Source organism: Hibiscus syriacus, unplaced genomic scaffold (genome assembly GCF_006381635.1).
Source record: "Hibiscus syriacus cultivar Baekdansim isolate YM2019G1 unplaced genomic scaffold, ASM638163v2 tig00110174_pilon, whole genome shotgun sequence".
Classification (NCBI taxonomy): Eukaryota; Viridiplantae; Streptophyta; class Magnoliopsida; order Malvales; family Malvaceae; genus Hibiscus; species Hibiscus syriacus.
The window spans coordinates 3,388,977-3,461,065 of record NW_024062612.1 but is presented as its reverse complement, the minus strand read 5'-3'; the positions used below and the strand labels follow the sequence as shown (position 1 = coordinate 3,461,065).

Here is a 72,089-nt window from a genome sequence, read left to right as displayed (position 1 = left end):
TTAAAATCCCTAACTTTAAGGGATTGTATCTTTCCCTAGAATTAGTTACTTTCCTAGCTTAAGAGTTTCCTAAGTTAAGGTTAAAACTTGTATATAAATATGTAACAAATCTTACAGAATACATATGAGTTTGACAAAGAATTACTCTACTTTTAACACTATGCATAATCAATAGCCTTATATTTTCTTTACCATGCTTTACTTGATTATTGGTAGAATATGCTGTAGTTTCAATACCCATGTTTTTATAAATAATGGAACTTCCAAGACTAGGTTTGTTATAGAAGAGAAATTTGATTAACTGGCACAATTGTTTGGGAAAGTACAATGAAAGTAGAAATCTTGATGCTGCTGGAACAATTGGTTATTAATAATGCTATGTAAAGGAGGAATAGATGTGTTGGAATTTGAACTCTCAAAAATTGTTGTTTCATATTCTCATTCCACTTTTAATTGATCGGTACACTTATCCATTCTTTATTTACAGTGTTTAGATGATGGCAATGATGATGAAGGCTTCAAAAGTGTGGTGAAACAGTGGAGAAAAATGTAAGTACAATCACTGAAGGAACAGAATCTCCCAAAGGACAGCAATCTAAGAAAGATACAAAGGAACCTTGCTCTGAAGATGACAAATTGGAAGAATCTCCTGTTTTGGGCCTTCTATCCGGACAAAAAACAAAGAAGGCTGAGAATAAAGAAAATAAAGAAGTTTCTGAGAGTACAATAAAGAAAGCTATCAGAAATAGAGCTTCATATGTTAAAGCTAATTCAGAGTACGTTGCTAAATTGTTTGATTTTTCACCGCTGGTCAACATAATTGCTTGTTCATTATGTTGTGTCGTATTGTTTTGTGGGCTATCCTTTTTCAAGTGCCTTTGGTATACTGAGATGTACCATTTAATCATTGGAACTTTGATGTTTCAGTAAAGTCACAATGGCTGGACTACGTCGGCTTTTGGAGGAAGATCTTAAACTTGATAAATATGCACTTGATTCATACAAGACGTTCATAGCTGAACAATTAGATGAGGTGGGCATGCTTTGTTCGTGAAAAGTCAATTCAACTTCATAAGCCATCATGTGCATCGTAGCTCTCTTGTAATTTTTCTGATAATTATCAGGTATTGAAGTCTCGTGAAGCTTCTGCTCCTGCAAGTGAGGTTAAGAAAAAAAATCTCAAGAAAAATTCTCAGAGCGGAACTGCTAAAAGGGTTAGTAAGAAATTGAGTTCTTCATCAGGAAGTGAGAATGATGAAGAAGAGGGAGATGAAGATGATGAAGAAGAAGAGGAAGAGGTGAAACCTAAAAAAAATATCACTCCTAAAGGGAATATTAAGAACTTTGAAGGGCTTAAAAAACGGAAAATACCTAAAACAGAGGCACAGGTGCCTAGCAAAAAGAGAAGCAAGCATACAGAATCAAATTCAGATGACAATAGCAATGAAGAAAGTGGGAGTGTCTCTGATGATGGTCGTTCTCGATCTTCTGCTGCAAAGGTGGTGAAGAACTTGCTTCTTAGTGCTCATTTTCAGTCCGAATCTATTTTCTTATAAGTTATGCTTTGATCTGATTTAAGTTAAGCGTCTTTTAATCATAGTATTAATATGCAGATAAAAGAAATTTCTGCACCAGTATATGGGAAACGTGTGGAACATCTGAAGTCAGTTATCAAGTCATGTGGGATGAGGTTTGACTTTGACCGACCTTTTTATGAATCTTGATTTTCAATAAGGTTGTATATTGGTGTATTCTCGTTACTTATTTTATTTACAGCGTTCCTCCTTCTATCTACAAGAGAGTCAAACGGGGTCCCTGAGAATAAACGTGAAGCCCAATTAGTTAAGGAACTAGAGGAGATTCTTTCCAAAGAAGGATTGTCTGCAAATCCTTCAGAAAAAGGTCAGGAATCTATCCCCTCTACAACTCTTTTACTATTCATTTCTAGAGATCTTGTTTTGAGAAATATCTTGTTACAAAATTGGGATTGAGTTTTATTTTGTCATTAGAAGCTCTTTAATGCTTGGATAACATTTTGGGAAAGAGGACATTTTATCAACTAATTTTGTCATCTCATGGAAGCCTTGACCATCTACGAGCCAAGATTATAATAGAATTATTCATTAACTAAGAACTGATATAGTGATACCCATGTAAAGTGTAAACTCAAGTTAAAAACATGTCCGTTTCTGTCTGTTTGTTTGTTTGTTTGTTTTTTTGCGTTAGTAGGTTCTGTGCTATACTCAAAATGCTTGGTGATAGTTTCTTCAGATCTAATTGGAAATTCTAATGATGGGCATCCGTTATATATCTCAACATAATTGCTGTTTTTAGTATTATCTAACATCTTACATAAAATCCACGTGGGATGAAAGAGACTTCCATGCCCAACGTCTCCAAGCTCAATGCATTATGGTCCACAACTTGTGCTTTTGTCAGCATTTACAGCAATCACATTCACCACCATATTCTATTTTATCTTTTCTTTAGTTCTATTAATCTATAAAAGTATTTTAAATTCTCAGAAATCAAGGATGTTAGGAGGAAGAAAGAAAGAGCGAGAGAGTTAGAAGGGATTGACATGAGTAATATTGTGTCAAGTTCGCGGAGAAGATCCACAACCAGTTTCGTTCCCCCTCCAAAACCTAAAATACCAGATGTGAGTGATGATGATGAAAGTGAAGAAAGTGATGAGGATGATGACGATGAAGATGATGGCAACAGCCAGAGTGAAGAATCAGAAGAAGGTGAGTATAAAGATTTGTATGCTTTGTTATAAAGTTTTATTGACTAACTTTATGCACTATTAAATCTGGGAACCTCGATCTTGAGAATATAAACATGCAACTGGTGAACCAACTCTCTGGTCTTAACAGATTCTTTGTCCCTGTAGGCAGGAGTCTACTTTCAGAAGTGTTCTAATGATATATAAATTTACCACTCTTAGCTAACTAAAGGAATTTTTTTCTTTGTTATGATATTAGAGGAATATTTATATTATACCTTGGATAGTTTATTTAGTACTTAGTGAATCTATGATTTCACAACTGGATAAGACAAGTGTTTGTGGCACTTCTCATTAATGGGGCAAAGTCATGTAGTTGACCACAGAAAAGCCGTTGAATTGAAAATGGAACCATTTGCAATGTAGTGTCCAAATATCTGAAAGTGAAACTATAATATGCCGGCAAAAACAATTTATTTAATACTAGCCTTTTTAGTTAGATAATGGGTTTTACGTTCTAAGCCAACGACAATTGTCTTATGTGATCTGTGCATATGTTTGCAGAAGAAGACGGCAACAGTGATTGAATCCTGCATGAGTGGAAGACGGCGACAGCCATGAGTGTAAACATGCAAGGTGGTGGCTCCCTCATGAACTGTTTGATTATGATGCTATGTTATGTATCTCAGTTTAATTTCCCACTAATACTTTGTAGTATACTTGTGTTTCTTAGTCCTTGATAGAAAAATTTGCTTCAATCTTTTTTAATTAAGATGTCTTATATTGTTGACTAAGGCATGACTTAGATTAGTTTTCTGGAAGAACCAGTCTTGCAAGTCCAAAATATTGTTTAATCGAATTCAAGGGCTTCATGAGAAAGCTTACAAAAGTTAAATTGGAGCCTTATAAGTCGGAATTCAAGGCCTTCGTATCATAGTCGTCGTTATTATTAATTATTAGTCATATTTTACTTCTCTCGCACTTCCAAACCATGGAGGGATGTAAAAACAACAAAAAGCAGACAGCCTATTCACTTGCCCAGCTTGTGATTGCTGTCATTTCCCAGATATTGGGGTTTTGTTAAAAAGGGCACAAGGCACGCTAAAGGCGGTGTTAAAAAAAGGCACAAGGTGCATTAAGACGACAAGGGTTTTATAGTTGAGGTATAGGGACGTGTGCCTTATCAAAATAAGGTGTCCCTTCTGAAAATAAAAGATATATGTGTTTTTTCAGTTGTATATAGGGATGATAGATGAATATAATTTTTTGGATTTCAAACTATATCTACTTTAATTGGGGTGAGGATGAATATAAGTTTAGTGTGTAATGGATAAATGTGGATGTAAAATATCATATCCGTCGTGGTAGTAAGTGATGGGTTTAAGACTTTATCCGCCTTACGTCTGTCTGCCCCACGTTCGTTGTTCTTAATTTGCCCATCATGTAAATTTTGGACTATTATGAATTTAAGTATAATTTCAGATGTTATTATACAAATCTTAAGATTTTATAGGACATGAATTGTAATTTAACCAAATGTTAGGGATATAAATTTTTAAAATTGAAGACCACTCTCCTATCTCAAATTGGTAGGTATGGGTTGATACAGATGAATACGAGATGAGTGGTGTGTATCTAGTTAGGTAGTGGGTGTGATGATGAATTTGAAAATATACCTACGCGGGCGGGTGTGGATTTAAAATTTTTATCTATCATGGGTGATAGATAGATGGTAGATACGAAAATATTAGGTGCGTGTGGAGATGAGGATTGAGCATTTCCAACTGCACCACTTGTTTGTCATCCCTAATTATATGATTAAATAAAAAGAACAATTTATGCGATGTAAACATAAAAGAGTATTCATCATCAATATTTTAAGATTTGATGTTTAAATTTATTTGATCAATGTGTTTTTTTGTATGTCTCTCACTTTTGACTCAAATTAGTATGTAAAATATAATAAAATTAAAAAAGATAAAAAAGATTGAATAGGCACGCCTTTCAATGCCTAATGTGCCTTAGGCGTGTTTTGTTGCGTTCCATTGAAATCGTCTTTCCTAGACTTAAATTAGGCGCTTCACTCTCATCTCGTCTTAATGTCTAGACACGTTTCAGTTACACCTTTTTTAAACACTGATGGGAGGGATGTTAAAACAACTAAAGGAGACAACCTAGTCACTTGTCCTTTTATTTCTTGATTTGGAGGATGAAAACATAGGATGTTTGGTGCACCAGGCAATTTGTATATTTTGACTGTGTTTGTATATTTGTTCATATCATATCTTATTTAAGGTGTTTATCTTTACATAAATTTATAGAAATGATCAATAAAGGGTATGCATATTTTTCTAATTGGCTTTAAGGGATAATTTTGTTATAGTAAATTCAAATCAATAATTTTGTTCATAAGTATTAATTTTGCTCTTAAATTTATTGAATTGTATTGATTTTACTTTTAAATAATTTCAGTAATATATCTTTATTCATCTAACTATCAAAGATGTAAATAATTCGTAAGAATCAACATGAGATTGTTACAACCAATATTGATTAAACGGTGAAATCGATATATTTAAATAAATTTGAAGATAAAATAATTAATAATTAAATACAAAATTACTTATTTGAGTTTATTACATACTAAAATTAAATAAAATCAAATAAGCAATTTTGAATTTATTTTTAAATAATTTAAAATTAATTTCATCCATGAAAACGAGTTGATTGCCTCTAGATGGCGAAACATTCACTTAGAGGCGTGGGGGAGTCTCGATTGCCGCAAGCAGACTTGATCGCTTCCTCTTATCACGTGAAGTACTATCGTATTTCCAGAACAGTGTTCAAAGCTCTCTTCTGAGAAGTCTATCAGATCACAATCCGATTGTGCTGCGAGATTCAATAGATGGGAGGGCCCTCGTCCATTCAAGTGATTTAGCCATTGGGTAGACGATCAAAACTATGTTGCTCTAGTCAATGATTTCAGTTCCAAGTCATATGGAAGTGGAATTTCTAAAGAATATCAAAGTTGCATCGAAACAATGGGTGAAAGCTGCCAAAGAAGATGAAGCTGGGAACATTAACGCATTAGAAGATACAATCACCAACTTAGAGTCATCCCTATTGGTCGTCGGATATAATCCCATGTCATCATCTCCGTGGTCAATAACCTGTGGGCTACACTTTGGACGAAGTACAAAATTGAAGAGAGTGGATACAGAAGTCGAGATTGAAATTTTTCAAGAAGGCGATTAGAATACGCGTTTCTTCCAATTAACCACTTCTATACGAAAAAAGAGAGGTTGTATCAACTCCATTCAAGTTGGGAATGATAAAATCTTTGACCCAAAACCCATATTTGTTGCTTTAGTGAATCAGTTCGTAAAGTCATACCAGAAGAGGTATGGGCTGCTATTGACTGGTCAGATGGAAACCGAGCTCCCGGGCGTGATGGTTTTAACCTTAATTTCTATAAGAAATTTCGGGCTTACATCAAAGAGGAGATAATGAAGATGTTCTTAGAAAAATTACACATGTTTTAATCCGAGAGTGATATAGAAAACTAATAATGATAATAAAATAAATATCATTATAAAATTAAGAGTAAAATATATAAATGATCACTGAACTTTTAAAACTTGCAATACATTCACCAAACATTTAGTTCATTTGCAATATGGTCCCGACGTAACAACCATTTCACCGCCGTTAGGATAAATTATATAAATGGTCACTGAAATTTTGCAGGTAATTGCATTATGTCCCCCAACTTTTAAAACTTGCAACACAATCATCAATTACATTCTAAACCCCAAATTCTAATATGCTTCAATTACATTCTAAACCTCAAATTCCAAAAATACTTCAATTATATGCCCAACCCCAAATTTATAATCCATTCTCAAAATCTGCCATAACAAACTAAACTTGAAACAACAACCTTATACCCTCAAAATATAACCCTAAATGCTAAATTTCCCCACCAATTAACCCAACATAATCAACAACATTTAGTTCATTTTGAGTCCATAACAATAAGTGATTATGTTGGGTTTAGGATTTAAAAGTTAGATTTAACCAACTATAAATGAACAATACTCAATTCGATTCGAAAACAATTATTTTTCGACTTGAATTGATTAAAAAAATTTGATGCAAATTTACTTTGAGTTGTAATTTCATAAACTCAACTAAAAAAAATTTCAAGTTAAAATCGGGTTGTAAAATACAACTAGAATATCTCAAAATTTTTAGTAATTAGTAGATTAATTTTTAAGTTTGAGTCATGTCCCTCGACTCTGTATGATATATGTCCCTTGACTCTGTATGATATATGTATATCACATATAGAAAAAATATGAAGAAATATATGTATTGTATATGAAAAAACTATTTAAATTAGAATCAAATAATATTATAGTATTATAAATATTTATAATTAAATTTAAACAGAAACTTGAAAATTCAATTCGACTTTATTTAAATTTTATAAACTCAAATCGAAAAATTTCGAGTCAAATATTTTATAAACTGAACTAAATTAGAATCAAAATATATTATAATATGATAAATATTTATTATTAAATTTAAACATAAACTCAAAAATTCAATTCAATTCGACTTGATTTAAATTTTATAAACTCAAATCGAAAAAATTTCGAGTCAACTATTTTATAAACTGAATTGAGTATTTAGGTCTAACATAACCTTAAACCCTAAACCCAATATAATAACTTATTGTTCACTTATAGTTGGTTAAATATTTTCAAAACAATTATGTTTTGAGGTTTTAGGGTTGCTACTTTAAGTTCAGATTGTTATGGTAGATTTTGAGAATGGATTATGAATTTGGGGTTGGGCATGTAATTGAAGCATTTTGGAATTTGAGGTTTAGAATATGATTGAAGCATTTTGGATTTTGGGGTTTAGAATGTAATTGATGACTATGTTGCAAGTTTTAAAAGTTGGAGGACCTAAATGAAAGCGCCTGAAAAATTTCAGTGATCATTTATATAATTTACCCTAACAGAAGTGAAACGACTGTTACGTTGGGATCATATACAAACGAACTAAATGTTTGGTGACTGTATTGCAATTTTTAAAAGTTGAGGGACCTAAATGGAAGCATCTGAAAAGTTCAGTGACCATGTATATACTTTACTCTTAATTTTATAATGATATTTATTTTATTATCATCATAGTCTTATGCCATTAAAAAAATTAAATAATATTTTAACACTAGCATTATATTTTATTATCATTTTGTCATTTTTTTTATAACGTTATTTAAAAGTATTTAAAGTCGCGTTCAAAAAATGATACAGAATTCAATTGAAGTGGATGACAATTGTCATGGCCCGAAGTAAATTAGTGCAAATGGCTCTGATTAGACAAACTTTATATCCTCTCAATATAAATTTCCGAGATGCATTAAAATAATTACTTGTTCTTATTCCTCCCCCTGCTGTCTGTCGCTTCATTTCAGTTTAATGTCAATGAATTGCTTGCTTTTTATGAAGCAGAGATCGGAGCAAACACTTGTTTCCTATCAAGAATTTTATTATTACAATGCCTCATTTTAAAATTTTCTTTTATGTGACGTGATATCCGAACAGTTTCTTTTATGCCACTGAAATATATTTAATCATTGCACAGAACACAGGAAACATCAGTTGTAATTCCCATACGAGTGAGCCTTTCTCTAGTTGGTAGTCTATCTAGGATAGTCATCCACGAAATAATGTTAAGTTTAGGTATGTGCATGGGAAACTAAATAATCTTGTGCCATGGATCCTTTGTGTGTTTCCCAAATCTTTTTAGTAGTCAAAGTACCTGCATTAAGAATAGGAAGTACTTCTGTTTTTATTTGCAAGAGTCGTTTAAAGCTCCAACTGGCAATAGCACTTTCAGTCATAACTCTGAAATCATTTGATTTAATTACATAACTGTAGGTCCAAGCTACCCATAATGAACCTTCACCAGAAAGGAGGGTTCGAATGAGCTGTATCATTGTAGCTTTGTTCCAATATTTAAGGTCCTTTAGCCCTAGTCCACCTTCTGATTTTGGGCAACAGATCCTCTCCCAGTTGACTCTTGCACCAACTGATTAATTTTATTAATAACAGTCTATGGAAGGAGAAACTGCCTACACCAGAAATTTGCAGTGTTAAGAAGCACTGTTTTAACCAGCTCAAGTCTTCCTGCATAAGTTAAATGTTTCCCAGACCACTGATGAATTATGGACTTAATTTTGTCAATGAGGGCAAAGCAATCTTTAACAGTAAGTTTCTTAGTGACTAATGGAACACCAAGAAACCTAACTGGAAGAAGACCTTGAGAGAAACTTTTAATTCAAAATTAGGCAGCATGATTTGGTTGAAAAGTATAATGGGAAAATGACTCATTTAGTCAATGTATTTTAGGATATTTACAAGATTAGTCATTAAGCTTCAACTATAAATACTCTAACCCATTTTACTTCAAAACCATCCCAAATCATTATAGCTTTCTCCCAATACTAGAAAATTTAGAGAGTTTTCTTGAGAATTGTTTTCTCCTTTTTATCAAGAGAGAATTGTTATTGTTTTCTCCTTGTTAGATCGAGAGAAGTTGTAATTCTTATTTTCTCATAGTGAAATTATTCTACCGTTGCTCGTGGTTTTTACCCTATATTATTTAAGGGTTTTCCACATAAAATTTGTGTCTTCTTTATCTTCATTTTTATCTTCTCAAATTATCAGTTGCGATTTTGCTCTGTCCGATAGCCGTATTCCGCAACAATTAGTGAAATTCTTCTACCGTTGCCCGTGGTTTTTACCATATATTTTTAGTGGTTTTTCACGTAAAATTTGTGTCTTCTTTATCTTCATTTTTATTTTCTCAAATTATCAGTTGCGATTTTACTCTATCCGATAGCTGTATTCCGCAACAATTAGTGAAATTCTTCTACCGTTGCCCGTGGTTTTTACCCTATGTTATTTAGGGGGTTTTCACGTAAAATTTGTGTCTTCTTTATCTTCATTTTTATTTTATCAAATTATCAGTTGTGATTTTGCTCTATCCGATAGTCGCATTCCGCAGTGTGTAATATCTACTTATTGTCTTTGTGGTTGTCACTAAAAGGTGGATCCTCCAACATAAGAAAATAAGAAGTTATTACCCATTCTTTGAAGGTTCCAGAGAACTATTCATGATAGTGAAATAGTGGGAGCTATCTGTAATAGAAGCTATGGCAACGAAATTTGATATTGAAAAGTTCAATGGGAGAAATTTATCATTGTAGAAATTGAAGATGAACAAGGCAGTATTTATTTGTGAATATATAAAAAAATCGAACACAATTCTGTTTAAACCCGTTCCAACATATTCTTATGTTCATGCTCGTTGATCTAACTTAACAAAAAAAACATAAACAAAACATAGATAAACGGTTCACGAATAATTGATTGAATGTTTTTGTTTATTTACAACTCTATTTCTAATTAAATAATATTTAAAGTTATATAATTTTAAGATTTTTTTAGTATTTTTTTATACCGTTACTAAGACGGCGATCAATACGCCTCAATAATTTGACCTTTCGATCAAAAAAATTTAAAAAAAAATATCTCAAAATAATGAAATACTTGGCATGATAAAGAAAAATGTGTTGAGAATTTAACAGGCCATTCCTATTTTGTGAAATTAAACATTTTACACGCAATGCATGCATAAAAAGTGTGTACTAGTTGTTGATTAATATATTATAAACCAGACCGCCCTTGATCTTCAATTATTAATGCTACTTCCCCACTCAGATATGCCAATGGTGGTGTTGGTGGTAAACAACTATGTCATCAAGATTTTCCATTTATTTATTATTTAATAGTGCTAAAGATATATTGAATCGCGTAACGAGTTGGGTCATTTAAATACACGTAAGGACTTTAAAAAGATATACAAGAAACATACCTAAAATGGACGTTCATTTCTGAATCTCAATAACATACCAAGTTGTTTTTCCATTAAACAGGTTGCAGAGAAGAGTGAAGTAATGGAAATGGTTGATAATTTAGTACACAGCAGGAAAAAGGCATCTTTTACTTTACACTCTGCTGAACAGTGTCAATTGTGGCAATGTCAAGCTTAGTGGAATTAGTACAATATTTATCAGAAATGGGTAGCTCTTGCTGGTTACAATCATCTTTTGCAGGTGCAGATGGTGGGCAAAATTCCTTGCCTTTACCCCCACACCACGCTATAAAGCCCCATCGCTATAACCATTCCTCCTATGATGCTACAGCCACAGTGAAAGATATTTATTTTAATGGAGATATCTGTTGAAAAGAACAATTACTTCTTTAGTTTTATTCACAGTTGTCGAAGTTATCATTATAAAAAGGAGAATTACTTGAATGTGTTGTTATTTTGGAGCTTTCACTCTTTCCTCTATGGGATATTTGGAAAGAAGTTGATTTCTAATTTGCTCAATTATCAAACACCAAAGTTGTTTAAGGTATTGTATTATTCATTTAAAGTGGCTTTAGTAGTTTGGGATTAGGTGTGTTAATGGACTATAATTTCCACTATTTCCTGTCGGAACCGTCTTTCGGTTGGGCCCGTAATTGGGCTTTGACTTGAATTGATTGGGTTAGAGTCGCCACCGACCGTTTTAAAACGAATTTAGGTGGGTCGAACACCATCTTACCTGATCTGCGTTTTTCTAGAAATGTGTCGGGTTCGGGAGTCGGTTACGGTCAAGGAAGGATTAGCACCCTTGAACCGTCCTTTCGGTACCAATTAATTTATCGGTTGTCTTTAATTGCAAAAAATTAGAGATTTAAATTTAAATTTAAAAACCGATTTGTATCACTTACCTTTGATCGATTGAAAATATCACTGAAAATATCAAAAATGTTAGATGATAGAATAAAAATAAATATAAGGGGGAAAAATTCTAAGATAAAATAGGTAACAGAGAAAATTAAAAGTTAGTAAAAACAGAAAATTAAAAGTTAGTAAAAAAAAAGAAAATAAACAAAAACAATAAAATAATAATGAAATAAAAAATCAAAATAATAATAGAAAGTCAAATGAATAAAATAAAAAAAAGTAAAATGGTTAGTTTTAAAAAAATAAAAATAAGAATAAAAAAAATATTCAAACTAAAATCGTGAAAGGAAAATAATAATAAATAAAACAGAAATGACGAAATTAAAATAAAAGTAAAATAGAGGGCCAAAATAAAAACAAATGCAACTAGTGACCATAAGATGAAAACTCAGCTAGACTAGGAGGACTTAGGGGTGATTTAGCCTTAACTTAGTGACCAAAATAATATGTGTTTCCTAAATATAGAGGACATATGCGTAATTAACCCACGAATGTGGTGACTTAAATGTAGAACATGTTAATAATACATGGACCTTAACGCGATTTGACCTTAAAATAACAAAGTAATGCCTATTCCTTCTCCCCTAATCTCTATTCTGCCCGCAATATCATATCCCAGTTTCCTTTCTTCTCTCTTTTAGCTCTCCACCCCACGACGAAACTCAAACAAACCATGGCCACTCAATGGCCACCATGCAAGGTGGCTCTTTCTTCGATGATATTAGCTCCGGCCACCACATGGGTAAACCTTCTCTCGACGAACCCAACGACAGCCCCGGTAAGTTTCTAACCCCTATTTTTTATTTTTTATTTCTAACTTCTTTCCCGTGATCCTCATTCCTTCTGTTTATTGTGTTTCTTCGCGTACTTATAGTGCTTCAAGAAACCTATTTTTAGGTTTGGTTCAGAGTCCTAATGGGACTAAAGCTCCTTGTTTGTTGGTTGTTGATGATATGGGTGATGGGAAATTCGGTGAGGGTGTTGGTGCCGAGATCTCCGGCGGTGGTTGCTTGAGTGGCGAGAAATTAGTGTCTACAGTTGCCCCTCTTTGCCTTTTTTCGTGGAATGAAAAATAGGACAAAGATAAAAAGACACAAATTTCGTTCGTATCGAATGTCCTCTGTCGTAGAGTTGAAATCCGATGTTAAGGCTGGTTTGAATCATGAAATGACTCCCTCATCATGAGGTCGAGTCCATCTTGAAATGATGTGGAATTGATGCCGTAGCTCGGGATCTGAATCGGAAGGTGGCTTCTCGTTGCCAATTTGTAGTCAACTTCGGTCTTCTTCTCGGTTTAAAGACCTTGGATCGGAATCGAACTCAGAAATCTTCGTTGACAGATAGTTTTTCTTAACTTAAGCCGTGCTGTTTGAAAATGGTTGCTTGTCACTAAGGCACGGCTAACCCAAATTCTATTATCGACTTGAAAACCTTGACTGCAACCGAGAAGTAGTGTGATTGATGTGTCATCGAGCTGAATGGAATCGAACTCAACAATTTTGTTAGCAGATAACCCTTCTTGCCTTGAGCTATGCTGTAAATTTGATTTGCCTCTGAGTTGAATGTAATCGAACTCGAAGGTCTTTGATGACAGATAACCCTTATAGCCTTGAGTTATCTACAAATGATGTGCCTTGGAGCTGAGCGTAGTCGAACTCGAAGGTCTTTTGTTGGCAAATGGCCCTTCTTGCCTTGAGCTATGTTGCAAATGATTTTCCATCGAAGTTGAATGTAGTCGAACTCGAAGGTCTTTTGTTGGCAAATGGCCCTTCTTGCCTTGAGCTATGTTGCAAATGATTTTCCATCGAAGCTGAATGTAGTCGAACTCGAGGGTCTTTGTGTTTCAAGAGAAACATTTTCAAAGGTTTTTTTTATGTTTCAAGAGAAACGATTTCAAAGGTTTTTTGCGTTTCAAGATAAACGATTTCAAAGGTTTTTTTGTGCTTAAAGAGAAACTGTCTCCAGGGAGGCAAAATTTTCTTTCAAGAGAAACATATGCAAAGGTTGGTGTTTCAAGAGAAACTATCTCAAGAGAGACAAAACTTTGTTTCAAGGGAAACTGTCTCAAGAGAGACAAAATTTGTTTGAAGAGAGACAAAATTTGTTTCAAGAGAAACTGTCTCAAGAGAGACAAAACTTAGTTCCAAAAGAAACTGTCTCAAGGGAGACGAAATTTGTTTCAAGAAAAACATATTCAAAGATTTTGTTTCAAGGGAAACTGTCTCAAGAGAGACAAAATTTGTTTCAAGAGAAACTGTCTCAAGGGAGGCAAAACTTTGTTTTGAGTAAATTAGTCTCAAGAGAGACAGCCCTTTGTTTCGAGAGAACAATCTCAAAGGCGATCGATAATCTACTTGTTCTAGCATGTTAAAGAAATCATTTCAGAAGCTCTAATCGTTGACTTAATGAATTCGAATCTGTGGATGGCATGTTTGTTGTGATTCTAAATCACTTCATCGAGCACGATATCCTTCTTCGTGAAATTGAAATCGTGGATGGCTCATTCGTTGTGAAGTTGAGCCAAGATTTGAATATCCTTCGTCGTGAAGTTGAAATCTAAGCTTGAGAAAGTTGATTTTGAGTTGGATGTCATCCGTTATGGAGTTGAAATTTAATTTCAAACAAATTGTGTCGCTTCGAGTTCAATATCATTCGCTGTGAAGTTGAAATTGACTCTGAATGAGACTCAAAAAGTTGTTTTGTCGTCAGACAGTCGCCCCTTCGCTGTGAGGTCGAGCAACCACCCTCAACTTTTGAATGTGCTTTTGAATCGAGTATCTTTCGTCTTGAAGTTGTCACTTGAATCAAAGAGCTGCAAAAAATTATGTATGCTAAAAATGATAAATGTGATGTCTAAGATGCATGCAACATGAATTAATTCTTTTTTTATCTCCTGGATGGAGCCTCATTCTTTGTTTGCTTGTTCCTGCATGTAGAGGAAAGAACTTAAGAAGATCTGATAATTTGCATCAGGATGTTGAATCCCCAAAGATGCCCCAATATTCGATATTGAGTCTTCAAAGATGCCCACATTGTTCCTCATTTCTTGCTTCAACATTGATTCTAAGCATGAGTTTTGTGTCTAAGAGTCACATGTCATTTACCAAGATCCACTCTAGAGAGATTGTCTTGTTTGAAAAAAATGTTTTTCTTTCTCTTTTATTTTCAAAGTTCTGAAAATATCAATTAAAAGAGTTTCGAAAAATGTTTAATTAGAAGTTTTGAAAATATTGCCCCTTTCAATGTTTTACAATTGAGACGAATCATAAAACTATAGTTCATTGGATATCAAAGAATTAATTACATTGTTAATCCTTCAATAAATTATAGATATTTGACACGTGACAAGATCAAAGCTATTTTTGGGAAATTGTTAAGTAAGGAAAGGATAAAAAAGTCTCAGGTTATTGTGTTTGGCCAAAGGTTTGGCATTTTTGTTTATTTGATGATGGGGTAGCTTGTATACTCCTCTACTGGAAGTGTTCTCCGACTCCCATCTTTTATGGTCACGCTCAGATTGTGCGATGCCTTATCAAGGAATTTGTGCGATCGCCTCAACTGCCCAAATTTTATATTCGAGCCACCTTTTCAGGTTTTCAACTCGAATCCTCCTTTGGTTTCAAGACGTCATTCGAAATTTACGTCTTAAACCACCTTTGTTATTTTTCTCTATCATGCATTTACACTGTTTTTTGCAAATAAAGATTAATCCTGATGGGCGGGATGAAATCTGAAGATAATCTCTTCTGTTCAGAACTTCATGTATAATTAGAAGGGACTTTTAAGGCACGTAATATAGGTCATGGTTCATGGTTATGAAAGAAAAGGATAAATAGGCCCAAATAAGTGTTTCAGGGTATCGAACCAATGATCAATTCATTTTGATGCCTTCAATCCTGTCTTGCCCAATTCGGTTCTGCTCGTATTTGTTTCTCTTGATTTTCTTTGGATGTTCCATGATCTTCGAGTGAAGTGATTCTGGAATGATTGTGCTTGGTTAATCTCATAATTTGAATCTCGTCGCGTCATTTGAATCGAGTGAATCTTTGCATATGCGTCTTGTCTTCTTTTTCTTCACTTTTTCCTTTGTTTTTGTTTTTGTTTTTGTTTCTTTTATCTTTTTTTCTTTTTTTTTCTAATTGGATCTTTGCACTTAACATTTGGTATCTTCTTTGGATTGATGTCTTCACTCATGTCAGCTGATTTTTTTCACCTTGCCCCCCAGTGTGGAGAGTGATCATTGGTTAGGGTTGAATCAGAAGAAAAATACTATAGGCTCAAAAGAGGACACAATGGATATATATTTTCTCCTCTTGTGAAGGGATAAAGAAAGAAAGTCGTTCATCATTTAATACATGGAAGTCCTCACAGAAGAGGTATCCCCAGGGAGATAGATTTTCAGGATTAATTTTATTCACATAAAAACAATGTAATTAATGTATGATATAATTATTTCGAATGAATTCTTCTTTATGCTTCTTGCTCCCAAAATGTCTCAATGTTCAGGCTCCCTACGAGATGCCCCAAGTTGTGTCTTAGAAGAATGCTCATGTTCAAATGAACAACTCAATGCCTTAGGTCTTAGTGGTATAAAAAAGGTCAATTTTGAGTCTAAAAAGATAATGGTGTGACTTTATTGACTCAAACAAAGGTTCAAAAGTTTCAAAAGGTGGTAATGTCAAAATCTGGTCTTTAGTAATGACCATGAGTTATTTTGGGTAAAGAATCAAGGTATTTTATTTTGGGGTTTGAGATAGGATAAGAGAGGTCTAATCTTGTCGCATGTCAAAACATCTATAATTCTTGAAGAATTAAAAGAATAATTAATTCATTGAATATTCGAAGAACTAAAGATTAAAACTCGTTCAATTGTTCTACCTTAAAAGGTAACATAAATTCAGTCGTTTAAAAGATTAAGCAAACGTGTTCAAACAAAATAATGCTCTCAGTGCAAATGGTAGATGCAATGCCCCCTTCTTCGATTGTTCATGCCCCTAGATCCACCAGGTTTTGGATTTTGCGCTTTAGTGCCTTACAGTTCTCAGAGGAATGTCTGGAGCTTCCTATGTGGTAACTGCACACAACTTCAACATCGTAGCCCTTAGGATATGAGTACTCTTTTCTCATATCATCATGGCAGGCTTAGTCCTATAATCAGTTGATCAGGCTCCCACTGTATTGATTTTAGTTTTTTCTTTAATTGTCACAATCTTGCTTCCATGTGGTGTCACGTGATTAGGACCACTTCATCGAATCCTCCATGACTTAATTTTATGTTTATGAAAATGCTTAAAAATGAAATATAGATGCAAAATGCAAAAATGCATGAAACGTTGGAAGCATTGATCTAAAAACATGTATGTTATTATAAATAATCTTTATTGGGACAAAAGTGTTTTATCTTATAAGAGACAAAAATATCAAAGGTATATTATGACTAAATCCTCTAGACCATGAAAGGCTTCTAACAGGTTGACTAGTCCTCTACTTTTGTCTGTCACCGGTTGAATACCCTGTCGAACCGCTCCGACTTCTCTGGCTGAATGGTGCAAGTGTTGAGCTGCTTTTTGTACTTGTTCTGAGAAATCTCGAATGGTTGCATTTTTGGCTTTAACCCTCTGTTGAGCATGTTCCCTAATAGAAACGCCATTGGAGCCTTCGTCAATAGGAGCTATCTAAAGTTCATTTGTTTGTCTCTTAAACTCGTCCACAATGGCCTCTAACTCAGCTAGGTTTTCAACATCTTGTTCTTGTTGTCTCTGAAGAGACTCTCCCGGTCAGTAGCCTTTTTCTCTTCTTGCCCCTACAACCTTTGCCAAACCATTTTCGAAAAGTGGACTTTTGATGTGCTTGGTGTAAATCTCGGTCCATTCCGAGTCATTCACAATGCAACAGAGTGGTATACTAATACTCTTCGATTGTGGGCACCACGTCTTCTTGATTGAACGTGACATATAATTGCCTTGCAGAGTGTCTCTCTTTTCCTTCTGAGTCTTTTCTGACCATGGTCGGACCTCTGCATTTTTTACCTCTTGTATTACAACCCCTTTGTCCATTAATGCAAATTATTTATGGTTAACGAACATGTTTTTGTGGATCAACACCTCTTTTGAATGAATGATGCAATAGATAAAAATAAAAGAGAATAAAATAAAAAGAGTTAGTGAGGTAAAGATAAAAAACAATCATGAAAATAAAAGTCCTACCCCACATGCTTAATATTCCTACCCGGACATGATCTCTATCCCACAAGTTGATTTTGAACAAGTCCTAACCGCATCAATTTCTAGTTCACATGATTTGAACAAAAAATAAAGCAGGAAATAATTCAATACAGACTAGGGTTTGGAATGAGGTCTTGGGGTGGGCTCTAATTCCATGTAGTCTCCCGTTTTATGTTCTAAAAAGGTACATGAGTTCTCCTTGTTGGTGCCCCCTTGGGCTTGCCAGACTCTTAGTCTTAAGCCCATTACAAAGGCGACGTTTTCACCCCCACTTAAATAGGGTTCGGAGCTCGGGTATAGAGCCAAAGATGAAAACTTTTCAAAAATCTGAAATCATTAAAAAACACGTCAGTGCAACTATTTATTTGAAAAATAATAATCAAAGGTAAATAATTGGAATCGAATAAATAAATTTAAATTTACTATTTTCGCATAAAAATAAAACCGAAGATTAATTTTGGCCTGACTCACTTACCTGTCCCTAGCAGAGTCGCCTAGCTGTCGGAACCGTCTTTCGGTTGGGCCCCAAAATTGGGCTTCGACTTGAATTAATTGGGTTAGAGTCACCACCGACCGTTTTAAAACGAATTTAGGTGGGTCGGACACCATCTTACATGACCTGCGTTTTTCCAGAAATGTGTCAGATTCGGGAGTCAGTTACGGTTAAGGAAGGATTAACACTCTTGAACTGCCCTTTCGGTACCAATTAATTTATCGGTTGTCTTTAATTGCAAAAAATTAGAGATTTAAATTTAAATTTAAAAACCGATTTGTATCACTTACCTTTGATTGATTGAAAATATCACTGAAAATACAAAAATGTTAGATGATAGAATAAAAATAAATACGAGGAAAAAATTCTAAGATAAAATAAGTAACAGAGAAAATTAAAAGATAGTAAAAAAAGAAAATAAACAAAAACAATAATAATGAAATAAAAAATTAAAATAATAATAGAAAGTCAAATGAATAAAATAAAAAAAAGTAAAATGGTTAGTTTAAAAAAAATAAAAATAAGAATAAAAAATATTCAAACTAAAATCGTGAAAGAAAAACTAATAATAAATAAAACGAAAATGACTAAATTAAAAAAAAAGTAAAATAGAGGGCCAAAATAAAAATAAATACAACTAGTGACCATAAGCTGAAAACTCAGCTAGACTAGGAGAACTTAGGGTGATTTAGCCTTAACTTAGTGACCAAAATAATATGTGTTTCCTATATATAGAGGACATATGCGTAATTAACCCACGAATGTGGTGACTTAAATGCAGAACATGTTAATAGTACATGGACCTTAACGCGATTTGACCTTAAAATAACAAAGTAATGCCTATTCCTTCTCCCCTAATCTCCATTCTGCCCGTAATATCAAATCCCAGTTTCCTTCCTTCTCTCTTTTAGCTCTCCACCCCACGGCAAAACTCAAACAAACCATGGCCACTCGATGGCCACCATGAAAGGTGGCTCTTTCTTCGATGATATTAGCTCCGGCCACCGCATGGGTAAACCTTCTCTCGACGAACCCAACGGCAGCCCCGGTAAGTTTCTAACCCCTATTTTTTATTTTTTTTTTTATTTCGAACTTCTTGCCCGTGATCCTCCTTCCTTATGTTTCTTGTGTTTCTTCTTGTATTTATAGTGCTCCAAGAAACCTATTTTTAGGTTTGGTTCAGAGTCCTAATGGGACTAAAGCTCCTCGTTTGTTGGTTGTTGATGATATAGGTGCCGGAAAATTCGGTGAGGGTGTTGGTGCCGAGATCTCCGGCGGTGGTTGCTTGAGTGGCGAGAAATTAGTGTCTACATTTCCTTTTTGTATGGGATTTCCATTTAAAGTGATTTTGATTACGGTGCCAGGAAATTTGATGGAAGTACCTTCCGAGGTGAATTTTCTCGCCGAGAATGGCAGAACCGAGAGCTGCAACAATGATCATGCAGAGAGGGTCGAAGGCAGTGACAAATACAGGGCCTCTTGTTTTCATGACCAGACCTTGCACGTAATATGTAATCCCGGAGCTAATTATACCCTTCATTAAAACCAGATTGGCAGTAATTAGCATGCACTACAAATAAATATGCTGTTCAAGTTTAGCTTATTAGGTAACCTGATAATTTGATTAACAATAACACAAATACTTAATATTTGTGGGCCTGGTGAGATTTAAGATACTTCATAAGTCTGACCTAAATCGAAATATTTGGTAGATGTTTGATACTTACAGAGTACAATGGAGCAAAAAGCCTAGCGTTCCAGCCCAAAGCCCATCCACTAAGGTGATGTTCTACAGCCAAGGCAATTGCCAAACTCTGGATTGTACCCGTCAAGCATATCAAGGAGGAAGAGAGATTTCCGCTGTGTATTTCTTTATGGTAATTGACTGAACCATTTCAATCAACAACAATTCACTCATTAAATTAATTTCTGATTGTATTTATTCACAGTTGCAGAGCAGGCATGGGATTTCTAAGCATACAGTTCCATCCATTAGTGGAATATCACGTAAGACAACCTACTTGCAGAACATAGAAACAAGACCAGGCAACACAACCGACAAGGATCAATAGTGTCCCAGATATCTAGTGGGTCAACATACCTTTTCGTCCTAATAGGATTCAAACTCTTAAAAATATGATAAAATTTTATTAGGATTCAAACTCCTAAAAATATAATAGAGTTCTACTATGATTTAAACTCCTAAAGATAAGATCCACAAGCACTATAAATAGCTATTGTAACTCACTATTGTAATACATTCGGAGAAGGATATATGAAATACCAAGCAAAAAATTACAAGAAACTCGTAACTATTTTTTGAAGCATTTATATTTTGAAAGGTAAAGTTCATACCTTCGCATGTTATTTTTCCTTACCCTTGTTGTGTTTTGATTCGAAAGAAAACTGAGAGAAGTGTTTTTGGCCGATGAACCGGGGCGTTTTCGAGATCTATTTTTATAAATCTAGTCCTCGAGGCTTGTGTTTTTGAAAAACTATTCGGATTTTTATAAACGGGTTGTGTAGATCCGCGTGTTTTGTCGTTTTTTTCTTCGATTGACTTTTAATTTTGACCCCTAATTCATTTTTTATTTTAATTTAACCAATGTATAAATATATATATATATATATATATATATATATATATATATATATTTAATTTATTTATTTATTATAATTTTTTTTTATTTTTCTTTGCGTTATATTATATTATTTTCCTATTATATATATATATATATATATATTATTTTTTATATATGTTTACTTATTTACTATGTTTTTTTTACTATATTTTCCTAACGTTATATATATATATTCTTACTTCATTTTATTTTATATTTCTATGATTACTATTTTTTAGTTAATATTATATGTATATTTATTTTTTCATTTATTTATTATTATTGTTACTATTTAATATTTTATTATATTATACATACATTTTTATATTTTTATATATATTTTTTATTTTATGTATACTATTTATTTATTTTCATTATGTTTTTAGTTTCTTTGTTCTTATTATTATTATTTTTTTTAAACACTTTACCTTTTTTATTCTTTTTTGTATATATATTTTTTTCTTCATTTATTTTATTTTATTCAATTTCATTTTTTTTTATTTGTTTCATCCAATTATTTTATGTTTATTGTTATTGGTTTCATTTATTTCCTTGATTTACTCTTTAATTTTGTTATTTTCTTTTATTATTATTATTTTCTTTTAACATCTTATTTTAATTTTTAAGGGTATTTCCGTAAACTCATTAAGGGTAAGTAATTCGGATCAAATTTTACCTTTTAATTTAATTTGCAATTTTCTTAATCAAAGACAACTAGAAATTACGTAGTACCGAAAGGGCGGTTCAAGGGTGTTAATCCTTCCTTGACCGTAACCGACTCCCGAACCCGACACATCTTTGGAAAGACACAAATCAGGTAAGAAATAGGGTATCCGATCAACCCATTTGTTTTAAATAAATGATCGGTGGAGACTCTCAATCCACATTTTTCAAGTCGAAACCCAATTCCGGGGCCCAACCGAAAGACGGTTACGACAGCTTGGCGACTTTACCGGGGACACAGGTAAGTGAGTCAGGCTAAGGTAATTTCCAGTTGTCTTTTTAATGAAAAGGTAAGTTTAAATTTTAAGGTAACATTTCGATCCTTATTACTTACTTTTGATTATATTTTCGAGTAAATAGTTGTACTGACCGTTTTTTAATGATTTCAACCCTTAAATATTTTTCATCCAAAGGCTCTATACTCGAGCTCCGAACCCGTTTTAAGTGGGGGTGAAAGCGACGCCTTCGTGTGAATTTATTCATCGTATGAGCCTAGCAAGTAACCTTCGGGATTCATATATCTTATGCCTTCGTGTGAATTTATTCTCCGTATGGGCATAAGGGAATGTTTCCTCTCGAGTTTAACTTAGTCCACACAAGCCTGTGATGGGTTTAGGACTAAGGGTCTGGTAAGCCCAAGGAGGCACCGGCAAGGAGAACTCGAGTACCTTTTTTTAAAACCTAAACCCGGAGACTACAAGGAGTTAGGGCCCACCCCAAAACCTCGTTTTAAACCCTAGGATGCCAAAATTATTTTCTGCTTTACTTTCTGTTCAAAACATGTGAACTAGAAATTTATGCGGTTAGGACTTGTTCAAAATCAACTTGCGGGATAGAGATCATGTCCGGGTAGGAATAATAAGCATGTGGGGTAGATATAATGTGGGGTAGGACTTTTATTTTCATGATTGCTTTGATTATTATCTTTACCTTACTAACTATTTTCATTTTTTTCCTTTCTTTTATTTTATTTCCATCATCTGCATCATTCAAAAGAGGTGTTGATCCACCAAAAAACGTGTTCGTTAACCATAAATAATCTGCATTAATGGACGAAGGTGTTGTAATACAGGAGATTAAAAACCCCGATGTACGACTATGGTCCGAGAAGACTCAGAAAGAAAAGGGAGTCAGTCTTCAAGGAAGTTATGTGTCAGAGCTTGTTAGCTATGCCTCTATCAGCCTAAAACAGAACAATGTGCAAGAACTTCGAGACATCTGGGACAGTTGGAAGAATGATCGAAAATAGAATTTTAGTCAACGGTATGGTGACATTGCACTTTTGCTTCATGTCAAGACCGGTGAGCCCTTAATCAGAGCCTTGGTTCAATTCTGGAACCCGGGATATAGTTGCTTCACTTTTAACCAAGAGGACATGGTACCTACCATCGAGGAGTATACTACACTATTGCACTGTGAAAGCATTAAACTGGAGCGAGCCTACATCAAACACATCAAGAGTCAGCCTTTCAAGAACAGACTGGCTAAGTTGCGGGAGTAGATGAAAAATGGGTAATTGACCGGACTCAGCGCAGAGGCAGTGGGGAAGGAATTGAATGGATCCACATAAAGCAATTAATGAAGAACCACCCTGATAAGTGGAAGACTATATACCTTTTTGCACTAGGTCTGTACGGGTTGATTATCTTTCCGAAGGTATTGGGTTGCATTAACGCAGCCGTGGTAGAATTGTTTGAACAACTTCCGAGACGAATCAACCCCGTACCGACCATCTTAGCCGAGACCTTTCGGTCTCTTAATCATTGTCGAAGATCTGGTGGAGGTAGGCTCGTTGGGTGTATTCAGTTCCTTCAAGTCTGGATTCACAACCATTTATGGAAGACTAACGGGGTCACCTACCGCCGATTTAGCACCACATATTCACCTTTAGGGGAGTTCATCACAATGAAATGGCATGAAGGTGCTTCAAAGGAAAAGTGGATGAAAGTTTTTACACATCTTCAGGATCGGGATATTACCTGGAGAGCCCCCTGGTTGTTCCTCGGTGACGTTCTTTTCCGGTGTGGGGATTCTGATACTATAACTTTACTCAGACTTTGGGGTGCAGTTGGGTATGCTCCATTGTTAGCACTTAGACAGTATGGGGCACGTCGGTTTGTCCCCATAATATACGGACTAATTAAATCAGAGTTTGTGTATAGCGGTGACAGTTATAAGAAAATGATCAGGGAAACATTTGAGTCATGGAAGAAAGTATTTCGAATGGATGTCGTTGCTGCCAGAGACATGCTTACTCGGGATTATGTGGAGTGGAGAAGATTGAGAAAGAATGATAACGTCCCGGTGCCAGACTGTGAAGACACTCGGACTATGGAAGAACATATCAGGACTGTCCCTTCCAGACTGGATATAGCCAAGACATAGTTTGAAGCTGTGAATAACGAGCTGAAGCAGAGGATTAAGGAACTTGAAACTGAACGTTATCAATGGAAACTCGAGGCCGACTCACAGAAATATAAAGTAGACAAACTAGAAAGAGAACATAAAAAAGTCCATTTTGAGCTTGAAGACTTGAGAAAGGGGTATCAAGATACGGTCAAGGATAACTCCAAGTTGAAGGTGTCTTATGAGTACTGGAAAGATGAAGCTCATAGCTTGAAAAGAAAGTTCGAGGGGCCTGATGAGAGAGCTTGGAAAGAACAGATAAAAACTGCCCAGAGATGCTTAGTAGACAGCCAGCATCAAAACCAACGCTTGAAAATCCAGATGGCTAATCTGGAGAAACAACATGAGAGAGATGGCAAAACAATAACTGAGTTAGAAACTATTGTAGATGGGTTCAAGAAGAAAGCAAGCGAGCTTCAGATAGTGCCCTTCGACGGAGGTTTACAGTGGTATTTTCGTTGGGAGCAAGCACAACAAAGGGTGAAGGCCAGAGACGCAGTCATCCGAGACTTCCTGGATCAAGTACAGAAGACATATCACCATCTACACGGCCTGGTAAGGGAAGCTGGAGTGGTCCAACAAGGCATACAACCAATGACAGATGAAAACAGAAGACTTGTCAACCTGTTGGAAGCTGTTCGGGGTCTAGAGGATTTAGTCCGAATGTACCTTTGATTGTTTTTATGTCTCTTACAAGATAAAACATTTTTTTCGAAACAAGGATTATTTATAATAATGGACACTTTTCTGGATCAATGCCTCGAACATTTCATGCATTTTTTCATTTTGCGTTGTGCATCTACATTTCATTTTTAAGCATTTTTATAAACATGAAATTTCTTCATGGAGGATTCGATGAAGTGGTTTTAACCACATGACACCACATGGAAGCAATATTGTAACATCAAAAGAAAAAAACTGAAAACAATACAGTGGGAGCCTGATCAGCTGATTGTAGGACAAAGCCTGTCAGGATGATCTAAGAAAAGAATCCCCATATCCTAAGGGCTACGATGTTGAAGCTGTTAGCTGTTACCACATAAGAAGCCCCAAACATTCCTATGAAAACTGTAAGGCGCTTGCCGAAAAAAGGGGCATGGTATATACCATTTGTACTTAGAGGATTGTTTTGTTTGAACACGTCTTTGATCTTTCATGTTTGCTTAATCTTTTAAATGATTGAATTTATGCTGCTTTCTAAGGTGGATCAATTGAACAAATTTTAATCTTTAGTTCTTCGAATATTAAATGAATTAATGATTCTTTTAATTCTTCAAGAATTATAGATTTTTGACATATGGAAAGATTAGACATTTCTTACCCTGTCTCAAACCCCAGAATAAAATACCTTGATTCTTTGCCCAAAACAACTCATGGTCATTACCAAAAGATGAAATTTTGACATTACCTCCTTTTGAAATTCTTGAACATTACCTTTATCTTTTTATACACTCTTACCTTTCTTTGAGTCAATAAGATCACACCACTGTCTTTTTTAGACTAAAAAATAACCTTTCTTACCATTAAAACCCAAGGCATTGAGTTGTTCATTTTAACATGAGCATTCTTCTAAAGAACCAACTTGGGGCATCTCGCGGGGAGCCTGAACATTGAGACATCTGGGAAAAAAGAAGAAGAATTCATTTGAAATAATTCTATCATACATTAATTACACTGTTTTCATGTGAATAGAATTAATCTTGAAAATCTATCCACCTGGGGATACCTCTTCTGTGAAGATTTACATGTATGAAATGATGAACGACTTTATTTCTTTATCCCTTCACAACAGGAGAAAAAATATATATCCCTTGTGTCCCTTTTTGAGCCTGTAGTATTTTTCTTCTAATTCAACCCTAACCAAGGATTACCCTCCACACTGGGGGCAATGTGGAAGAAATATGCTCACATGAGCGAAGACATTAATTCAGATGAGATACCAAAAGGTGAACCAAATGCCAAGTGCGAAGATTCAATCAGAACAAAAAGGGCAAAAAAATAAAAAAAGAAAAAAAGCAAAAAAGAAGAAAACAAAAAAAAGAAAGAACAAAAATCAAAAAGAAAAATGGACAAAAAAGCACATGCAAAGATTCCCTAAAGACAAATGGTACATCAAGCTTCAAACTATGAGATTGATCAAGCACAATCATTCCAGAATCACTGAATCACTTCACTCGAAGATCATAGAGCATCAAGAGAGAGAAACATTTTGAGCAAGATTGAAGGCATCAGAATGAATTGATCCTTGGTTCAACACCCTGAAACACTTGTTTGGGCCTATTTATCATTTTCTTTCATAACCATGAACCCTGACCTACATTACGTGCCTTAAAAGTCCCTTCTAATTCTATATGGATTTCTAAACAGAATAGAATATCTTCAGATTTCATCCCGCCCATCAAGATTAATCTTTGTTTGCGAAAAACAATGTAATTAATGCATGGTAGAGAAAAATAACAAAGGGGGGGTTCAAGACGTAAATCCTGAATAACGTCTAGAAACCAAAAGAGGATTCGAGTTGAAAACCTGAAAAAGCGGCTCGGATATAAAAATTGTGCAACTGAGGCGATCACACAAATTCCTTGATACGACATCACACAACCCGAGTGTGACCACGAAGGTTGGGAGTCAGAGAACACTTCCAGTAGAGGAGCATACAAGCTACCCCATCAAACCGTTGAGCATCAAATGCCAAACCTATGAGCATCACATGCCAAACCTTTGAGCATCAAATGCCAAACCTTTGACCAAACATAATAACCTGAGATTTTTTTTTATCATTTCCTTACTTAACCACTTCCCAAAAATAGCTTTGATCTTGGCACTTGTCAAATAGCTATAATTCATTAAAGGATTAACAGTATAATTAATTCTTTGATATCCGATGAACTCTAGTTTATGATTCGTCTCAATTGTAAAACCGTGAAAGTGACAATATTTTCAAAACTTTGGATCAAACTTTTTCAAAACTCTTTTAATTGATATTTTCATAACTTGAAAATAAAAGAGAAAGAAAAACATTTTTTTTCAAACAAGACAATCTCTCTAGAGTGGATCTTGATAAATGACATGTGACTTTTAGACACAAAACTCATGCTCAGAATCAATGCTGAAGCAAGAAATGAGGAACATTTGTGGCATCTTTGAATATTCAACACCAAATATTGGGGCATTTTTGGATATTGGGGCATCATTTGGGGATTTAACATCCTAATGAAAATTATCAGACCTTTTTTAGGAGATAAAATATAACCAATTCATGTTACATGCATCTTATGCATACATTTTAGAGCATCATATTTATCATTTTCCACATACATAATTTTTTGCAGCTTTTAGAGTCAAGTTTTGACTTCAAGACGAAGGATACTCGATTCAAAAGAACCTTTAAAGATTCATGTTGGTTGCTTAACTCAGCAGCAAGAAGCTACACTTCGACCAACTCGACAGATTGAAAGTTTCTCTCGAACTCACAATTTGCTCGAGAGTAGATTCCAACTTCACAATGAAGGATATCTAGCTCGAAGCCAAACATCCACGATTTCAAATCCACGACGGAGGATATCGTGCCACTCAAGACAACACAAGTTCAACTTCACAACGAAGGGACGGCTGGTTGTCAACAATAATTTTCTAATTTCGGAGCCAATTTCAACTTCACAGCGAAGGATATTGGACTCCAGACAACGCAAGTTCAACTTCACGACGAAGGGACCGCTGATTGTCAATAAACAATTTCCCAATTTCAGATCTAATTTCAACTTCACAACGAAGGATATTGGACTCCAGACAACACAAGTTCAACTTCACGACGAAGGGACCGCTGGTTGTCAATAAGCAACTTTCCAATTTCAGAGCCAAATTGAACTTCACAGCGAAGGATATTGGACTCCAGACAACGCAAGTTCAACTTCACGACGAAGGGACCGCTGGTTGTCAACAAACAACTTCTCAATTTCAGAGCCAATTTCAACTTCACAATGAAGGATATTGGACTCCAGACAACCCAAGTTCAACTTCACGACGAAGGGACCGCTGGTTGTCAATAAACAACTTCCCAATTTCAAAGCCAATTTCAACTTCACAGCGAAGGATATTGGACTCCAGACAACACAAGTTCAACTTCACAACGAGGGACCGCTGGTTGTCAACAAACAACTTCTCAATTTCAGAGCCAATTTCAACTTCACAACGAAGGATATTGGACTCCAGACAACGCAAGTTCAACTTCACGACGAAGGGACCGCTGGTTGTCAACAAACAATTTCCCAATTTCAGAGCCAATTTCAACTTCACAGCGAAGAATATTGGACTCAAGACAACGCAAGTTCAACTTCACGACGAAGGGACCGCTGGTTGTCAATAAACAATTTCCTAATTTCGGAGCCAATTTCAACTTCACAACAAAGGATATTAGACTCGAGACAACACAAGTTCAACTTCACAACGAAGGGACGGCTGGTTGTCAACAAACAATTTCCCGATTCCAGAGCCAATTTTAACTTCACGACGGAGGATATTGGACTCGGAACAATGCTACTTACTTGGATTTCAACTTCACGACGAAGGATATCCAATTCCATGCTCAACTTCACGACGAAGGGGTCACCCGCGGTTTCAACTTCACGATGAAGGGAATCGTGCACACAAGCATCATCCATCTTTAGATTGGATTTCAACTTCACGACGATGGATATCCAACTCAAAGAAGGATTATCTGTCAACAAAGACCTTCGAGTTCGACTACGCTTAGCTCCAAGGCACATCATTTACAGCATAACTCAAGGCTAGAAGGGTTATCTTCCATCAAAATTGTCGATCGATTCCATTCAGCTCGATGACACATCAATCGCACTACTTTCCGGTTGCAGTCGAGGTTTTCAAGTCGAGAAGAGGACCTGGGTTAGCCGTGCCTGAGTGATAAGCAACCATTTTCAAGCAACATAGCTTAAGTCAAGAAAAAGCTATCTGTCAATGAAGATTTTTGAGTTCGATTCCGATCCAAGGTCTTTAAACCGAGAAGAAGACCGAAGGGCAACGGGAAGCCATGTGCTGATTCAAATTCCGAACTACGGCTTCAATTTCATATCATTTCAAGATAAACTCGACTTCACGATAGAGGAGTCATCCATAACTCAATTCGACAGGGAGTTATTGAAACATTAGAGTCTATTTTCAACTCCACTGAACGAAAAGTGTATCTTTTAATCTTTGTCCTATCCCCGTTACACGACTATGGGCAAAGAGGGGCAGCTGTCAACACACCTTTTCGTCCTACTAGGATTCAAACTCCTAAAAATAGGATAGAATTTTGCTAGGATTCAAACTCCTAAAAATAGAATAGAGTTCTACTATGATTTAAACTCCTAAAGATAGGATCCACAAGCACTATAAATAGCCATTGTAACTCACTATTGTAACACATTCGGAGAATGATATATGAAATACCAAGCAAAAAATTACAAGAAACTCGTAGCCATTTTTCGAAGCATTTATATTTTGAAATGTAATGTTCATATCTTCGCATGTTATTTTTCCTTACCCTTGTTGTGTTTTGATTCGAAAGAAAACTGAGATAAGTGTTTTTGGCCGATGAACAGGGGCGTTTTCGAGATCTATTTTTGTAGATCTAGTCCCCGAGGCTTGTGTTTTTGAAAAACTATTCGGATTTTTATAAACGGGTCGTGTGGATCCGCGTGTTTTGTCGTTTTTTTCTTCGATTGACTTTTAATTTTGACCCCTAATTCATTTTTTATTTTAATTTAACCCTTATTATTTATATGTATAAATATATATATATTTAATTATATTTAATTTATTTATTTATTATAATTTTTTTTTCATTTTTCTTTGCGTTATATTATATTATTTTCCTATTATTATATATATATATATATTATATTATTTTTTATCTATATATATATTCTTACTTCATTTTATTTTATATTTCTATTATTACTATTTTTTAGTTAATATTATATGTATATTTATTTTTCATTTATTTATTATTATTGTAACTATTTAGTATTTTATTATATTAAACATACATTTTTATATTTTTATATATATTTTTTATTTTATTATTTTATGTATACTATTTATTTATTTTCATTATGTTTTTAGTTTCTTTGTTCTTATTATTATTATTATTATTTAAAAACACTTTAACTTTTTTATTCTTTTTTATATATATATTTTTTTCTTCATTTATTTTATTTTATTCAATTTCATTTTTTTATTTGTTTTATCCAATTATTTTATGTTTATTATTATTAGTTTCATTTATTTCCTTGGTTTACTCTTTAATTTTGTTATTTTCTTTTATTATTATTATTTTCTTTTAACATCTTATTTTAATTTTTTAAGGGTATTTCCGTAAACTCATTAAAGGTAAGTAATTCGGATCAAATTTTACCTTTTAATTTAACTTGCAATTTTCTTAATCAAAGACAACTGGAAATTACGTAGTACCGAAAGGGCGGTTCAAGGGTGCTAATCCTTCCTTGACCGTAACCGACTCCCGAACCCGACACATCTTTGGAAAGACGCAGATCAGGTAAGAAATAGAGTATCCGATCAACCCATTTGTTTTAAATAAATGATCGGTGACGACTCTCAATCCACATTTTTCAAGTCGAAACCCAATACCGGAGCCCAACCGAAAGACGGTTGCGACACAGTGCTTATCGGACGAGTCGCCGCTTCCGCTGCTCCCATGGTGGCTTGTGTTCCTTGACCAAATTAAATCAGTAACGGGGCGGGCCCTTATAAAGTGTCATGAGTAAAGCTCCTGAAAGGGTCACCACAGTCCCAATTACCTTGGCTATACTGCGTATTTCCTTCATATTTAAATGCTCCAATCTGATCACGCAGTTCGTGAATGAATTTCAATGGCTGGAAACTAGCAACTATAAAGCAGATAATTTTGGAGTCCGCAAAATTTACCGGAAAATGAGTGCAATCACAAAGGTGATTGAAGGGACTGCATTCATAATTGCAGATGTAAATGATGCTGATGTATATTTCATTCCCATGTAAACGAAGCCTTGATCAAGGATTGGCCTGTCCACAACAACAACAAAATATCGGACATCAAAAAAAAAACTGTTCCTAGATGACTTGATTGGTCTGAATCAAACTGGGAATTTGTGTATGATTGGAATTTCCATGTAATGGTGTTTACTGCTACTGAAGTAAGAAGTGAGAAAGATCACTCCAAAAATCCCAAGGTCATTATTTGTAGGAAGATTGAGAATGTCATCTTCGGCCTTGTTTTCCTGTAAGAAAGGAGAATATGCATATAGAGATTAGTCCTGTTTTTATTCGTATTTGATATTCAAATTGGAACCGAGAGCAACATAGATCACTGTTACTATGTATGAATGCATGTACTATATGATACAATTATGATCACCTCTCAAGCACCAGTGTGAACGGTGCAAGTACATGTGCAGCAATGGCATTACGATACACGACGAGCACGTAACGGTTCATGCCCTGGTTGAGAGTTACCATCCTGATTATGTACATCCCAGACGAACCAAATTGCAAGAATATCATAAGTAAATAAGGCTTTGCCTTGCTGAAATTTACACTCCAAGGTCCATTTGAAAGTTGCTCACTCATATTTGCTCTAACTCAGTAGATATGGGAAGATTTTATTTGAGTTCTTGACTAAGAAGTGATCAAAACTGATGCTATATATACAAATAAACCATGTAAAGGACTTCAGTCAAACTTAAAATCTGCAGGGTCTCTTATCCACTTAACTTTAGACTGTGCTTGCTTTTTTGCCTTTCATATCCAATTATCCATTGTCAGCCAAAGCGATGGAAACAAATATAAAGGATACTCATTTATTTTATCTTCCATGGAAATAATGCTATCCTTCTTCATTTTTGCAGATGGAGCGGAAGATACAATTACACAAGGAAGGTGTGGTTTAAGTCTAATGTCCTCTGATGATTGTAAGAATTTCGACAATGGCTCTGATATACAAATATCAGTATAAGAATACAAGAGAAAATAATGGAAATACTTTTTTATTAGCTTAAGACATTTATGTTTGAAGCATATTATGAATAAATACACGAGAAATATATATTTATATCCAACACTCACTCGAATCCACTTAACATTGATTAAGATTTTTGTATGTTCTATGTTGTTCTTTCAGCATAATTGTGAATTTGTTTCTTAGTCTAACACAAGCATATGGTTTCAAGATTGTCTCATACTATGCCCTGGTATAATGCAATCCGAGTCCAATGATTTTTGTGTGTATCTCAACTAGATTATTCACTCATCCCAACATCAGATTGATAATTTTAAACTCGATATGATTATACAAACATGATAGATAAAAAAATAATTAAAATTCGGCTTAAGAAAACAACCATACACAGAAGTTCCCTCTCCCCTTACTTTTTGCAAGTTATTAATAAACTATACATGGAGAATAAATAATTGATAAAAATGCATGATGAGATCAGGCCATAGAAGCTAAGTGCTTGAAGATTTAATGGTTAATTGTAGCTAAGAAAGAAATAATGGGGGGTTCCATTTTATTGTTGCTTCTCATTCAGCATGCATGATATGGACATGAAAGCTAATCTTTTGCGTCTATAATTTGATCTTTTGGGTGTATCTACTAATAAAATAATAACAATAATAATTTACTCTTTTGGTTCAACCACTGAATTACTCAACGGATAAACCCTGCGACTTAATTGGCCTTATGAGGAACAAGAATTTGCTTGCCGTACGTTAGTCATCAACTCTGTCAAATGCTTTTCATTCATATGATTCACTTACCTGTATTTAGTGTACATAAAATTTAAAGTTTTTGAATATAAGGGTCGTATCTTTAAAATTATGTTGGATACGAAGTTATATTTGAATATGAATCTTATATGATTAAATTATATCGAATACGAATTTATATTTTGCTTTGTTCATGCAACTTCTAGTTGGCAATATAACAGATAAACATGCAAAACGATGCCCAATACATGATGTTTGGAAGCAACATAGATCACTCATGAGGGTGGAAGAAAGCACTTTCCAAAGGGTTGGAAAAGAAGAAAAGAAGCAATTAAGTTTGTGGAGTTATCATTTAAGGAAAAAGACAAGCAGTTCTATCAACTGTCTACGACTCTAATCCATCCAAATTCAATTGTTAAATCAATTGATGAGGCTCGACTTTCTCAGTGGAACTATACACCAGCATTGCAAAACATCAATCATTCCCTTTTGAATTGCATTAAACATTTAACGAAATCAAACTACTAATCAATTCAGAAGAACAAATCAACCCTCTGCAAATGATCTGGCTTGATTTATCAGATTAGTTCAATGGTGAAAAGGGATTTAACCACGATAGCTAAATACTTGTTTTCATGGAAGTTTGTACTTGAATCAAACGAATCATTTGACGCCAATAATTGGAAGATGGGATGAGATGATCCATGGACTTGAACAATGCGTATAAAGAGTGATATAAAAACAAAGACTTTTGTCATTTTACTTGAAAGCACAAGGCAATCCGAAGTGGGAAATTCATTGGTGTACATATCCATACTGTTTTCCCTTTGGTAATGGGAGAGAAGATGATGCCAAGAGGATGCGTGACTATCCGGTCTTATCGAATGTTATGCCATCGGTTAAGAAGCTTGGGTATCCCTTCAATGGCTAACCAAAGATGCTTGGTTATAACGAGACTTCAACGACAAACCAAAGGTGCAGGTGACATCAACTCTTTTATCTCTTGGACAATCCTTTTCATTTTCTTTTCCCTTTGATGCGTGTTTACCTTACTGGTTACCCACTAGACCAAGATATGGATGACATCCATAAATGGAAAAGATGAAATGGAAACTACAAAGTTGATCATGCAACAGAGAAAGTCAGGAGTTCAATAGCAATCCGAGTGCACAAACTGCTTGGGACCTTTGAAACAATGAATTTAGTCAAAAGTAGTAAAAAAATGAATGGATATGACTTTAACGAATCATGTTTGATGAAAAAAATTTCATTTTATCTTAAAATTGGCCTGCTTTTGTTTGCACTTTGCACAGAATTAATAATACATAAAAGATATGCAAAAGAAAATTTTGTTTCAGAGCACAAAGCAATCCAGGGGGGGGGAACTTTCTGTTAAGGTTGATGTTTTGGGTTAGGTGTCCATGAATATGCGTGCACGGCACCATACTGAACCTCAAGAGTCAATCAAGAGTAGTGATAGCCAGTTGTATCGTAAATTATGCCGCCTGTAAAGAAACTTTGACCATCCCCCCCCCCCAATCTTGTTTACTGAGAGGAAGGCATTGCCATAGGAATGCCTTTCACCATGGACAGTGGAATCAATCAAATAAGTTCTCAGTCCAGTCACTTGCAAGACTAATCAACTTTCTTTTAACATGTAATAAAAATAAATAAAAGCACTAGAGAAGAAGAAGAAATCAACCACTCAGTGCAATAACTTGACATAATTTAAGAAAGAAGGTGATATCCGACAAGACTGCGTTTCAAATCACAACACTTGTAATTCCTTCCCTTATCTCTCAACTACAACCTCATTTGTATTAAAAAAAAGTACAATTTTATATTAAAGTTATTATTCAAATCCATAAATGGAAAAGATGAAATGAGGACAACCTCAACCGTTAGCAAGAGGAAAGCAGGATTTTAATAGCAATAAAAGCAATTGAGTGCACAATGAATGACATTAAAGAACCAAGATTATTGGTGATGGCAACTAGAACTGACCCAATCAAACATACTAAAATGAAATGGTGTATATCAAAAACGTTTTCCCTTCTAGTTGTACATGAACTTCAGTATCCATTCCATCATAGAACAAAAAATTACGAAGATCTTACTGTTTAAAAGCTGTTGCTATCTTCTTATGGACAAGCTCCACCCCGAGTCGAGGAGATAATCTAGGCAGTAGTTCCTGAAAGAGAGATTGATATTGCTCGTGAGATGTCATCTTTAGCATTGATCCATATAAATAGCAACTATTTTATCCCATATTTTTAAAGACTAATGCAAGGGTAGTTAGAGATGGATGATCTGGTCTAATATCCTTATTATATACCTTTGTTACTTGGGTTCTTCATTTTTTTCCCCTATAGCACTAGTACCCAACACTTAGCGCTTGAGCCTACTAGGACATTGGAAAAAGGGCATGATCGAGCAAGTACATTGAATTTTTTATTAAAAATTAGAATTGAATACATACCTATATCCGACACTCAACTGGGCCTGGATAACAGATATTTACACCTTTATTTTATCAAAAAATGTACTCTGTAGTCTTTTTTTTATATTATACCACTCAAAGCATCTTCAAATATTGTTGATTAATCTCAAAGTGTTAGTCTATAGAATAAATTTCAGGAAGCCAAATTGTTGATTAAATTCTCAGAAGAGGAAGTTAGGGATGTTATTTTCTCCTCGGATAGTTCCAAAGCTCCAGGGCCCGATGGCTTTACGATGGGTTTTTTTAAGAAATTCTGGCCGTCTCTTAAGGTGCAAATAATGAAGTTTATGGATGATTTCTACTGTGGGAGGAAGTGGGATCATGGGGTAAATCACGCTTTTATTTCTTTGATTCCTAAGAAAATCAACCCGGAAGGTATTGAAGATTACCGACCAATAAGTCTTGTGGGCAGTCTTTATAAAATCGTCTCCAAAGTTCTATCGAAGAGATTAGTCTCAGTGATTAAAGATATTGTGAGCCCTTCACAGTTTGCTTTTATTCCGGGTAGACAACTTTTAGATTGTGCTTTTCTTGCAAACGAAGGCATAGACTATTGGAGGAAACTAGGGCTAAAAGGGGTGGTGTTCAAAGCTGATTTTCAGAGAGCTTATGACTCGGTTGAATGGCCAATTATCTTCAGATTAATGAGGGTTATGGGATTTGGAGAGAAATGGGTCTCTTGGATAGAATGTTGCCTTTCCACGGCGTCTATCTCGGTGTTAGTGAATGGCTCCCCAACTGAGGAGTTTTCGATGGGTAAAGGGTTGAGACAAGGGTGTAGTTTGTCCCCTCTATTGTTCAATTTAGTGGGGGAACTTCTTAATCTTATGTTAAGCAAAGTGGCTGATTTGGGACTATTTTAAGGTTTCGCTATTGGAATATCGGATTCCTTTAATCTAACCCATCTACAGTTTGCTGATGATTTGATTGTGTTTTGCCGTGATTCCCCTACTTATATTCTGAATATTAAGAGAGTGTTAAGGATATTTAGCATAATGACAGGGCTTCATTTGAATTTGTCCAAGAGTAATTTATATGGCATCAATGTGGAGAACGAATTATTAAATGAATGGGCAATGAAGGCTGGCTGTGGTGTGGGTGTTTTTCCCGCAGTGTATCTAGGCTTACCCTTAGGTGCAAAGAGAAATTCAGAGGTTCTATGGGAGCCGGTCATCCAAGGTTTTTCCAAAAAATTGTCAGGTTGGAAAGCAACAACACTGTCAATGGCGGGCAGATTAGTGTTGATAAAATCAGTTCTGTCCTCAATGCCGATTTTTTCCTCTCTATTTTCAGAATTCCGTGTAAGGTGTATAGGAAGTTAAATTCACTAATGGCTAATTTTCTGTGGGGGGAAGGTTCTTATACAAATCGAATTCACTGGGTGAGTTGGGAGAGGGTATGTAAGCCCTCGAGGAGGGAGGTTTGGGAATCTTGGATCTCAAATTTGCTAACAGAGTGTTGCTAGGTAAATGGGTCTGGAAGTTCGCGAATGAAAAAGAATCCCTCTGGAAAAATTTAATGTGTAGCAAATTTAATGTGAATAATCTGTCCCTAGCGATTAGTAAGGTATGCTCTCCTTCGGACTCATGGATTTGGAAGGGTATTACAAAGAATTATTTGGAAGAAGACCCAATTGGACAAGGATTGAGGTCCCACACTAAGATTCAAGTGGGAAATGGCAAGTCTATTGAATTTTGGCATGATGTGTGGATAAACGAGGATTCTTTAAAGAACCAATTTCCAAGGATTTATGTTCTCTCGAATAACAAGTGGGGAAAAGTTTCAAAGTTTGGCTGTTTGGTGAATAACAGATGGGTCTGGAATATTCAAACGAGAAGGTATTTATGTGATTGGGAAATGGATTATTGGATTCAACTTATGTCTCTGCTGGAGAATGTTGTTCTGTCTGATACGGTGGATGATTTTCTATCTTGGTAAGGGAAGGGAGATGGTTTATTCTCAGTTAAAGCATGTAGGTTGACTCTTCCATCCTACTCAGGGGGTCAGGTTAATTGGAAAAGGTTCGTTTGGTCAGGAATGGCTCCTCCAAGAGTTGAAACTTTTCTATGGCAGGTTTCACATCAAAGACTAGCGGTTAGAACGGAGTTGATTAAAAGAGGAGTTTCTTTGGAGGAGGTTTTATGCCCGCTGTGTTCAAAGCAAGATGAAACAACATCTTTTCATCTCCTGCTCGGTTGCAAGGAACCTATGGAGCAGTTTTTTAAGGTTATGGGGTATCTCGTCTGTCCTGCCCAAAGATCCTATTTCCTTGCTGTGTTCATGGTCTGACCTGAGGCCAAATTCTCAAATATGAAGTTTTATACCGAGTGTTGTTCTATGGTCAGTTTGGAAGGCCAGAAACTTGGTGGTTTTTGAGAATTGGAAGTTGGACGTTTCTACTCTATCCTTTATTTGTAGATTTAGATTGGCTAAATGGTTTCTGGCTAAGCATCCGAATGTCATTATTCAGGTTGACTCCCTAGAGGGGGACCCTACTATTGCAAATAAGCTTCAGATTAAGGCACCCAATAAATTGAAGTTTCAGGGTTGGCGTCCTCCACCAGTTCATTTTTTCAAGGTTAACGTTGATGGGGCAGTCAGTGGGGATGGGTTGTTGGGGGGGAATTGGGGGCATTTTAAGAGACTCGAATAGCAAAGTCCTAGGGTCTTTTTCGAGTGCTGTTGGTCCAGGTCCCCCTCCATTGGCTGAGCTGAAAGCCATGGAGAAAGGCATTGATTTCTTTCTCTCGTCGGAGTGGGCGATGAAGGGAATATTAATATTAGAGAGTGATTGAAAAGCATGAGTGGATTGGATTCTGCAGCCAACTTCATCTCCTCCTTTTTTTTAGTTCGATGGTGAAAAAAATTGTCTCTCTTGTTTTGGACAGGCAGATCATTGTAAGACACATCTCGAGGAGGTGCAATTGCGAGGCGGATTCTCTGGCTAAACAGGGGATTGGATGAATTATTTTGTTTGTGTTAGAGGTTTCTTTGTAGGTTATTGGTGGTTTTTCGCTGTTTAGGGGTTGAGTTAGTTTTGATGTCTAAGGGTAGTCTGGTTGTTTTTGTGTTTACGATCTTATGTGGTTATGTGTAAGTGTGTTTTCTGGTTGTATCCTATGTACTTTACTTATGATTAATATATTCCTAAGGCACTCTTTTCTTCCTTCCGCTGATTAAGGAGCTTTCTTAAAAGATCCATTAATCAAGAAGGGGGTTATTAATGAGGCTTGAAATTCGTATAAAAAAAAATTCCATCAGCTGTTCAAAGGTGACAACAGAATCAGAAACTTTTAACTGAACTACAGCCATGAAGAGGGGTTATCTGATGAAAAAGATAAGTATTGAAAAGTTGTGATGCAAAAGGGAATCTGCATCTCATGAACATGTAACACACGTGTGCATAGGATGAACATGATTGAAAGTTGTGATTCTTTTGATAATGCAAAAGGGAATCTACATCTATGTGAGTATGTGCCATCCATTATTAAGACTTATGGAACTATTATACTAAATTAATCAGATTTTTTTTTGGAGGGGGGATACATGAAAGTGAAAACCAAGGGTCTTACTTACCTTGAAAACAGTTGTGGAAGAAATCCACCAAATAAAGGAGGGGGAGAACAAAACATGTTTAAAATTTACCAATACAGACAACCTCATCCAGTTTCTATCTGTATTAATATAAAACAGTCCCTCATTGGAGTACCCAGACATTCTATGTTAATGTCATTCAGGTTATCTGCGAAGGATATAGAATTCGCCTTAGTTTAAATACTTTTAAGAACAGTATTTGGGCATTACCAGCAATTTTTATCTGAGTGAGTCACTATCTGAGCTTAACTCTTCAAACATAAAATGAAAAATTCCCATATATGTGAAGCTCTGGCCCCGAATAATTGTAAACAGTATAAATTAACTTCAGACATGAGCCAAAGACTACTAAAGAATAGAAGTTATTGGCATGTTTCCAAACTAAAATAGATTTTTAAGAAAATACTCGAGTATAATGGTATGTTTCCTGTAAATCCTTTGCACTAATGCTGGAAATTACTCTCTACACAAGATGAACTATACAACTCTGCCTAAACCTTATTTACTAGTTCTAGAGACCCCAAATCCAACTGCATTTATACAATGTCAGACCTTAAAGAAATTTCAAGAACAAGTGTTTGCTCTTTTCAGCCTGACAACGGAAATATAATACATTTCACTTACTAAATAAACTAACAAAGCCCAATTCATGTTCCTCCTTTATTCATAAATGACCGGATCACCTTGAAGTAACTTCGCTAACAAAAAATTCCAAATTAAGTAGGCCTTTTACTAAAATCAAACAGAAAAAACAAAAGCCCTCATTCTAGGTATGTGATGGAATGAAATCCTCCTTAATTGTTTCCTGCTCAATTACATGTCCCCTTACTCAACCTTCAGTTCACATATTTTATACAGAAATCCCTTACTAATTATATAACCAAATTCATTATAAAAGAAAATACAAAAGGGTACTGAACCATCTTTCTAGTCCCACTATTTTTCTTTCTTTGCTTAGCTTTCAAAGTTCGAACTTTTCCAGAGCCCTTGTGTGAAATAATCCATGTTGAATTCTTTATCTAGGAAGTCACACATTCATTAAAAAGGAACCAATAATACAGTTTCCAGAAACTGGGGGGGGGGGGTGAACTAAGCTTACCTCAGTGCCATCTGAGAGTACTATGGCTAAAACGGGTATCTCATATTGGTATGCCTTCTCCCATTCAGGATTGCTGGTAATATCTCTCTCCTATCCAGAGTTAAGTACCCAACAATAAAAAAATTTCCAAGTTTCAATCTTTGTGTATTGGAGACTAGAGACTGAGATGCGAGATGGGATTTTACCTGTAACTCGACGTCAAGGACGGAGTCTGGGACGGAAAGTGATAAGGCGGCGTGGAGTTTTTTCCTTGAGGCCATCGCACAAACAGCAACCAGGCTTTGAGTAAAGAACCAGCTTCCTTTGTTTGGATGCTGAAGTACAAAATGACAAAGGAGTGAAAATCCATTTGGGTTTATGCGCCGGAACGTAAACCATGGATAAAGATCTTGCTGCCATTGTTGCAGTTGTTGCCATTGTTCCAATCCCTTTGGATAGCATTTTGCAGAACTCAAAAGTCGATTGCTACTGATTTCGAGTAAATGTTTATTTCTTGAGGGTTAAAATATTGGTATAATATCAAAATTAGACCCTAATATTTATTTGAATAGATATTTTAGTCTTTACTTTTCTAGAGCATTTGTCTTTAACTTTTAAATTTTTAATTAAAATAACTCATATTAAATGATAATTAAAATGACCATCCAGCTCAGTTGGTAGAGCACAAGGTTCTTAACTCGTGGGATCGAGTCCCACGGAGAGCATTTCATAATTCGAAGGTAGCCTACTATCTTACATCTCCTTACCCCATATATATGGAAAAAGGGACAACCATATTAAATGATAATTGTTAGTTGACGATAATCAACATAATTTGTTGATTTAGTATTTTGTTACATGTAATTAATTACTTACATATCACATATTACATCATTTTTTCCATTGATGCGATACATATTATATTATTATCTTAAGTAATATGACACATAACACATGATATGTATTACATTATTATCTTGAATGATGCGACATGTGATATATCATAAACTTTGAGAGTTTTGTCATATTTTACGTCATCATCTTATGTGACATGACATGTCAGCAACATGATCGAAAAATAAAATGTAAAGGGCTAAAATATTAAAACAAAAAGAAAATAGGAGTTAAAGTAATTATTCAGAAACATATGGGGAGTTATGTTTGATATTATATCTAATTTAAAATTAATTGTAATTTTACAAAATTAAAACACTCAAAAGTTCATTAAGTGGGTCGACATTGTTTTTATTTTTAAATTCATATTTACTTACAGTGAGTCGGATCAGTTATCTAATACAGAGCATGATGGCTTTCAATTTAGAGAAATACTCTCTTAATTTTCAAGAAACAAATGCCTTGTTAATTAAAGCAGGACTTTGTACGGATTGAGGACACTAATTATTTGTTCACAGCATGAATTATATTCATCTGGAAGACCATTTCCTCTGTGCGAGATACTGATGTCATGGCTAAAAGTAGTATTTGGGTTGGGCCAACATTATTGTTTACAAACAGTTTTCTCATCTTCTCTTCTCCCGAAGGGCATGCCCTTGATTGGAACTTTGTAGCAATCTTTGGCACGTTTTGCCGGACTTTTCATTGCCCATTTGCCTGACAATATCAACAACGGTGCGCTGTAAAGTTTGAAAATTTGGCTCAGCCATCCCAAATGTGAAAATAAACAGAGCAGCAACAACTGGTTTTTTGGTTTTGGTTTTGGTTTTTCTACGTAGGGAGAGTGGCTGAGTTAAGCACTTGGATTTAGGCGGCACGTCTCATGTGTAACTCAACCCCACCCCCCTTAAATAATCAGCCCTGCACATCCTGGAAGTTGTCTATCAAGAATCCAATGTTTCGCTCATTATTAATCAAAATAATTGTAGGGTTTTTTTTACCATAAACATCAATAGTAAAACAAAGATGTAGCAAGTCATTCAACTCTAGAAACAGTACTCGTTTAACTTGAATCATTCACTTTTTACAAGTTTCAAATCATGCATTAACCACATAAATGACCTGTCTACATTAATGGTATTGATATCGAATTATTAAAAGAACACGTTTTTCCTAGCTGTAATTAGTTAGCTATCTACAAAACTAATGCTAATTCCTTGATATTTCCTTCTCTAAACAACGATTAGGTTGAGTGTTGAGGTTTGCCAATTGACATTTCTGCTTTGTATTTAATCACACACTGTACATTTCCCATTCTTTGAATAAAGCTAAAGTATCCTGTCTGTCAGCCATTCTCATGTTCATATGTGGACCAACATGATTGACCAAGCGATCATCCCAGCTTTAAGAACAATTCAAAGTCACCCATCTATAAATATCAACATTTTCCATCGCGTTTAACAACAACAAAAAATCATTTGCTCTCATCTCTGATCATCAAAGTATTGATTGATAACTAAAGACTACTTGTTCTTTTTTGGAAGCTTCTTGCTAATGGTGAAGATTGATATGAAGAAGAAGTATAAGGGTGTAAGAATGAGGAGCTGGGGTTCTTGGGTGTCGGAGATTAGGGTTTCAAATCAGAAGACAAGGATCTGGTTAGGGTCTTATTCTACAGCAGAAGCTGCCGCAAGAGCCTATGATGCTGCACTTCTATGCCTCAAAGGTCATCGGCAAAACTCAACTTCCCCATCACATCCTCTCATTACATCCCTGACCCTGACAGCGCTTTGTCTCCCAAGTCAATACAAAGAGTGGCCGCCGCAGCTGCAAATAGTTTCGTCGACGCCGCCCCACCGATATCACCGCCCGCATCCTCCTCTTCATCAGTCTCTTCTCCGTCTATGTCCTCCTCGCCATCTGATCAAGCTGTTGATGAAGATGACGATTACATGTCACTGATGCAATCTCTTGTAGTAAACGATGAGCCTGTTTCTCTTATGGAACCATGGTACCCCTCCCTCGATCAGATGCTGAATGTGCCCTCATTTCATGCACCCTCAAATATCAATGATTTCTACGAGGAAGGCGATGATATTCGCCTATGGAGTTTTTGCTAAGGCAAATAGGAAAAAAGCAGTCAAACATTAAACCATTCTTTTATTCTTTCATATTCATTGATATTTGAAGATGCTACTGACATTTCATATTCAGAATTGTATTTTTATAAATAATGCATATTCAAATCATAGATGAATGATGATGTTTATCTATATCCGCTATAAATTTGTAACATATAATTATTTTACATTCAAATCCATAAATTCTTTGAATTTACGATATTTTTTTATATGGAACAAACAAACTAAATATTTACAAATATTCTAATAAACCGTCTAAATTACCATCCAAATAAAACTATTAAAAATAGCTTAACCGCAATGAAGCTAGGTTTATAGAGATCCAAATGAGCCTAAATGTGAGAAACGATATAGGTGTTCATAGTTCGGTTTAAGTTACACTCGGATTATAATTATATAGAGTATTAATATATTATATGTTTGGAGGGATAGATATGGGTTTGATTTGGTCAAGTTTTTAATTAATCGGATTCGATCCAAAAAAGATATATCATTTAATTGAAAAATGAGACCCAAGTTATGTCTAGGATGATTTCATCCGAATTGAAATCCCATCCGTCTTTTGAGATAAATCCTACACTTGATTAATTTGATATGATACAAATATATATAATTTTTAATTTTGTTCGATAAAATATAAACCTAATTAAATAATAATAATAATAGATAGATAAATATTATTATAATTGTCCTTAAATATATAAGATATAATTATATTATTTTTCAAGTCAAATTAAATATTTTTCACTCTAAATCTGAATCCGACTTGACCTAAACATATAATTTAAAAAAATTAAATCGACCCAATCCAAACTTGATTTAAAAAACTCAATCCAATAAGATCAAATTGGATTACAACCTATCAAGTTTGAATCTTATACCTATCCCTACATACTTATCTAAATTTGGTTTCACTCTAGTCTAAACATACACTTTAAATTTTATCTAAATCAGTTCATGTTTACATGTTTTTTTAATAAAAATTTTAATTATGAATAACCTGTCATACTTTATAATATTTATATTATATATTATTATAAATTTAATTTTTATATTATAATATTACAAATTTTATATTGAAGTAAAAAAAACAATATAATTTTATTATAAATGTAACTTTTGTATGACAAATTAGGGAATAGATATATATTTTCGTCTGTTTTAGTATTAAACATATTAAAATTTTAACAGGTGTACTAAAATGAAACAGAAACTAAACTTTAGATATTATTTTAAAAAAATTAAAAGTTTAAGTATTAAAACGTATCAAAAATAGTTTAGGTACTAAATGTGTAGTTTACCCTTACATTTTTAATTTTTCTTTTGATTAATTGGGGTTAGTACAAGGCATCTATTTAAAAATAACTTTCAATCTTTCGACATTGAACGCTAACACCCCTGGGAGTAATGATGCCCGAACTCGGGCCCTCAAGAATAATAAAAATTTCTTTACCATAGAGGCCTCTTGGTTCGTGCTTAAATTATAACTTTTTTTTTCTAATTTAAGAACTCTTTATTGAACTTTATTAACCAAACTACTTGCAAAAAAATAACACAATTTTGATAGTTTGCCGTTTTTTCTCATTTGCTTTATTTGCTTTACATGGACCCTAGGAGTTTAAGCCCAATCCAACTCAGTGCTCGACAATTTCTTGAGGTAACAAATAAATCTATTCCAAACTCATTGCAGATTTGCAGCTTCTTTGCTTCATTCATTCATTTCAGCTTTGACTCAGAAACTGATCAATACAATGGGTTATTCCAAGGACCAGCTGCTTGCTCTTTTAAAGGTTTTCCTTTTTAATTAATATTTTTGGATAATTTTAGTTTTCATTTTCTCTATTTTGTAATATTACGCAATGGTTCTTTATTTACACTTCGATTTTGATTTGGGTTTTCATTGTTTTTGCTTTATATTTGGTTTTTCTTCTCTGTAAGAATTGAGTAAGTAGAGGTTGGAATCCAAATTAGGTTATATATATATGCAAAACTATAAATTTTTATAGTATGCAAAACTATATATATATTATGAAAATATTGTAACCCTTCTAATTATATAGTGCTGGCTCAGCATATTTCAATTTATGTATTGGACTGGTTGAATTTAATGAATTTATATCAATTATACAACCTATTAAAGAAAATGAGATTGATAGCATTATAGTAATAACTTTGCTTTAGTTATGGTAGCTATGTTTTTGTACCATTTTATTTATTGACTGAAACATGCATTGGGGTCTTTCAGGAGCTTCAAATAAAATTCTCCCAGTATGAACATCCTGTTGTTTTGACAGTCGAAGCTCAGGTAAAAGAAGATCACTGACTTGGCTTATTAATCCCTTTTTCATATTCATGGATTATAGGACTGAAATATTTCTTCTCAAGCAGGCAAAATATGTTGGGAATACGGGAGGTGTTCTGAGCAAAAATTTGTTCATGAAGGTATAATATGAAATTATGTACTGTTGATTTTGCATCTGTGCAGAATGAATCTCGGAATTGTTTCTGATTTTCGGTGTGATTGCAAATGGTTATCCATGCAGGACAAGAAACATAGGTACTATGTTGTTTCTGCGCTTGCAGATACGAAAGTAGACCTGAAAGGTTCATGCTCTCTTCCCTTCTTTAGTTTTATATTCTTTTCTTATGATACGAGGGAATAATTTAAGAGTCGTGCATATTTATGTTGATATGGAAAATCTGGAGCCAATTTCAGATGTTAATGAGAGTTTTATTTTGCCTTCAAAGCTGTGCAGTTTTATCTCAGAGGCTTGGTTTAGGGAAAGGTGGTCTAAGAATGGCTCCAGAAGAGGCATTGGGTGAGATACTTCAGGTGTGTATACATAGTAGTTTAAACTTGCTAGTATCAATTTTTTTGAGATTGAATTAGAGTAAGTTTATGGATATAGTATAGAAGTCTTTGCCAATCTTCTCTAATTAAATGATCAGATTGCTTCTAATAGCCTCTTTCATTCCTAAAAATGTAGTGTCATGTTTCAAAAGTATGCCTTCATTGGGTAATCAGTGCCAAGTATTTTCAAGTCAATAAGAAAGACAAGGAATAAAAAGGTTTTTCACTAATGATCATCAAACATATGATAGCAAGATTGTAATGACTGTCATATATATGATAACAAGATTGTAATTCACCTTTTTATGTTGTCGCTTCTGTTTTCTTCTTTTAAGGTTCCACTTGGATGTGTCACTCCATTTGCAGTTGTAAATGAATCTGCAAGGTATGCATTTAATTTCCATTCTCTTCAGGCATTAAAATATACTTGAATTTTAGTGCTGAATGGTACATGGACTATTATTTTCCTGGGATCTGGTAATTTTATTGGTTGCTCACAAGATAGAATGCCTTTGAAGCTTTAAGTTGTTTTTATCTTTGGCTGTAATTAGTACACGATGGTGTTCTATTTCTAGAATCCCTAATTATTCATTTATGTACATGTGCTCTTTTGTTATTGGATTTCATCTTCAAAGAACCTTAAGTCAAGGATACAGATGATTAGATGTTATTGTGAAATTTCATGAAAATATTTTATCTTATTTCTCATGTTCTTCTCAAGAACTGAGCCTCATTGATGCTGCCTTTTTGTTTCAAAATGTCAAGGTAGCTTCTGAATGAGTTGATTGGATTGGTTTTCTTTCCTTCAATCTTGATGTATTAACAGCTTTCAGTAAATCTGAGAACTGTTGTTTCTAACTGCATGCATTAAAAGTGAAAAAAATTATAATAATGTATGTGGACTGCATACATTTCTGCATTTGGAGATATATCTAGTGCTGATGACCATTTGGCTAAAATTCTAGTATGATTTCTTTTCATCTTACATGCAAGTGCTATCCCACCTACCTTTTCTTTTACTTAACTCTCTGTTTCTCTGTATGTTCAATACATAAAGATATACTTATTTTGGGCCAGCTTTATTCAGAGTAAGTCTAGCTTTAATTTTCAGTTTTGTTGTTTTTTGAAGACATGTCTCTCTATTGTTGGATCAAGAATTCAAATCTCAAGAGTGTTGCATTTTCCACCCTCTCTCCAATGACATGTCAATCTGTAAGTCTTGAAAAAGAATAAACATGTTCTTGTCCTCCTCTTTTGAATTCACTCTTAACGCTTTATTTTGTTACCTACAATGTAATTAGTGGTTGTAGAAGATTATTTCAAGGGTTGATTGTTTTTTGGAATGAACATATGCATTTTATATATATTTTTAATATAATTGGCTTTATATATATATATATATATTGAACATAAGCGTGTATGACATTGTTCTTCATAATCTAGTTATGGAATGCAAACTTTAGAAAATGCATAAAATCTGTTTAAGCCAAACAGTCAATTTAGAACTTGCTGCTTCCTTTTCGGTCTCTTCTTGGCAGTTATCAGTGACAAGTGGCAATGCCATATGTTTGTATGGTGTATGCTAGTCATTGAGGTCTAGAAAATCCTGTGATGGAAAAAGTCGACCAACTTCATGGGATGCTGTTATATGTAACTGGAAATCAGTCTATAGCTGCTTTTGTTTCTTAAGTCCTAATTAATTTATTCCCAGCTCTCAACACCCAAGGTCTGGACAAGTTTCTTAAATCGATCGGGAGAAACCCTTCGTACATTGATCTGGAGGTGATTTGATCCTTTATCTGTTTCATTTCACCAGTAATGATTTTTCATATTTGCTGATTTAATATTAGTTTATTGCTGGTAGGCTAACCCTTCCGTAGGGAAAGATCAACCACCCGATCTAGCTGCTTTTGTTCCATCAGATTCCCCAGTTTTGTCGGTTCTTCCAGAAAAAGCACCTTCTTCACAGGACTCGACTGGAAAAAGTGTTGGTGCTGCTACCAACTCTGCAGCAGTTACAGGTAATCTATCTAAAAGAAATTGTCATTTGCAACGTCATTACTTTTCTTGCACATGTTACAAATTCCTACATTTTGTCCCTATTCTAACCTTCTCGGAAAAGAAAAACACTGTTGCTTCATTTTATTGAATTGGAAACCATTGTTTCCAGAATTCAACATTCCTGAATCTTGTTTTGGGTTCTAGGGACTGGTACCTTTTTTGGGTTCTAAGGGTTAGTCCACCATTTGTTCTTGTAGACTAGCAGTATGTGTAGGCAAAATAACATAAACCTTTTCTCTGCTCTTGGTTTAGCAAAAGCTGTTAAGCCTTCTGGTAATGCACAAAATGTTAAGGAGAAGCCTGTCGATAGTGTGCAGCCATCAATTCCTGCTGCAGATGCTGGGAAATTTGTGGAAGAGCTTCTGGATAGAGCATCCGCCTTACTGCTTTCGGAAGTAAGCTAAATCTTATACTTTTGGTCAATACGAACCTCTATTTATTTTATTTTATTTTATCGGTCTTTACTTGTGAAATGAATACAGATTTCGGAGGATTCCATTAAGCAACATGATGGACAGCTTGGAGTTGAGGTAGCAAACAATATTAAAAAATGTGTTAGAGAAGACCTAAAGAACCTTGCTGTAAGTATAATATGGCAAAAGTTAAATACTGTTTTATTTAGCATGTATTTACAATCACTATTGCCAAAATAAATGCCAACGCATATGTTTCGTCCTTTTCTTCCCATTCATTCATTTTCGAATAAATAAAAAATAAACAGTTAGGTGTTTGTATTTTTAATTCGACTCTAACCAAAATGATTACTTCCCCTTGCAGACAATATTCAAGAACACAGCATATACAGAAGGGTTCTATGCCGGTACCCGGTATCAGCCTAAGCGTCTCTGAACTGTTTTCAACTCTGTTGTACCATTTTCATTACTGGAAACACATTCCAACCAAGAAACAAAAATCAAAGGGAGAAATCCAGTTTTCTTGTTTTTCAAGACATTTGATAGTAACCATGTAAACCCTATTTCTGAATCAGATCAAAATGTCAATCGAGTACAGTATTTGCAGGAGAACTAAGGATCTTTCTTTTGTTAACCACTGTCTTTTTTTTTTGGGAAATCATTGGGTCTAAACAAGTATCAGAATTCGTCTAGATTTCTTTCGTGATCTATTATGTACTTACAACTGAAAAAAGAGCATAATCAATTCATGGTTTGGTAATATTAATTGTAAATGAACATATCTTCAACACCACCAACATATTGAACCCAGAGTTTTGAACTCTTTACTGGTTATGAATATGATGATATAAAGCAGCATGTTGATTGACATAAAGTACAAAGATGGAAATATATTTTGTCCTAAATTTTTTATGTCAATAACATGTTTCAAACCTATTGTGGGCATACATTTTCTGAACCAATGGCTAGGCCCCATGACATAAGGTTTTGTTGACCCAAGTACCAGAGGTCCTACGGCCAATCGACAGCCCTTAAACTATTTATTTAGACAAACCTTTCGGTTCATTTATTTATTAGTTGCTGAAGACAGATTTGAATTTGGAAAACGCAGTTAGTGGTTAAGTTTACACGTTCAAAGTATTCATGACTCCAAGAAATCCGATTCATTTCCCTTTCTTATTATATTGTGAAAGTGTTAGTTGACCGCTGTTCACCCTCCTGCCTGCTAAAATCTATGCCTGGAATCCATTGTTTTATACAGCTTTGGGTTCATTAATGGCCATATTATTTTTAGCTATTAAATAAAACTCTATGTACCTTTCTTCATTATTTTCAACACAGTTATCCATATTATAAATTTGCGGTTAATTTATTCGAATTCGAACCAAAATAAAGCATCTTTTGATACAAAAAGAGGTCACGGTTCATCAATCAAAATTGAGAGTCAACGTTTTTTGAAATTAAATTTGAAGTTGGACTGGATATGCTTTCCTGTTGATTCATTCAATCACACGGTTACGCAGCTAGTGGATGAGTCTGCCACGCTCGCCGAGCATCGTTGAACATCATTAACGATGAACACAATTAATTTAACTTATAAAATTTTAAAATTTTAAAAGACTCGACGTATAATTATAAATTAGTTAAAATTTTAAAGGTAAATTATTTAAAATGAAATGTTAGTTACATTATTTTTCATAATATTTTTTAATAATAATTGAATCAAATACCAACCCAAATTATAAAAGGTTATCTAAACTATCACTTTTATTTTTATTTTAGAATCTAAACTTTCAATTTTTTCAAAATCATACATAACATTTATTTTTTATTTTATTTTAATATCTTTACTTTAAAAACTTAACGGAAGGATAACGAGGAATTGTTTTAAATGTGTTTATATTCCATGTGTATTTTAATGATGCTTCTTCATCATCTTCGACAATTTTCCCGATATATCACCGTCCACCGCTTTTTTTCCCGATCGGGCACCGTTCAGATTATATTTCCCGATCTAACACCCTTTGCAGAAAAACGCGCCCCTGCAGCGCGCTTAACGCTGATTTGGCACCACGTGGGGTAAGGCGCGTCTTATGCTGACATGGGATACACGTGTGCATAGCGTGGCCCTGGGGCGCGCCTTAGGCCACGTAGGGTATAGCGCGGGGCAGGGACCGTGCCTTACCGTTAACACAATTATGTTAGGCGTGGACCAGAGGCCGCATCTTAGCTTTATCTGATATAATTATGTAAGGCACGGTGCAAGTACCGCATCTTGTAGCTTTTCCCGGCTATAAATACCCTTTCCCCTGGTAACTCCTCACATCTCCTCTCGATTATAAAAATTTAATACAACAATCTGACAGTCTTTTCATATTTGATTCAGAAGTTCGTGCGATTTTTTGTTATTAGGTAATTTTGTGATAATTTTTTTATTATACTTATTGTTTATTATGATTATTTAAAAAAATATTATACTAATTGTTGTCAATTAGTTTCAGTGTTTGTAAAATTAGAAAGCGAGAGCATACGTCGAAATAGTTTTGCGGTACATGTAATAATATAAAATTATATTATTTACGTTTATGTGAAAAAAATTTATTGTGTTATATTTTCGTTCATATATTATTTATTTAATCAGTTTTGTCTCAGTTGTTTTTTTGCAGATATAATATTGTCGTACTTTTAAACTCAAAGAATGGCACGACTTTCAGCTATAGTTTATTATGATGGTGAAATTCGAGAAGATGAAACTGGCATTGTTTTCATATCAAACGAGCGTGTTAAAATATCATTGAAGAGAAACATAACTCTTGAGGAGCTGATAACGAAGATTTCGAGGAAGATTCATGTTGGAAGTAGTAGAAGAATGTCGTCGTTGCAGTATAGATTTCCAACATCATTGTTTCCATTAACTTATACATCGTTTGAACTATCGAACAATTATGATGTTGAAATGATGGCTGATTCTCAAAGTAATTATTCAGACGGCGATATTGAGATGTATGCAAAGTTTGTTCAAGTGCTTACTGTTCAGGGTCAATCATTAAGCTCCCACTATGGGCTGGCTGAACAAGTTGGTCAAGTTGACAGCCCGACGACATTAATGTGTAATGATTTTAATGCCATAATGGGGAGACATTCATCCGTAACTCTTTACGATATGTACCGAGGTGGGTCTACGAACAATCCGTATGGCAACATCGCGTCCAATTTAAGGGGAAGACATTCATATGTAAATCCCTTTGACCTTAATATGGAGATGACATCGACGCAACAGTCTGTGCAGTTTCCATTTGACACGATGACTTCAAGCTCCAGGGGGAGGCATTTGACTGCGAGCTTTTTCAATTTGAATGTCGATATGCCTTCCAGTTCAAGGGGAAGGTGTGCAAGTAGTAGGTTCTTCGACCTAAATGTAGAGAGCATGGAGGAACCATCATCTCCACCAGAAGAACCGCTTCGTGAGCCTGGTATGGATGGTGCTGAGACTGGACTATTCATTCACCCAGAATCACCATAATTCAACTCCGATGATGATGATAATGTGGATGAAGTTCCAAAAAATGTGGCACGGACTGACCCTCAACACACATGTGTGAAGCTAATTATGGTGTAATGTATGCACCAGAATTTGCAGATATGCCTAATCTCGATGACTATGGATATTACTCGTCAATAAATAATGATGAGTTATATTTAGGCATGGAGTTTTCAAGCAAAGAAGAAGCGATGATGGCTATAAAAATTACAATATCCGTAATTCTGTTCAATCGAGAGTCGATCGCTCCACGACAGAAAAATATGTATGCTACTGTGCCCGACGCGAAAACGGATGTAATTGTATGGTTCGCGTATTGAAGAGGAAGAGGAAAAACAACAGATGTGAACTAACAGTATACAATGGTCCTCACATATGTTGTGCTGGAGGGGTCAACCAAGATCATCCCAACTTGGACTCGGAAGTGATATGCCAAGCCATCATGCCCATGGTAAAAGCAAGCTCTCATATAGCTATTGATGTGTTGATTTTAGCTATACAATCGCAGTATGGGTACATTGTCTCCTATAAAAAAGCTTGGTTGACAAAATAAAATGCCATTGTCAAACTTTATCGCAAATGAGATGCATCTTACAACGAACTTCCAGGCTGGTTTAGGCTGGTACGGAGGTTGAATCCTGGGATAATTGTGGACTTCGAAACCCCCTATACATACCATAATGATCGAGTTCTCCGCGATTGATGCCAATTCTATCGGGTTTTTTGGACTTACCTACAGTGCGTTAATGCTGTCAAATACTACAAACCTGTGGTCTAGATCGACGAGACTTTCTTGTATGGAAAATACAAGTAAGTTTTATTATTGGCAGTTGTCCAAGATGATAATTGCAACATTCTTCCAGTTGCTTTTGCTCTTGTCGAAGGAGAAGATACAGATTCTTGGGCTTTTTTCCTCCGAAATTTACGTGCACATGTTATCACGAGGGAAAAAATCTGTGTCATTTCAGATCGCGGAGCTGGGATCAAAGTAGCAATGGAGTCTTTAGGTCCAATGTGGCAACCACCCTTTGTCCAACATAGGTATTGTCTCCGACACATTGCTGCGAACTACCATGGAAGATACAAGAAAAATGATGAGCGTCAATTACTTGTGTGCATGGGTAAGTGAAACTGATGTAGTTTGTTTTCTTTTGATCCTTTTGATCTGGTTAGTAAGTTATACATTTTTTGATCAGGTTACGAACTTCTTCCTCAAACGTTTGAATCAATGCTTCAAGATTTGTGGGCGAAGAACGAGGAAGGATATGATTACATCAGCCTCATCGATAAAGAAATGTGGACGAATGCATATGATGGTGGATATCAATATGGACACATGACGACCAACTTGGCAGAGGCAATCAATTCAACCTTAAAGGGTGCACGTCACTTACCTGTAGCGGCTTTGGTAAAGACTACATATTTTCGTTTGGGGGTGCTTTTTGCGAAGCTCGGGGACAAACTCAAACCTGGATGCAAGGCGGTCATGTCTATCACCCTAGATTAGTTCTAGATCTATAAAAAAAATTGTTGCATCAAATGGGATGTCTGTAACAAGCTTCTCTATAAGGCATGAAATGTTTCGTGTCACAGAGTTGCCGCAACCTCTTCAAGGGATTGAAGTTGTGTCGTTAAGAGTAAATCTAAGGGATAGAACGTGCGACTGCGTGTTTTTTCAAGCTCTGAAATATTCATGCTCTCATGTGATAGCAGCTTGCTCGTATACACGTCAAGACTATAATAATTTTGTAGATCACGTATACCTACTATCTGAAGTTTTTAAGGTATACGAATTTGAGTTCCCCCCATAGGTAATGACAAAGACCCTGATGGGGTTCAAGATTAGCTTTCGATTATACCAAATCCGAGTTTATTGATGGAGCGTGGTCGTCCAAAATCCAATCGAATTCATTGCGATATGAATATTCGAGAAAGATCTAGACAAGACAGAAGATGTGGGCATTGTAGAAACCTAGGACACACTAGAAAAACATGTTAACTTCTATTGTCATCAAGTAAAAAATTGATGAGGAAATGATGTAGTTGTTTATCAATTAATAATTATTGTACTTTAATTTGCATTTACTTCAAGTTAATTTTATTCGATAATCGCTGATGAATATTAAAAAAACGATACAATTATACGAGATTGGATGTTGGCGTTATATTAACGAATAACTGATATTAACGATACAATAAGTATTAAATGGTAAATGATAACCAAATTACAATAACTAATATTAAATGGTAATAAACAAAATTAAGCAAAATAAATTAACAAAAAGTCCAACAAATTTAACAAAATAAATTAAAATAAATCCAACCATATTAACGAATTAAAGTAAGTATTAAATGATAAATAATAAAAAAATTACAATAAAAAAGTCCAATAAACAACTATAATAAAAAGTACTAAATACAAATATAATAAAAAAATCTATCAATGTCTGCGACGCGAATGTGTTCCGCAGAGCGGTGGCTGTCGGTCTCGAGGAGGATTTCTTCATATCACTGGTTGTGACTCCTCGCTGTCATCATCATCACCATCATCATCGTCGTCGTCGTCGTCGTCCTGAGTAGCTAAATTTTGTTGATGAGGAGCTAATGACGATGAAGCTCCTCCATAGAATAAGGACTCTGGGGGTGTATGACTGACTATCCCACCAGTCTGCAAAAACTGGGAAAACCCATAAAACTCAGACATCACAGAGTATGAAAACTGTACAGGAGGTGTCTGTGCTGCTATCATGGGTTATGAGGCTGAACCCGCCAAATATCCAACATATGAACCCCAAGTCAGATCTACAAACATAGACCCATAATAGCCTCCAGGAGGGGTCATAAAACTCTATGAATGTGGAGGCGGCAGGGTCATAAAACCAGGTGAAGGCGGCGGCGGCGGCATCTGGTAATGGAAAGGCGGTGACGACATCATATATGGCTGCACTATGTAGGTGGCTACTGTGAAGGTCCTGCTGGTGCAGTTGAGGATGAACCGAAAGCACCTGCTCTTCGTCCACGAGTCGGGGAATAATGGTGTTATGTCGATGAATGTCTCTGTCGACATCGTGGAAAGGTCCGCCCTCGTGCATCCTCGGGAAGAAAAAACGGTTTTTCATTTCTGTTGAACCACTCATAATAATCATCACCAACAGTCAAGTCATCAACATAAATGGGCTCTCTACGGGGAAGGCGCCGATGTTGATCCTCCCACAACACGACTCACTCATGATGCCTCACCAGCAATCTGTATCGATCTTGCCGCGTCTATCTATGCTATGCAACTCGTCCATATTGCGAGGTGCTTCCGAAATTGGTTGAAAATAACCAAATTGCCGGAGCACACGATCAGTGGAGTGCCGCTCAATGGTCGCATAACAGATCATAGGGACCATCACCATCCAAACAACTGATGGGCCCCTCAACTTAGGTGGGATCACCGTCCTCACATTATCATTAGAATATAACACCCATTCAAACTAAAAATATATATATATTTTTTTATCAAAATAATAATCTAATTATATAACTATAATCTAAAATCGATTTTTAAACATTAAAATTCATACATGTGTGACAGTCTTCTGATCGATTAGCACCCTAATTTTTTCTAAATCATCAGGTAGCTCCTGATGATTTTTTCCTGTCAGTAGACCACCTATTCAAGGAAAAATATTATTATACACTATATAAAATGATTAATATACGAAATCATTTTCATAATTACCTTAAGAGTAGCGGAAATACGAATTGATTCTTCATAACGGGACATAAAAAGGGCAATTGATACCATGCCCAAGACTGCAGCAACAGGAGACATCCACTGATAGCATTACGCATGTAGTCAGTGGCTCGACACATCTCCCTGTATAGGAAAGCCAAAACTACCGAGCCCCAACTGAGTAATCCGACTACACGAAAGTCGACAAGATGTCGCAACCACATACAGTGAACTTGGTTACGTGATTTGTCCAGCATCAACAACCCTCTTATCAGCTGTAGTATGCATGCCCGTGCATATATTTTAACTTCATCATCTGACGCGTCCTCGCTCAACTCCCGAAAATTGGCATCTAACCAATTTAACGGTATCCGACCACCGTTAAAACTTTCCGGGACACGTCCTAGATTATCCTGACACAAAGCAGTCCAGGAAACCTGCGCGATCCCCGATATCACATCTCCATCCACCGAAAGCCCCAAGTGCATAGAAACATCCTCAAGTGTAATTGTGCACTCTTCGCACGAAAGATGGAATGTGTGGGTCTCCGGCCTCCACTGCTCTACTAAGGCATAAATAAGGTCTGGTTCTCTCTTACAGTGACCCTGATATCTACCTATGTAACCAAATCCAACCTCTACTAAATACGGCAAGACACGACTATATATCACTAACTTAAGGTTCCTAGTAAAAGGATCTAATACACGGTCATTCTCCTAAAATTAAATAATTACAAAAATTAATTCTTAATCAAATAATCATGCATTAAATAAATCAACAAATTATTACTAATAATTTTAATTAAATTAAAACGTTAAAATGTTACCGTATCAACAAAGTGTCGAGATATATGATTTACATCCAAGCGAAGTAGACCGTCTTCCATTTTATATATGCAAAAAAATAATTAAGTAAAATATTAAATAAATTAAATACAAAATATTAAAAATATAATAAAATATATCTTAGACAGAGATTATAAGAGTATTTGAGAGAAGTTGAGAGAAATTGAGAGAATTTGATGTAATGAAAGTGATTGAGGATGGGGTATTTATAGGGAGAGATCGGGGAGTGAAATGTCGGGGTAGGTGGGTAATTATACCTAAGGCGTGCCTTACTGACGCGTGGCAGATTCTCAGGTAAGGCGCGGCTCCTGCCCCGTGCTATACCCTACGTGGCCTAAGGTGCGCCCCAGGGGACGCGCTATACACACGTGTATCCTATGTCAGCATAAGGCGCGCCTCATGGGACGCGCCTTACCCCACGTGGTGCCAAATCAACGTTAAGCGCGCAGCAGGGGGCGCGCCTTTCTGCAAAGGGTGTTAGATAGAAAATATATCGGGAAAAAAACGGTGGACGGTGATATATCGAGAAAATCGCCATCATCTTCATCCCTTACACTATATATATGTTTTCTCTCTCTACAAAAACAAAACCATATTTCATAATCAGATCACGTCAAATTCAACAACATTTGCTACAAAATTTAAAACTATAAATAAGTTTATTTTTCATTGATGGCAACACATAGAGCCACTATTGCCTATCTAACTCTCCATTTTTCTTAGAAGCTCGTGTTCAACACATATACGAGTATTTGAATAGATGGGGGAAAACATTCGAAAAACAAATGAACACATGCAAATGTACAAAACTAAGACTTTGACATTCTTTTTGATATTAAAAGCAACAAAAAGAAAACATAATCTCAGACACTAATTTTTTTTATTCATTCTCAAAACTCCTGATATGAAAAAAAAAATCCCATACAAAACCCAGTTGTTGATCTAATTTGAAATAAACTAAAAACCCAAAAAGTGATGAAAAGAATGTGAGATAAAGCTAAGTAAAAATGATTTGAAATTGAAACTTGAAAAAGGGAAAAAATAACTTTGATAGAAACAAAAGAAGAAGAGTTCGATCTATGAAGGAATGACTAAATCAAAATAAAATGAGAGTGTTAAAAAAAGGGAGAAAAACAAATCCCTTTGATAGAAACAGTCTTTTTATCTGTAGAGAAAGAAAGTAAGCATAAAGATGAAGGGTTTGTCTTTAAAGCGTATTCGGTGTAAGAGAGGGAGATGATAAAGAAGCATCATTAAAACATGTGGAATATAAAAAAACATAAAAATAAGGGTAAAGTATAATAATGGTCACTAAACTTTTCTAAAGCTTTCATTTAAGTCCCTCAATTTTTAAAACTTGCAATACATTCTTCTAACATTTAGTCTGTTTACAATATGGTCCCTATCGTTACACTATCGTTAGTACATTTGCAATACAGTCACTGAACTTTTCAGGCGCTTGCATTTAGGTCTTCCAACTTTTAAAACTTGCAACACAATCATCAATTTCATTTTAAACCCTAAATTCCTTTTCAATCTCAAATTTCATTTTTCTCTTCTCTCTTCTTATTTTCAGCGTAACTTTTTAGTCGGGGATGCATGGGAAATTCTAATCTAACTTTGAAGTATGTGGAGGTGTTGACTTGAAGAAGGGTCCATTGAGAGAAGACTCGGCCAAGGGACTATCGAGACCATCAACGATTCAAGGTGTAATGTTAGATACAGATCATCTCAGGTGAAGCATAAATGTTCGATGAAATGCTTGTGAGAAAAAAATGGGGTTAGAAATGCAGAGTTGACAAATACTACTAAGGTGAACTAAGTATCATTGTTGAAAGTCACCAACAAAGCTGGAATTATTTTGTATAAATGGCATATAATAATTTCTTCGTTGATCATTGTGATTAAAGATTTTCCAACAGATGATCAAATATAATGAAATCCCAAACAGCGCATTAACCTCTCAGTCTCTTTCGCTCACATGCACTCTCGTTTGGTTTTTGTTCTTCAATTTTCCGCCATGTAAAATTGTAAACCCAAGCAGTGCTTTGTCTTTCAACTTTTGATTTACAAAGAAAAAATAGAGGAAGAATTGTTGGAACGCAACACCAATTGCGTTTATTTCTTAGCTTCTCCCCTCACTTGCAAGAAGGTATTTATTTTCTCTTTTGGGCTATCCGAAGTAAGCTTTTCCTCTTTCGCACTTTCCCATTTTCAGCTCACATTGTGTGTTTTTTGTTGAAATTGTTATGTTGTTGGAACTGCATGTCAATGATCTGGATATTCAGTGTTAGTTTTGAACCAAAACCATCTAATTTTCTTTCTTTCTTCTTAATCAAAACTTTTAGTACTCCTTATGAAAGATATTCAGTCCATCAGAATAGAAGTGAAAGAAGGTCCTAGGCTAAATTTTTTTGATCTTCTTGTCTGGTTTTCCTTTAAATCAGGGAATTGGTTTTGAGCATCGACATAGGGAAATCGTTAGGCTCAATCCGAGATACCGCTGATACTAGTTTATTGGGAATTATATTGATTCGACCTATGGTTTTTGGCGTCCTGTGAGCTCGTATTCTTTTTAATAAGTTCATGTTGATTATGGGACTGATATATCATGAACGAATTGGATTTTTACATGTTTTGGAAATTTTACAGTTGAATTGTATTGAATTATAGCTTTAAAAGATAATTTTGTATGCACGCAACTCGAAAGACATCATGACAGGGTAGTATATTTGGAGCAGCTACTTGACCTTGTCATGATGCCTTTCGAGTTGCGAAAGAGACTGAGAGGTGAATGCGCTGTTTGGATTTCATTATATTTGATCATATGTTGGAAAATCTTTAACAACAAGGATTAAACGAAGAAATTATTATATTCCATTTATACAAAATAATTCCAGCTTTGTTGGTGACTTTCAACAATAATACTTAGTTCATCTTAGTATTATTTGTCAACTCTGCATTCCTAACCCCATTTTTTCTCACAACCATTTCATCGAACATCTAGGCTTCACCTGAGATGACATGTATCTAACATTACACCTTGAATCGTTTATGGTCTCGATAATCCATTGGTCGGGTTTTCTCTTAATGTACCCTTATTCAAGTCAACACCTCCACATAATTCAAAGTTAGATTAGAATTTTCCATGCATCCCCGACTGAAAAGTTACGTTAGAAATAAGAAGAGAGAAGCGAAAAAAATTTTGAGATCGAATAGGAATTTGGGGTTTAGAATGAAATTGAGGACTATGTTGCAAGTTTTAAAAGTTGGGGGACCTAAATGCAAGTACCTAAAAATTTCAGTGACCATATTGCAAACGTATTAACGATAGTGTAACGATGGGGACCATATTGCAAACAGACTATATGTCGGAGGACTGTATTATAAGTTTTAAAAATTGGGGGACCTAAATGAAAGCTTTAGAAAAGTTCAGTGACTATTACTATACTTTACCCTAAAAATAATCCCACATATGCTTTATCGTTAAATTTTAACAGTAGTGTATTAAAATAAAATAAAAGATAAATGAAATTTAAAAATTTAAGTACTAAAATAGAACAAAAGTGATAGTTTAAATACTAAATGTATAATTTACTCATTAAAAACCCTAGATATTTTTTCTTGTTTAAATAATTTATCTTTAAATTTTTAATTAATTTATAATTATAAATTAATTCCTAAAATTTTAAATTTTTATAAATTAAATTAATAATATTTAACCGTACTCATCGAGAGTAGTAAAATTTTATTATATTAATTAATTATAAAAAATGATTTTTGCCCTCGTATTATTCAGGACCAATTGTGTTGCTAGAGAAAGTCAACAAAGGAAACTAGATTAGGTGATTAACCCATTTAAAATCCCAACTACATTGCCGAAACTAGAAGTGTTTGAAATGAAACGAACATCAAATCAAGGTACCTGTCAACTACCAACTCCAACATCAATTTTCAAAACCTTGGTCTGAATATTACACTCTAGGATATGAGAGATTAGATTATATTTTTTATGAAGACGTCATTTCCTGTTTTCTCCCAGTTTTCCTCATTGTTCTATTACGACTTTTGCCAACTTTGCATGGCATTAAAAACACTCGAGAGGCAAATCAGTCCTAATGAAGTGCCGACTAGGTTGATAGAGTGGTCAGCACCCACAAATTTTCAATTTTTCTTTCTGGGGAAAATCAAGTTTTTCTTTTCCTGGAAAATAAAACCTACTCACTACTACTGTCTCGCTTTTTTTCTTCACTAGAGTAGAAAAAGAATTCACATTTGATTCACGGGTGCTTTTGGATTCTCGACTCCGTTGCCTACCTTACCTAATTCAGGGTCTGGCTTTATCAAGTTTCAAATCGAAAAAAATAAATTTCTCGATATTAATTTTTAAAGTTATGCAGAAGTTTGTTTTTAATATAAGGGAAGAAGAGATGGCCCCTACATAACAGCATGGTTTAGAGCAAAGACCATTAAATGCGGATCAGCTCCAATGAAAACCCCAATAATTTATTTTTTATTTGAGTATTAAACACATGAATGAACCTCACCTCACGCAATGGTCAGAAGATGTACCCTCCCAAGGCAGCCAAATTAATACCAACAATCATTTGTAAAATGGACTTTTATTATGATAAAATGTTGGGACATGCTAAACGACATTAGTTGCATAAACAAGAATAATCTTTAATGTAATGATGGGCGTGACACTATTATTGGCCATTAGAGTGACAGTGAAGGTAGCTTAGGTAGTCTTCAGTCAAAAACAAATCAGAGACCTTCAGATTCTGATCTAAAACCCTAAAACATTATTAACTTTGGGGGTTTCTTTTTGAGAATGCATGTAGAGTAGTTGAACTTGAAAGTTTTAGGGTAGAAGCGGGGGAAAGGGTTGAATCATTCATAGGAAATAACTAAAGATCGAAAAAGAATCTGCAAATTGATTTGAATATTCAAATCAAAGAAACAAATAAAGCATATGATATATTAAAAAAATTAAATATTGGAGCTGATATTATTAAAAATAATGAAATCAAAAGACACAGTATGGATCCAGAATGCATGAAAAGTTGTAGATTTATTTATTTATATTAATTTAATTAATTAAGACAAGAACTGAAGAACCCCACCACAGCAGTTCAAGGTTCATGTGTGTGGTGGTTTGAGAATAGTTGAATAGAATAATGTGTATCCCAACATTATCCTGCTGGGGGGGGGGATGCCACATGCCTTCTTTATCAGTACCTCTTTTTATCTAACTACTACATTTTAAAAATTTTCCCTCGTTTATGCTTATATTATTTGCATTTATGGATGCTAATAATAACTCCGGGATGAGACACTAAATTCCTTAAAGAAGGTTAGAGGTTCAAATGCTGCCAATTGTGAATAGAGTAAATTTGGTTGAAAGAGTTGTCTTGCCTCTACAGTACCCGATCTGAATTAGTCGATTTATAAATCGAATATCGGTGTTTATATAAAAAAAATAATAACTTTGTCAAAAAAAAATTAATTGAAGATTTAATCCAATTATTTCATATTATCACTTAAGCGATTCAAACTCTACATCCCGTGATAACACCCAGATCGGCCAATCTTTCCTTGCCATCTTCTAATGTCGCCGGGAAAACTTCCCCAGTTATCAGATTTTTATTCCGAATTTTCGGCCATAATCAGGTTGATGATTATGTTAAAATCTTGGAAATAAAGACGTTGAAATTGTTCATGGCTTGATGTTATGGATCATAGCAATTATATGAGAGACGGCGGGATTAGACCATTGCTCATAATTGCATGGGGGAAACCGGAATAATGAAGACAGTTTAAATTCATCCCCACCAAAACCAAAAGGATAGACATGTACGCACAGGGAAAGATAAGATTTGAAAACTGATCTTCCATGATATACACGAGTTATGTACGTTGTTACATTTGTGATCAATGAAACTTCAAACATAACCTCTCAACCTCTGATGACCTTTTGCTCATCAGGGTGTGACCTCCTCACCTCTTCAAGTACATAAATCTAGTTAACAGGAAAAAGAAAATTTACATCTTCCAAGAAAACCTAACCTCTTAGTCTTAGACAACTGTATCACAAAAATTCTCATCCATCCGCTTCTGAACAGCTCGGACTGCAGCTACCCTAGCAGCAGTTGCCGCCCTATTTGCAGCCAGAACCGCCTTGTTCACTTGTTCATCCACCCTGCGAAGCTTAATAGCGTTTCCCGCTGTTTTCCTTGCAGCCTGCAGGGGTCCAGAAAATACAGTAAGGTTAAACTTGATGAACAAATCGCTTATCATGGTCAATTCGATGATAAGGTAAATACCTGAACTGCTTGAAGGATTGAATCGGTAAGTGGAGGCAGAGCGGTTCTCAGGGTGCCGGAATCCCATTCACCACACTTCGTATCACCACTTCGGAAAGTATACATACCATACCCTTGCTTTCGACCTTCATGCCACGATCCCTCGTAACAGTGACGTTAGCAAAGTGGTAAACACCAAATCCATGAATTTTGTCTCCAAAATATTCTCCACAATATTTATCCCCATTCCTACAACACCAGCATCACATTTATGAAGATCATGGTTTCCTTAATAGAATAGATATCATTTACCTTATCCCAGAAAAACAAACTAAAACTCTCCTAATAAAGAAACAAAATCATTATGAATATAGAGGAAAATGATCTGTAAAAACAAGAATTATATGGGAAATTCTAAGCAATCATAGAAGGGAATTAATTCACTCTCGCCCTTCATTCACTGAAATCCAAAAGACAGATGATCCACAACTGATCATTAGGCAGCATCAACCGAGTTTCTGGGTATAGACTTGAATGAAAACCATTTCCTCTTTCTTGATTAATAAAAATACAATTGAATTTTGGAAAGTTGTAACTAAAAAAGTAAAATGAATATACCCAACTCATCATAATTCTGAAACTATAAATTACAAAAGGTAAAACTTTATTAAATAAAATGAAAAAAAACAGCTGCAAAATATTAAATATAAAGGTATTGGAGTTAATGCAAAGTTTTACTTTTTTATGATCAGTATTATCAGTGGGTCATACTGACATCAATAGTTCCAAGCAACAGAGAAATAACACAAGAACTCCATAATCTCAGCAAACGTTCAATACATGTACAATTAAAATGAATCAGGAACATTTACATGGTAAAATCAATACCTGAAATGGTAGTAACCAATTCCATGTTTAACACCGGACTTGAATTCCCCAACATAGCAACTCCCATCTGCACAAGTTTGAACACCAACACCATGACTCTGCCCATTACACCATTCACCAACATAAGAATCCCCCGTATAAAACCTATAAATCCCAAATCCATGCCTCAATCCTTGTCTATATTGCCCTCTGTATCTACTCCCTCTGCTCCAGCTCTCCACTCCATGCCCATCGTATCTTCCGTCCACCCAATCCCCTTCATAACTCCCATTCACGAAGTAATTGTAAACCCCACTCCCGTTACATTTTCCATTATGAAATTCACCTTCGTAGAAGTCCCCATTGCTGTAAAACTCCACCCCTTCTCTTTCAACCACCTCAAGTCTTTCTTTTTCTTTGTTGTTGTTGATTTTGTTGTAATGGGTTTCTCCAATGAACCACTGGACAGGCTTCGAATTGGGTTTCGAAAACTGGAGCCTTTCTTTGAAACAAACAATGCCTTGGTTGATTAAACCTCTATTCTTTGAAGCGAAGAAGAGGATAATGGCCACGAAGATCAGAGCTAGCAAGAGGCGTTCCGATGTGGGAATCTCCTCTCTTTTGAGATAAAAGCAAAAGAAATAGATGAAAGAGAAAAAAGAAATGGAGGCCAAGGCAAAAACCGGGTGGAATCGGACCGGCATGATCCTAGGTGTCATCGAACATGACTTCTTTGGTGGCGGTTTTTTTCTTTTGTCGTCGTTCAGTAACGACTCTCGTTGTTGGTGGTCGTCTCTCTCTTCTTGGTCCTTGATAAATTCACCCTCGCTGATGGATGACATACTGTGTATGGACGACCGGACGGTCTGCGATGAACGGAGCAACGAAGAAGGCGTTCGTGTTAACTTCGCCTGGCTCTTTTGGCCCTCCATTGCTTCCCCTTTGTTTTCTTTTCTTGTTCCTTTTCCTTGAAAAATAAATAATCGGAACGGTCAGATTAAACTAACTTCCACTATCACCGATATTTCCTATACCGTAAGATTCTGATTACAACCGTTGTCCTGGGAGCGGCCGGCAACATCTCAGGCGGCGCACGTTAAACCAACACCTTTTTTTGTTTAACCGAGCACTAGAGCACTATCAAAAGAAAAGACTTTATTTTCCTTTTTATATTTTTTTGGTTTGGAAGAAATGAAAAAGAGTGAATCTGGAGAATTGGACCGGGCATTTCTATAAATATTTATGGTTGTAATAGAGGAAAGACTTGATTTCAATTTCGACCATTGGATGAAAGATCCGTTGGCTGATATAATTTGTTAGTTAATTGCCGTTGGATTGAACTCGAGAAACCCCGGTCTTGACGGGCAGATATGGTCCTGGGATCTAGATTCGATCTTCTTTACGCTTTTACTGTGGTAGCCAGCGCGGCACGTGCCATTCCCTGTTTTTATTTTACAATTCTTTTGGGTAACGCTTCCCTGTATCACGTCCTAGTAAATTAAATAACTCGCTACTCCCATCACCGTTGATCGTTTTGGCTTTATTGTCAAGTTAAGTTTGCATTAGAACTTTCTTAATCTTAAACTGATCAGCTCCCCCGCGGTTGTCAATGCAGACAAACATTCTTTAAAACCCAATAAATTAAAATTCACAATTAAATTAAGGGTAAACTACACGAGCTACTGCTATTGATCACTAAGGTTTCAATTCGATCGATCAAACCATCAAATTATTTAAATATTTTAATTAAGTCACTGACCGTTAATTTTTAACAGAGGTGGTGATGTGGAAGTTAATAAATTTTACATAATTATATATTTGGTCATTAATATTTACACGTTATATCAATTTAGTCACTATTTTAATTTAATTAAAGAAATTTAACCCTTCAATTTGAATGTGCCACATGAAATTATATGATTAGAGGATTAATTTAATTAATTTTAATAATTCAATTCAAAACAAATTATGTAAAAAAATGAGATTAAGGAGATTCAATCTAATGCACAAGGTTAGGTCTTTAGGCATGCCTTTACCACCAGACCAAGCCATTTATTTGGTAATAAATTGCTCAATCTTTTATATAATGTGTTTGAGATTATTTCACACATGTGTGTAAAATATAATAAATAAATTATATTTCACATATATATTAAATTATAGTTAATGTAAGACTTAAAATTAAAAAAAGAGTTTAATATTTTTATTTTTAAATTAAATTATTTTTATTTTGTGATATGAATTCTCTAATAATTTTAATATTATTTTATTTTAAATATAATTTATATATTTTTATTTAAAATAATTATAAAAATAATTTAAATAAAAATATTAAAATCAATTTTATTTTGTTATTTGGATTCTCTATAATTTTTATATAATTTATATATTAATATTTAAAAATAATTTTAAAAATATAGTTTAAATAAAAATATTAAACCCATTTTTTATTTTTAAGTCTTACATTAACTATAATTTAATATATTTATTATATTTATTTAAATAATTTAATATATATATATATATGTGTGTGTGAAATAATCTTAAACATAATATATAAAAGATTGTACAATTTAAATGCCAATGAATGGTTTGGCCTAGTAGCAAAGGCGTGCCCAAAGATCAATTTTAGGTCCTTGATTTGAACTCTTCAACGTCATTTTCTATCTAATATGTTTTCCCTTTACTAGGTGGTGACACGTGTTACTACTTGATTGGTGAAAATTTTTATTTAATTAAAATATTAAAATTAATTAAATTAGCCCTCCAATCATATAGTGACATGTGGCACCTCTAGATTGGAGAGTTAATTTAATTTAATTAAAATGGTGATTAAATTGATAGAATGTGTAAATATTAAAGACCAAATATATAATGGTGCCAATTTTATTAACTTCCATATCACCACCTCTGTTAAAAATTAATGATCAATGGCTTGATTTAAGCATTTAAATAGTTGGATGGTCCAATTGATTGAATCAAAAAGTTAGTGGTCAAAATGAAAAGAGACAATAGTTTAATGGTCACCCGTGTAGTTTACCCTTAAATTAGTTTTTTGATTTTTGTGACCGAATTTTAAAAACTAAAAATAGAGGCTCTAATCTCATAATTTTCAGAAAGTTGAGAAACAAAATTCACAATTCCACCATTCTTTTTTATTTTGCAATAAAAATTATTTTTTCTTTAAAATTTCAAATTTATCGAACTAATATTAAAAGATGAAACATTATATTTGGTTTCGCTTTAGAAAATATTTTTATATTTTATTTTTTAACTTAATTTTTGTTTTCAGAAAATAATTTCATTTTCAGTTTTTTTAAAATTAGAAAACATGTTTGGTTAATATAAATGAAAATTTCAATCTAAAAATAAATTAATAAATATATATTTTATATCTAATTTTTTAAAATATAAATGAATAAATAGTAAATAAAAAATTAAATTGAACTATAATTACTAAAAAATCTCATTATATTAATTTAGCATATGGGTTAAGCAAATATAAAATAATAAAGTTGATAAAAAAATTATAACACAAAATTTATTTTAGTTTATAATAATAATATAATATTATTATATATTGGACATCAATTAAATTTTAAAATAGACAACAATATTATTATAAGCAATAGCACACAAAAATGTCTTTAAAATAAAAATTTGTTTAGATAATTGAGGCCATCAAACTTATAGAAAAAAAAATCAATGTAGCCCTGACTGTTTTTTGTACTGAAAAAAATAGTCTAACCATTTGAAGAATGAAATCAAATGTTGATTGTTACGACGCTTACATGTCAGTTCACAAACTTACATGACAATCTACAATATTGAAGTGATATTGTTGTGACAATACACGATGAATAATGATGTGATAGATAGACTTAATTGATATTTTGACTAAGTTTGATGTTACCATTATTTCTTTTAAAAAGTTCGAGGATTTATTTATTTTAAAAATAAATATTTATTTAAATTAAAATATAAAATATAAACAATTATTTCGATATTCAATACATTAACTATAAACATATTAAAAATAAATTATTAAAATTTTAATTTAAGGATTATATTTAGTGTAAAAAAGTTCAGAGACCATATTGAATTTTTTGCAAAAGTTTGAGGGTTTTATATACCATTAATTCAAAAATTATTGTTAGAATGATTTAAATCCTGCAAGTTAATTTAAACATTTAGATATCATGTTTTTTTTATTTTTCAAATTTTCAAAACAATTTTAATGAAAATATCGAATATATATTTTTTATGTTTTTATATTTTTACTTATTTTTGTTTTCATTTTTCAAAAATTATTTTCACATTTTACAATCAAATATATATTTTTTAAGTTTGTATTTTCTGAGAAATAAAAATAAAAATATTCTATATTTTTTTAAAAATCGAACGAACCCTTATTTTGGATTGCGCACAGCCTTCGAGAATTGGATTACGGACAAAATTTTGGCCCCTACTCCGGGCCCTCGACTTACTGGAACAATGCATTGTTGCTTTGGATCCAGGATGCACAAGCAATCGGCAAAAGGCATTGGGAAAGCATTTATTCAGTCCAAGAAACTTAACCCAAGAACAAAGTCGAAGTCATCGAGAGGGATTACCTTGATGGCTTGCTTTCCGGACCAACCTCCAACGGTTAGCTTGATTCCTTTTGACACCCCCGCAATCGGAACTTCTTCGACATTCACGGTTTTGATGGAACCACTTTCTTTCTCCACATGAAGGCCAAGTCTCTTGGCAATTTGTTCGGATATGAACAACTCTAAGGCACCGGTGTCCACTAGTGCACTCATCTTTTGGCCTTCCACGATGATGTCTACGTACATCAGTCCCTTCTTATTATGCCTCTTTTTGTCCTCCATGGTGCTAAGAATGGACCCAAGCTTGAGAGTTTCACTCTCTACCCCATTATTCTCCTTGATGGCAGAAACTTTCACAAGTTGAGGGCAATCTCGTTTCATGTGATTTCCTCCACAATTAAAGCACGCTAATTCCCCCTTCTTTTCCCAAGGATTGAAGAGCCTTTTGGGTCGATCATTTGGCTTCCCATGATTTCCCGTTGGCTTGTGAAAGTTCATTTGGTCTTCTCTCCCCCACTATTACCTTTGAGTTTCGATCGGGATTGGAGAGATTCGGTCTTCTTTACTTTGAATGGGGCAATGGCCTCGGCTGCATCTAATGCCTTGGAGAGTTCAGTCACTCCCCTCCTTTGGATCTCCATGTTGGCCCAACGTTGTAGTCCATCCATGAATGCAAAGTACCCTTCTAACTCGCCCAAGTCCTGGATTTGCATCTTGATCTCAGTGAAGTTTTTGACATATTCCAAGATAGAACGATCATGCTTTAATTGTTTCAATTTTGCTCGAGCCTCGAGCACATCATTCTTCGGATAGAAATGCTCATTGAGTTCTCCCACAAACTCCTCCCACGTCCCGATTGGTTTCGCATTCTCGAAACACCTACGACACCACCATAACATAACAACATCGGTAAGATAATTGGAAGCAACATTTACCTTGGTGGTATCATCACCGATACCCATACCACGGAAGAATTACTCCATGCCCCAGATGAAATTCTCCACATCTTGGGCAGTCCGACTCCCCTTGAACTCCTTCGGCTTAGGGACTTCGATCTTGGGTCTTGGTGCTTGCGCCTCCCCAATCACTCCATTCAACACGGCATCTTTGTAGACGAGCAGCTCGCTCTTGAGCTCCTTTACCTCATGCATTATTTAGGCCCTCATGGCTAAGTACATGCCCTCGAGGCCTCTGGTACGCTCGTCTACTTTCTCCGTCAACTCGCTGATGAGTGCTTGGGTTTCTTCGCGGAGTACATCCTCTACAGACTCCAATTTCTCCCTTTGCTTGAATGAGGCCACCATATCCTTCGAATTTGCTCGTTTCTTCGGTATGGCAACACGAGTCACTTCACTTGTTGGGACATCGTCTGGGTTTTGTTGTGTCATTTTTCACAAAACTAGCTCCGATACCACTTGTCACGTCCTTGGAACTTCGACACCTCGGAACGTGCGGCCTTAGTCGTCTTCTTTGTGATTGCAGCTAAGTAATCCTGAAAATATCCCAAGCAAGGATACTTAGAATCTCGACGGAAGCTAGACAAGAGAACTAGCACAAAAAGGAAGATAAGAAAGCTTTGAGAGAAGAATGCTCTTATGATTTCTCAAAGTGAAGGAGTGAGTACAAATGAGGAAGGAAGGCCTCTATTTATAGCTAAAGCACCCCTCAATGAACGGCTAAGATCTAATTACATCGACGGTCGAGATTGAATCCTTCATACCAAAAACAAGTGGGCATTATCTATATAAATTTAAATGCCACCAAAGTCTTTGTGGCTTCTAGAAGGTCCAAAACCCCCCCTTTGGGCTACTTTTCTTGGGCTAACCTCGGTGGTGGGCTTTTGTCCGTGACATTCTCCCCCACTGGTTTCGGTGATGCCCTCGTCACTCGTTTGGCATGATATTGGTCTATTCTGTTTTTGAATTGCCAAATTCCCTCGGTATGTTCCCAACTCCCTTCGCACTCGGGTTGTCCTTTCCACAGGACAAAGTACTCATGCCTTGGGCGGTGTCCTGGCCGTCGAAAAAATTATTTTAGTTATATAGTTAAAAATAATTAATTAGTTTGTTTTGTTAGTCGTTAGTTATATAAAAAAATTATTTAATTAGTTTGTTTTAGTTAAATAGTTAAGTTATGTTTGTTTGTTGAATTTATATTATATAAAAAATTAGTTAGTAAGTTTATTAGTAATATATTATAATGAAAAAATAGTTTATTAGTTTTAGTTATATAAAAGAATATTTTATTAGTTATTTAAGGGTTTAGTGTTTACGTTTAACTTATATTTTAAAAAGTTTAGTTTGTTAGTTTATTATATTATAAGTTATTATATTAAATTTTGTTGTTGTGTTGTAACTAAGTTAGTTTATATTAGATTATATTAAATGATTTTTTAAATATTGTTGTTTAATTTTTTTTACAGATTCATTCCAATGGCTGACCAAATTCCACTGCTGAGACTTGACAATGAACATATTTCAAGTCATTTGGGAATAATGGTGAATAAAATATTTGTTTAATGAATTATAATTAATAAATATTTGAATATCATTTTATGATTGTGATAAATTTTTTGAAATATTTAATTACAGGAGGACGAGCAGCGAGTCATTCGTCTTTAGCTACATAAAGTGCCCAAGCCACACCCATTGATAGAAGAAAACTTGCAAGAGGTTGGATTTTGGTATATAACATTTGTGCGAGATTACAAGTTGGTCCCAGGTTTGACCAGTGCGTTGATTGAACGTTGGAGACCAGAAACGCACACGTTTCATTTACCATATGGCGAATGTACGATAACTCTGGAGGATGTGGCAATGTAACTTGGGGTCCAAACAAATGGGATGCCAGTGGTAATGTCACATGAGTTTAATAATGTGGCATAACTTTGCAGCTTGTTTCTTGGGAAAGCGCCCGTACCACCAGAGTGTAGAGGGTGGCGTGTGAGGTTGTCATGGTTGAAGAATGAATTTCAGCTTCAACCAAATAGTACAGAGCACGAAATTATATATGCAACATGAGCATATAAATTACAGTTGATTGGGGGAATTTTGATGCCTGATAAATCCAGTAGTTATGTTCACACTCAGTATCTTCTTTTTTAAGAAATTTTGAGAATAATAGACAATATAGCTGGGGATCGGCGATATTGGCGTTCTTGTATCGTGAGATGTGTAAGGCGTCATTAGTCGTGAATGATAATAATACAACAGAAATCAGTGGATGTCTGTTGCCGCTACAATCATGGGCTTGGCATAGACTTCCGTTTTTTACACTGATTAGTCGGACTGTGGTTGACTTTCCACTTGCAGGAAGGTAATATGAATCCTCTATTTTAATATAAAATATTTATTTTGATTAAAATTATTGAACAAAATGGCCATATTTTTGTTTTGATTGATATACAGATGGAGGCATAAAATTGAAGGCATGGGGTTGGTGCACAACAACATTAAAGAGTTCAGGCTGAAGATCGACATTAAGGAAAAAAGAAGGTATGTATAATCTGTTATTTTTAATTATTATTTAAATTAACTATATTATTTGATTTAAATCGATTTTATGGTTTTTTTAAGTTTACAGTTTAATTGTAGACCATACATGAATGAAGAAATTTTGACGTTGGTGCCGCACAATGTTTTAGATGGGTTTCAATATTGGTATGTTGTTACACCATTGATCAATTTTGCTTTTGTTGAGATCCAATTTGGGGATAGAGTGTTGAGACAATTCCACTTCCACCAACCTATTCCGCGGAGTTCATGGGATCATGACCTCCTCCAAAACTTAGATGGTCGTCGTCAGGTGAATTGGGTTGAGACACATGACGACCTGTACAGATTTGATGGTCGTCGTAAAGA

At 34.8% G+C, this 72,089-nt stretch overlaps 1 protein-coding gene, 1 long non-coding RNA gene and 4 pseudogenes across 2 annotated transcripts; 3 read left to right on the top strand and 3 right to left on the bottom strand.

Moving 5' to 3' along the window:
• LOC120216938 overlaps positions 1-3,497 on the top strand; it is a 9,866-nt pseudogene extending 6,369 nt beyond the window's left edge.
• Positions 3,498-20,154: 16,657 nt separating this feature from the next.
• On the bottom strand, positions 20,155-30,841 carry LOC120216844. The gene is made up of 3 exons (XR_005525088.1): positions 30,740-30,841; positions 20,335-20,397; positions 20,155-20,198 (listed from the first exon to the last, which is right to left on the bottom strand). It is a non-coding gene; the product is annotated as an uncharacterized LOC120216844 (long non-coding RNA).
• A 3,266-nt stretch (positions 30,842-34,107) lies between these two features.
• LOC120216963 lies at positions 34,108-40,520 on the bottom strand (annotated as a pseudogene).
• Positions 40,521-42,374: 1,854 nt separating this feature from the next.
• On the top strand, positions 42,375-43,165 carry LOC120216853 (annotated as a pseudogene).
• A 1,550-nt stretch (positions 43,166-44,715) lies between these two features.
• LOC120216817 (prolyl-tRNA synthetase associated domain-containing protein 1-like) lies at positions 44,716-48,970 on the top strand. The gene is made up of 12 exons (XM_039214127.1): positions 44,716-44,823; positions 45,279-45,338; positions 45,422-45,475; positions 45,577-45,637; positions 45,790-45,866; positions 46,220-46,269; positions 47,014-47,096; positions 47,596-47,666; positions 47,749-47,905; positions 48,198-48,340; positions 48,428-48,526; positions 48,723-48,970. The coding sequence occupies exons 1-12, from the start codon at positions 44,785-44,787 to the stop codon at positions 48,792-48,794; spliced, it is 966 nt and encodes a 321-aa protein (XP_039070058.1). The 5' UTR covers positions 44,716-44,784; the 3' UTR covers positions 48,795-48,970.
• Positions 48,971-62,388: 13,418 nt separating this feature from the next.
• Positions 62,389-64,810, bottom strand: LOC120216962 (annotated as a pseudogene).
• Between the last annotated feature and the right edge of the window lie 7,279 nt (positions 64,811-72,089).

What these genes read in the sequence shown, in the direction of transcription:
- LOC120216817 (XM_039214127.1), top strand. Translation starts at nt 44,785, where the DNA reads ATGGGTTATTCCAAGGACCAGCTGCTTGCTCTTTTAAAG. An exon ending in AGCTGCTTGCTCTTTTAAAG is followed by an intron (nt 44,824 to 45,278) that starts GTTTTCCTTTTT and finishes GGGGTCTTTCAG; the next exon opens with GAGCTTCAAATAAAATTCTC. An exon ending in AAGACCTAAAGAACCTTGCT is followed by an intron (nt 48,527 to 48,722) that starts GTAAGTATAATA and finishes TTCCCCTTGCAG; the next exon opens with ACAATATTCAAGAACACAGC.